At 47.1% G+C, this 70,718-nt stretch overlaps 3 protein-coding genes across 3 annotated transcripts; 1 reads left to right on the top strand and 2 right to left on the bottom strand.

Annotated features, from left to right (window-relative positions):
* Positions 1–12,963: 12,963 nt before the first annotated feature.
* On the bottom strand, positions 12,964–24,433 carry CLDN1 (claudin 1). Its single transcript, XM_032119786.1, has 4 exons — positions 24,127–24,433; positions 15,959–16,123; positions 15,411–15,495; positions 12,964–14,930 (listed from the first exon to the last, which is right to left on the bottom strand). The coding sequence occupies exons 1-4, from the start codon at positions 24,347–24,349 to the stop codon at positions 14,768–14,770; spliced, it is 636 nt and encodes a 211-aa protein (XP_031975677.1). The 5' UTR covers positions 24,350–24,433; the 3' UTR covers positions 12,964–14,767.
* Positions 24,434–38,500: 14,067 nt separating this feature from the next.
* On the top strand, positions 38,501–46,202 carry CLDN16 (claudin 16). Its single transcript, XM_032120245.1, has 6 exons — positions 38,501–38,625; positions 43,253–43,355; positions 43,581–43,745; positions 44,807–44,998; positions 45,339–45,485; positions 45,564–46,202. Exons 1-5 carry the CDS (start codon positions 38,512–38,514, stop codon positions 45,476–45,478), a joined length of 714 nt encoding a protein of 237 aa, XP_031976136.1. The 5' UTR covers positions 38,501–38,511; the 3' UTR covers positions 45,479–45,485; positions 45,564–46,202.
* Positions 46,203–51,549: 5,347 nt separating this feature from the next.
* TMEM207 (transmembrane protein 207) lies at positions 51,550–57,577 on the bottom strand (the record flags this gene model as incomplete). Its single annotated transcript, XM_032119955.1, has 5 exons — positions 51,550–53,629; positions 54,558–54,697; positions 55,145–55,189; positions 55,609–55,646; positions 57,455–57,577. Coding segments are annotated over 5 exons (495 nt in total), but the record flags the coding sequence as incomplete, so codon positions are not given.
* Between the last annotated feature and the right edge of the window lie 13,141 nt (positions 57,578–70,718).

Here is a 70,718-nt window from a genome sequence, read left to right as displayed (position 1 = left end):
TCAGTCAGGAATGCCTCTCTTTCTCTTCTTTCTCTTCTTTCTCTTCTTTCTCTTCTTTCTTTCTTTTATTTTTTTATTTCAGGAATGTTGTAAGTAAATTCACAGCTGAACAACAGTGGGAATGGAAACCCTCAGAGCTGAGGGCTGCCTACATTACAGGTACGGTAATTCCAAACTGATCCTCCTTTGTGCTGATAACAGGGCTGGCTATTGTTTTCCTGAAGTCCACATGTCTGAAAATACCGCAGGCGTAGATAATTGCAGTGAGCATGTGCTTTTGATTCTGTTTCTAAAACACGCCTGGGAATTAAGCTTTTTAAAATCATGACCCTGATTCTGCTTTTTTCAAACTCAAAAGCAAAAATTCCCTTGGCTCGAAATGAAGAAGGGTCTAGCTCTTAAATAAAACTTACAAAGGGGAAAACGTGCCCCTTTTTTCTTTTTCTTTTTTTGTGATGAAAGAACAAAGCTTGAAAGCTTTCAGCACTTCCGCAGCTTCTTTCTCTCCCCCCCTCCCTTTGATTTTATTCCCATTTTCACATGTAGAAAGTCAGATCTTATCTGAAGTGACAGGACAATTTGAAGCTCTTCTGCTTTCATATTTTTCTCTATTGATTATGCCCATTAGGTTAAGCTTTGTCTTTGGCTATAACGGGTTTCTTTCAGCTTCTGGTTGGGCACTTGGCTCTCAAGGGCCACCCTTTCACCCTTTCATGTTGTGCCACTGGGTAACTGAGACTGGAAACCTCATACAGCTAAAGAAAGAAAACAAGTGAGGGACAGCTGAATGAGCAGGATGCTTCCATAGGCTGTTTTCTGGTGATAACCAAGGCACCTTTTGGCTTCTTTATTGCCCAACAGGGTAGTAGAGGTTTGTGGACCATTTGCTTGGGTTCTGAACTTTCATTATACTGTGGATGGATGTGAGCTATTGCTCTTCAGTTCCTCCATCATCGACACACCAGCAAAGCACATGACACACAATGGAAAAACAGAGGGAAAGTCCTGAATAAATTGTTCTTCAGCTAAATATTTTTAGGACAGGACACAGGAAAGGAAAAAAGAAAATTTGACCTATGTACCTGTGTGCCTCTTCCCTATCTGCTCTTACAGCCCAAAAAATTTTGGCCTGGCCAAGGTATAAGGCGCTCAGAGTTACATCATTGTGGGGCTGGCTCAGCCAGGACAATGTGAAGTTGTAAACAAGTTGTTACTCAGGCTTGGTTTCCCCTGGTGTAGCAGGGCTGCACGGCTGATGTTGTGGATCCTTCGGCTCCCTGTGTCCCAGCTCAGAGGGATTATAATTACATCTCACCTTACCGATCTTTTTGCCTTGCCTGAATTGCTTCCACAGACCTGCTCGACTTGTTTGGCTGCTGCTTACTATTCAGCACAAGCCCCCACCCACTGCCCTTTCATGTACATTCATATTTGTGTCTAAAAGCCACAGAGGGACATTTTTTGAGGGGGAAGGTGAGGAGTGTTTGCTGCTGCCTGGACCCCCGACTCCCCAGAATCCTGGGGCCAGCTGCAGGGCAGGAGTGAGTCCTGTGCTTGTCTCAGTGCACAGAGCAAGGACAAAACAGTGGCTGGCTTGGTGAGTGAGTCACTCCATTTCAAAATACAGAAAATTTAATGAGACGCTTCCTGAAACCTGAGTTCTGCTCCCACAAGGCACAGCAGAAAATGCAAACCAGGATACAGCAAGAAGCTAAGGTGAGGGTGTACAGACTCGATTAGGGACAGAGTGGGGCCCTTCCTGCCCCCCCACTACAACTTCCAAGTGGATGTCACACAAGCAGATGCAGGCAATGCTGATGCAAACAGCCTCTCCAGGTGAAACTTTGCTCTCTCCAATGATTCCAGCCCCAGCTTCTCACTGGGCCTTTGAACAACATGGCTCAGACACTAGCAGTAAGAATTCCCTCACTGAACACAGGGCTGTTTTTCACTCTAGGCTTGATCCTACCTGTTACAATTATGTGTAGAGGAGCCTGATAAAGGTTAAAGATGACACAGGAGATTTCAGACTGCTCTGACTCTGTGTGAAGAAATGGCCCCATGAGCAGCAATGAAATGGAGGGGGGTTCTTGCAGCAGGCATCTCACTGACTTTGCATTTTGATGTTGCCCTTTATGGCCACAGTTAAGCTTGCACTCAAATCCATAAATCCTAGAGTGACTCTTGATCAAGTGTCTGATTCACCTGACTCTGAAGTCACGCCATGATTTAGAAGCTGCTCCTCAGTAAGGTCAAATGGGAGAGCTGGGCTGAGTCAGCCACCAAGACTGCTGATCCACTGGTCTCAGCTGGTGGGAATGGGACAGGCTCCTAGCCTACAGCTCCTCACTCAGGGGCATCCTTGTACCCAGCAGGATCCCAAGCTGTGCCAACGTGTCCAAGAGCAGAGTTCCTTGAAAGGAGCAGCTCAGGCTGGATGCCCTGAAGAACTAATGTGCATTTCCCCAACTTCTGCCCCAGACATGCACAAAGCCAAAACCAGGGCCAGCTTGAACAAAGACAGCCTGTGCTGGTGCTGACATTTGGGATATCCATGTGAGAGATGGAAGATTGAATTCATGTTCCTGCTCTGGTCAGTTTGGAGGCTGCAAATGTCCTCCCAAGGAAGTGCCCTAACTTTGAGCTTCTCTGGATGGCTCGCTGTCCTCCACTCCAGCTGAGGTGTGTCTGGGTGTGAAAACACTCATCAGGGACTCAAGACGAGCCTCTCATGCTCCTGGTGAGTCAATCACCACTCTGGACATCTGAGTGACTCAGTACCTGTACCCAAAGGCTGGGCTCCAGCAGGTGCCATCCCTCCATTCCTGCTCCTCATGCACTGCTGTTGGGCCAACACTGTTGCAGGAAATGGCTCCTGGCTTCTATTTGGAGGGCTGGACACAGGGGGAGAAGGCATCATTCAGGTTTCATCAGACTTGTGAGACATGCTGGCATTGGAGCAAGCCTGAGCATGACTTGAGTGAGGCAGTTGGGACAGCAAATTCCAGGGGAGGAGAAACTACATCAGAACAAAGGAAGTTTGTTTGAGGACAGAAACACAAAGAAAAGTCCTCATTGTTGCAGCTCTAAGAGAGAGATTAAACTGTTTCTAAAGTTAGGTGACTGCTCCCTGCCTCTAAGCCATTCCTCATTTGTCACCCAAATTATGTTTAGACCTGGGGCAGCACCTACCTGTATTAAACTGAATTATTTGCATCCAAAAAGAGTTGTTAAAAAAGAAGGTTCAGGCAATGCAGCTTATCTTGTTTATCTGACCTCCTTTGACATTACGGTCCAATGTGTATCTGTGGCAGAGGCAAAAGCAGAAAACCTTCCTCCACCTGGACACTGCTGCTGGTGCTGCCAGCTCATCTTGGAGCTATGACCAGGGGCCTGCTCCCTACTAAAGCTGCTGCTGACCTTAATGGAAAAGGGGAGAGCTTTTTTTGGTGACTCACAGCATTGAATATTATGTTGGGAAAAGAGCAGCTGAGATCAGTAAATTAGCTTGCTTTCATTTACAAGAGTGAGTGTTCTGTTGGATGGGGATCAGGGAGGCAAAGGGTGGTTTGTTTATCCAAAAGGAGAAAGGACTTAGTTTAAGTTTTGGTGGCTGCTGGATGTCCAGAGTCAATAGCCAAGGATTGCCTCAGGGCAATTCCAGGTGGGAAAATCTGATGGCATTTTCAAATAATACCAGTCTGGAGAGATCTTGATCATTTCTGGATTTGAACTGATGTGAGCACCCAACTGAATCAGGGGCTCACCACTAGTTTTGTCTCTTCAACCACATTTAGGACGTTTTATCGTAACTCAAGAGCTTTCTATTTGATAGCTGCAGTCACAAGCTTCTGCAATCAGAACCAAGGGAGACCCTTTCCTGGTGGGGTCCAACACACCCCTTCCTGCTCTAGCAAAAGAAAAGGTGAACATGTTACATCTTCGATCTGCCGCCTGCTTAATTCAATCTAGATAAAAGCTGGCTTGTAGCTCATTACTGTTTACTGAATGGTAACTGTGGACAAGCTCTGTTAGTTTGAATATGGATCTCAACCAGATGAGGAAAGGGATACGATGCCAAAGGTAGCTGTTCTAGCAGGATAAAAGGAAAACCTCTTCCCTTCCTGCGTTGTTACAACAAACAAATGGACTTAGCCTTTTTCCCAGTGGGATTCCCACACAAAAATAACAGAAATTGCCCCACAAATGGCAGCAGTCCCAAGTTTTCATTACTCTTACGATGCTGCTAGAAGCCTTTTTCAAGCAGATGCTGGCACTGGCCCTTGCAAACTTAGTCCAGTGTGTGTGTCACCTACAGATGTGCATGCTTACACAAACACACTTTCTCCTGCTGGTCCTAGTCAGAGCAGATCCCCATTCTCCACTCTACTGAGCAGTTAAACTTCGCCCTGCTGGAGGGCTCCCTGTGCTGGGCTGGTTTGTGTTACACTGACACACACACACACAACGTTTCCAAAAGACAGAATTACCCTGAGAGCCTAACTTCACCAGTCAGCTTAAGATTTGACTGCTCATCTGTAACAGAATCTTGCTAACTGGTGTTCACAAATGAGCAAGAACAGCTACTGCTGCTTTTTTTAATTGCTTCCATCAGGCTTAATAGGATGAATGAGCGAAGTACACAGAGGCGGGTGTGGGAATGTGTCCCAGGTTGCACCCACCACGTTCTTCTGGTCTTCTCTGAAAGAAGATATCATCACTACAGTAACCATCCTTAGCCATCCCACAGGTTTTGGGGACGAATGGAGATGACATCCTCCCTTCCCCACCTGCCCTAGTCAACCAGAGATAAGCTGTGGGAAGCTGACTCTGTGCCCAGCCCGTTCCTCTGATCTGTGCATGCAGCTGCCTCCACAAACAGAATTAAAGCCACATGAGAAACATCCAGCAGGAAAAAATAAATCTCTGACATGGAAGAGATTTCACTGCCAACAGGAGCCCCAAGGATCATGAGGATGAAGAGTTACTGGTGTTAGGAGCAGACCCATGCTTGTGGGGAGGGACACCTTCTTCCATCCCAGGGTGGGTGTTACGGCACATCCAGCAGCAAGTGCACTGATGGTCTCCACAAACATGTGCAGTCACCTCTTCTGAGAAGAAAAGCACCACTACTGGCACTGGGCAGAAACAGGCTTTCATAGGAAATCGCCTCAATTGCTCTCGAGAGGAAAAGCTATGACTCCGAGAGGAAATTTTCCAGTTTTTATTAGCTACATTGTAAGTTGTTTTGCAGTTGAATTCCATGGAAAGAAGGAAGTGTATATTCAGCTTTTATCAGCATTTTTTTTCTGAACTTCTTTTAGTCCTGCCAAAAGGTAAAAACTCAATGTCCTGAAAGAATCTCTTGTGGGAAGTCATGGACATTGTAATCACTGCTTTTAGCTCCCATTTTTCCAAGAGATGTGAATCATAATTACCCGTGTCACAGGGGAGTCCCAAACAAACCTCTATCTAAATCTCATCGCGAAAGAGATTAGCAGATCCCCTGCTTTACTTGCACATCTGTGCTCTGGCAGGAAGGGAGCAGAGCTTGCCCTGCACTTAATGTGCCATCTGCAGCTGTTCTGTAAGAAATGCTTAAACGAACAAACTGGAACAAGACTATGGTCAGTTCCAGGACCCTCTGTGCTGTATTTGTCCTATCATTTCCATAGGTATCCCTTCTTCAAAATGAGTAGGAACAGCCAAGTGATGCCCCACAAGGGAGCCCAGGTGCTGCAGGCTCAGGAACGCTGAGCTAAATATTGGCTGCTTCACCAGAGCTGTTACTGCACTCCAGTCATGCATGAACAAGCTGATTTAAGTGTATATATTTGGTTCTGTCCCACCCTTACTATATTATGTGTTTTTCCAAACTCTGAGCTGTTTTTATGGCACCTGGCATAGCTTAGCTGAAGCCACTGCTCAGAGGGCCTGAGGGCCGACACCATTTCTATAACACTGAAATAATTTGGGTTAGAAGTGCACCAATGGAAACCTCTGCCAGTTTGTGTGTACTGTGTGTCACTGCCCCTTTCACAAGCACAGATTTAATTATCCAGGTGAATAATAGGAGGAAAGGGAGGGCTAAGTTCTGAACACCAGGACACAGATAAGCAAGTTTGCCCATATTAGAAGGGGGTAAGCTGGCTTAGAGAAAGTACTTCACAAAACAGTTTGAATCCCCTCCAAAGCCCTTGTACTTTTGGGTCCAAGCAGACAAAGCAATGCAAGCCTTCAAGTATTCTTGGTGTTGACACACACTGCTGAGCTCTGTGTATGCCAAGATAAAGAGGCAGCCTCCAGTAGTCCATTATTCAGTGCTAGACAACTTGATTATGATGGAAACAAACTACTCTTTTCCAATATTGACATTGTGATCTATGGAAACAAGTTCTAAAAGGCCTGTCACATTTTGAACTACTGCTACAGCTGTAATTAATGTTTTTAACTTATTTTGAAACACCTGATATGTCTTCTTTGGAAAAGGGTTCATGCTGAGTGCAATTCTGTAAAAACAATTTTCATCAGCTCCTAACTTTGGTCTTGATGTCATCACCTTTCAAATCTGGCCTGAGCCTGGCTCTGGGAACAAATTGTAAGGAAATTCCTGTTAAAACATTGTCTTGCAGTGATCAGGACTAACTCTTGCCTTCAGTAGAATTAGGTGTGTGCAAGGAAAATTTGGTCATTTCTCTGAAACATAGAACTCCTTGTAGACTCTTACTCAATGTTCCAGCTTCTGAGGAATTCTGCAGAAAGCCTGGGAGCTTTGCTGACCTGCCTTGCCCAGGGAGTTACCAGTGCCAGAAGTGTGGTCCTACCCCACTGGTCTGCTTTTCTCCCTTGCCTCTGAGCTGCAGGGTCTCAGCCCAGCTCCCTGCCTTCTGCCGGCCTGACCACCCACTGGCAAACCCAGCAGAGAACTGTTCAGCTCTGTGTGTTCCAGAGATGGCAAAAAGAAGGAGTCGAGAACATACTGCTGGCAAGGATGGAGCAAGGGAGACCTCTTCCTTTTCAGGGCAGCATGAGGACAGTGTGGTCCATCTTTATCCTGTGCCTGCAGACAGAGTTAATAACTCCTCACGTCTGGGCAGCCCCACACCAACACACACAGAGCTCTCTGAGTGTGTGGTGGATTTGTGGAGGAGGAGAAGCACCAGCACAGATGATGGAAGACTCAAGTCCAAAGCCTCCTGGATCTGTAGGCACTTCACCTGGTTTCAGGCATTTAAGGTTCAGGGCTATAGTTTGCCTGCTGCCCATGTGAAGCAGAGTGTTCTAACTCACTTGGCTGCTCTGAGGATGATGAAGAATTTAGGTATAAAGAGCCATGCAAGTCTTGGGAGAGAAATACTTGCTCTGGAGTTAGCTTGAATTTCAAACAAGTATTTTCTGTATCTGCAGGGCTTAGTCCTGCAGTCTTACCCTGAAACATGGAGCAGACAGCCTGGAGCAGTCCCATGAGCTCAAGTGCTGCATAGGTGTAAGCAATTACTACTAACAAATCCAGCAGGCAAACAGAGGCATGCTTGAGCCATGACAGTGTTGTATCCCAAAGCAGGACCTGTTCACAGAGCAGTAATTATTTGCTGTCTGTCTGTCCAGTATCACCCTGTCACCCCAGCCTGTGTCTTGAGATCATTTGTGGTATTTCCGCTATCACTGCTGGTACTGACAACAATATTGTCACCTTCGTTGCCTGGACTCAAAAAAGCACCAGCTAGAGGAAAAGTTGTAGATGGGGGGATGGAGCTATGTTTTCTGACACCGCAATCAGTCATTTGGGGCCAGTTCGAAAGCATTAGGGAAATACTGCTTGGTCCTGTGCTGACACTTGAAGTCTAATTAATCTGGGCAGTAGTTCTTAATGAAGAGTGAGTGTCACTGCAGCAGATGCTGGGCTGTCACATCCTACCTGGGTCTGGAGGATTCAGGGGGCTGCTCCCACCCACGAAAGCCCCAACAGCTCAGCCCCAGCTGAGCTCCTGCCCGTTATTTTCCCGAGGATTGCCCAGCCCCAGCCCTGTGTGGCGTTGTTTTCCATGTGGATGGAACATACTGCAGCTCCAATGTGAGTGAACACGTTAACATCAACACAGCCTTTTCCCCAAGCTAAACATATTACAGCATCAGCAAATTACAGGGCACTCTAAATTAGACTCCCTCTTGTGCAGACTCTGCTTGCTGGGCCAAGGCCACATCCCTCCCTGAAGGAAGGCGGCGGCCGAGGTTTCATTACTCCTCATCTCCCCTGCTCCATGCACAGGGCTGCCTGGGCACAGTCACATTTCTGCTCATGCTCCCAGAGCACCCATCCCAGCATGTACTTCCCAAAGGATGCTTTTGTCATGTTACAATATGACAGTGACCAGTAAATCCCAGCAAAAGCGACTGCCCATAGCTCTGGGTCAGTTGTGAGGCATTTTTACTCATTGGGGAAAAAAAAGCATGTAGGAAGGGACTGGCTTCCCCCTTCTGTCCCCAATTTCTGAGCACCTGAAGTCAGGAAAGGTTCAGAGAAGACCCCAGAGCACCTGTGTTGAAATCCTGGAGTCAGGTAAACAAGCAGACCTGGCTCTCTGACAGACGTGTTTTGGCCAATGTGTTTTTACCAGACCTTTTCTAGAGAATGCAGCGTGGAGAAATGTTATTGTGGCTCTGGGAAAACAATAATTAAAAGGAACCACTGAGCTCTTTTCCCTGGAAAAACAACAAATGCAGCCCACACTCTCCCATCCCCCTTACCGCAGCTGGCAGCCTTGCTCGCAGGAGTAACCCGGGGCTCCAGCTCTGCCTGTGTGTGACAGAGCTCTGCCAGCCCCGGGGCTGAGGCTCTGCCATGCACACCTCAGGGCAGCCACCCCTCCGGGAGCCGCATTTAACAAGAGAGGCCCTAAAAAACAAGCAGCGAAAGAGGAGCCACACAGGTAAATGATTATTTACAGCTGCTGCATGGGGAGCGTTACACAAGGGGAGGGTGGAGCACGTTCCACCGCCCTTCCACAGCTTGTGGGCAGAAAAGCCGATCACCGCCGTGATGTTGCTACTCCCCCAAGACGGAGTTAATACTGTTTACCTTGTAATAAGAATGCTATTTCTTGCTTTTTTTTCCCTTGGCTGAGCTTGTTTTCAGTCTCCCCGGCTGCTGTCCTGCTGGGGCAGCTGGCTCCGAGGGCAGCCAGGAGTCCTGGGCTGGGAACGGCAGCATCCCATGCCTCCCAACTGCTGAACCTTGCTGTGTGGTTCCCATGCAGAGGGAGGTGAATCCATGGCAGGGGAGAACACTGGTACTAGCACTGAGAAGCTTTCACATAGCTGGGACTTTTCTAGGAGCCTGGGAAGTAAGAAAGCTTGGCACTAGCTAGTTCATGTTGTTCTTCCCTCACTTTCTTCTTTTTTTTCCATTAAAACCCACCTTCAAGCTATAGGACATTGGCAAAGTCTGTCTTTGTACCCCCCAGTCCTCGGGATCCTCTGCCCTGATGTGAAAATGCAGTTTTTTATGTCTGTCATCCTTCACCTTCCTGGACAAGAGCCAGCGATGTAGCTTTTGCAGGCTTGGAATTTTATGATGTGGCAGGTGAAGTACAAAAACACCATGGTAAGAATGGGGACTTGTGCAATGTCCCAGAAAGTGCCACCCAGCCTGGCTGTACCGGTCAACAACAGCCTGGTATTGTCAGGTGGACCTGCCTGGTGATGAAAACACTTTTCCAAATAGTCCTTCTTCCAGCAGGAGGGAGGATCTGTATGACCATAGTGAAGCAGGACACAATGGAAGCAGAACCAGGCAAAAATATGGGAAACTTAACATCAAAATTCATGTTTCTGACATGAAACCTGCTCCTGGGGCCTGGCTGATGAGGAGTGGAGAGGGCAGCTTCTGTGCCTCAAGGCAAACCTGGCAGATGTGTTATCCAGGTGGGTTGTCTAGGGCTTGGCCCCCAGCCATGGCAGAACCCACAAGCTGATGGCTCCTTGTGGCCCCTGTGGCAGCAAAGCAGGAGCACCCACAGGCTCCACAGTTCCAAGGGCTCCTGGTGTCCACAGTAGGTCGCAGTAGGAAATGTAGACCCTAGGAACACCGAGTCCCTGACGCAGTATGCCAGGAATCCAGGCAGGGCTTTTCTGGAAAAGCAGTAGGAGTTGGGATGTTTTCCAATCAAGCACATGAGGCTCAACAAAGGAGTGTTTTTCCCTTTCTGATCAGTGATGCAGATGCCTGAGTGCAGGACTTCAGGAGCTGCAGAAAGGGTCAAAAGCAATATGCTATAGAAGAACAAGCTCCTTGTCGCAGGCTGGACTTCTAGAAGCAGGGAAACAGCAACGAGGCAAATTGAAGAACCAGTGGGAGTGGAGGAATGAAGAGTCTAATGAAGGGGGACAAGGAGGACACCCTTGCAATGCTGTTTGTGTTGCAATCCAAAGGCCAGTTTGGAAAGCTCAGATCAGTTGCCCAGTTGGATGCAAAGCCCTGGCTGAAACACGTGATTGTTGTGAGCCTGTGGCTCCTCTGCTCTGTGTGGCACCAGCCACCTCCTCTGCCAGCCGGTAGGTGCTAAGATGGTGGGCAAACCACATTGTGGGTGAGTAATCTTGATGGGATACACACCAGTGCCAGGGCTTTGGCCACTTGCGAGGTCTGACATTGCAAGATTTATGGAAGATGTCCCCACCCATTGCAGGGACACAGACAAGGTGACACATAAAGGTCCCTTCCAACCCAGGCTGTTCTGTGATTTGACTGCAGACCTGACACTGTGCAAAGAGCTGACCACAAAATAACTTTTCAGGCAGACTCAGGTGTAAGACCCTGGAAGATGCTGCTACCATTGGCAGCTTTTAGCTGTCCTTTGTGAAAACACTGAGACAATTTTGCACCACTGTCACTTCATTGGCTGTCCCAAAGTTACTCCAAATGCCTCCATGCTCAGGACAAAGGCTCGAGCTCTTTCAGTCTGGTTACTCATCTAGATTTGTAAATCTGCTGCTTTTTGAGCAACTTAAGAAGTTTACTGACATTCCTGGGGTTTTCTCTTAAGAAGAAGTCCTTCATTAACTTCTTTCGCTCGGTAATGCCATTATTTCTGCTTCTGCCTTATATTAAAAAGATTCTGAGCTTGAATAAGTGTTCCACAAACAGCCATCAACAGCTGTCACTAGGTCTCTTGGCTATTTCTGGGATCTTAATTGTCAGTTTTCAGTGCTTTAATACTCTTTAGATATGTGTTCAGAGCAATACAGAAAACAGAGCCAAATTTATTACAAGAAGCTCATGTGCAAATCAGAAACTGAATCTGTAAAAGACATTGGGCATCAACAATTTCTTAAAATTATTGAGTTGGAGAAGCCAAGAAATCCAACAGGCTGATGCTATTCCAAAAACATCTTGAGATCTCTTACTCCTTTTAAATATCTAAGCAATATAAATGAGCATGTAATTCCCACTGACAGTGAAGTTCCCTCCATAGTATACAGAGCTCAGGCACTATGTGAATAATAAATATGATATGGAAGAATATGCCAAGAAGCAGTCAAAGTTCCCATTGTCTGCAGAGACAAATGCCATCATTTCATTGCAAGATGGCTTTAGCAGAAGGAATGTCAGTCACGTGCAAAGACTGAAATCCAGTGAGAAACTCCCCCAACTTTCAACCCATGCAACTCCTTTTCTATGCAGCCTACAGCAGAGATGGCCAAAGGGCTGTAGAAAACATGACCGAGTACAATTGCATGATCATGGAAGAAAGGCAGGGGAAGTTAAAGTTTGGCTTTGAATTTCATCCAGTTAAAAGTACAGTAAACACATAAACAAGGTAGCCTCTGGCTCCTGCCCCTGTGCCAGTCCCACACACAGACCTACATCTCCTGCAGTGGTCTATTTTTGCCAGCTGCTGAGAAGCCCTGACCATTTTATAGATGGGATTGCTTTCCTCTCTTCTTCTGCCCAGGAAACTTCAGAGTAGAACTTGCAAAAGTCCTTGGAGAGGGAGTGAGCACGAAAACATGGGAAAAAGTTAATCTCAATGGAAATCCTTGACTAATTGACAGGTTGGAATAAGAATGACCATAGACCCCAAACTATGCCAGGCAACCAGCCTGCTCCAGGCACTGCAAGCTCACTCAGCCAGCCACATGCCTGGCTGTTTTGCTCTGCCAGCTTTACAAGGCCTAATTAGCTTTGCTCCTATTGTTTGTAATTACAAAAGCAAACAGTTCTTGGGGAGTGAGGGACTAGAGGCAGCTCCTTGACTGAGCTTAAGAAAACGTTTTTAATACATTTTGCCTCTCATCACAAATACTTAAAAATATGAAAGGGATGAACTCAAAAGCCTGGTGAACAGAAAAAGGTTTCCAGGGCAAGTAGAAGCAGGGGGATAGAGCTTTGCTATACCCTGGGGAGGTATCAGTGCAGGTTAGAAGATGCCATGCCCAACAGGAACCATTCTCTACCTGGCCTGCAAAAAAGGTTGTGCTGTCACAATAGAAGCACAGTACACTCCCTAAAGAGCTTTAGAGTGAGATGGAAGGAGTCACACATGGAGCAGCAGGACTCTCACTGATCTGAGGGCACAGCAGCTCCCCTGGGAACACCTTGGCTCCACACCCCATCCCTCCCCCATTCCTGCAGCTCCCACTCCCCTGCAAGGGAGCCATCTGCCTTCCCCCTGCCCCTTCCTGCTCCACCCAGGGTGCAGCCTGCCTTGCCAAGGAGCAGAGCAGACCTTCTGGTTCCTGGGCTGCAATCGGAGCAGATTACTGGGTGAGCTTCTGCCAGAGGCCACAACTGCCTGACTCACTGCAGAAGATCTGTCCCCACCTATGTCTGCTGTAGATACACACAGCTAAACAAACTCCATCCTGGCAGACAGGCTCCCAAAAGCCCAAGTTCCCACTCTTCACTTCCATGTGCACCATTCCAAGTTCTGCTCAAAAACAAGAAATGAAGTAGTAGTCTGATTTTCCTTAAAAAAGTCCATTTATTGAAATTTTTAAAACACTTTGTACAAGTTCCCAATACAAGCATCTGCTCCCTGGCTCAGGGTTAATGCAAATACAAAAGCACAGACTTCAGCAGCTCTTTAATGTGACCTGAGCTGCCATCTCCCAAGACAAGAGGTCTCTCGAGGCAGCTGCTGTGCACAGGCAATTCCCCATGGAGAAGGGGAAGCCACATGGCCCAGCTCCAAGTACAGGCCAACATCAACTCAAGCCTGAAGCAAATGCTCTGGTTGGTTTCTTTTAGTAACTTTATGCTGCAGGAGTCAGGTAAAACAGAGGTACAAGGCTTGTACAGACCACCAACATGGTACATAGCTCTCCCTGTCTACAGAAGGAAATCAAGAGATCTGATGCCTCTGAACATATACACAATTATAAAGCCTGGTCAGAAGCACCAGTTTCCTTCTATACAAAAAGGTTGAGCTTTGGAGAAGTGGCACCATCCCTTTAGGAATTACAAGACTTAACTCCCAGTGTCAGCCAACACCAAGTGACTGACTGGGTGTTTCAGGGAAAGGGGTGGGAACCTTTGATGAACAGCATTATTATTATTTTTTTTTTGGATATGACTCAATATGCAAGGATGGCTACATCTTTAAAATGTTTGTTTCTTCCTCTTTGGTGAGCTTGGATTACAAGCAAATGCCATAACCTTTGGGTCAGTTTTCTTGGAATTTGCCTTCCTATCATCACTGAAAGTGTTTACAAGAAACAGACAGGATGGAATGGCAGCGTGTGAGGTATCCTTGGGGAAACATCAGGGAGTGGCAGTGCATTCAGTTTGCTTTAACACAGCTAGCTGCATCAGGCAAACAGAGATTTGTTGATCTGCTGCCAAACTAAGCCCAAACAAGAAAGACTTGAGGAAAGAGGAGAGTGTTAAAAGGTAACCTGTAACACACACAAGGGGATAAAGCTTCAAGCTCAGCTGCCAGGGTGGGAACAGGGAGAAACAATCACTGGCAGCTCTTAGTGTCTAAGGAACAGCTACAGCCTCAGAGAAACACAGTGAAAACAGAAGGCAATCCTTTTCCTTGAGCTCTTCCCTGGCACCAGGGAAACCTGCAGATGCTTTGGGAGTCTGATAACTTCTGTGGTCTCTACCTCACACTGCATCTTCCATTGGCCAACAGCATGTGCACAGACAGCATGGATTTCCACTGAAGTCACAGCAATTTGTTTCTGACTCTTTGTCTGCATGGCAAGGAGGGTGCTGAAGATGATGCCAATAAGACAGTACAAGAGAATTTTATATCTCTTCAAACATTCCTACATGTAAAGTCTTTTCCCCAAAATTATGTTTCCCCTTAAGCTATTGGTTTCATCATTTTGTATATAATATATGTTCCTTTAATTTCTACACACACCACACTGGGCTCTAACTTAATGGGATATGGGACTGAATTGTTACCATCTATTTTTAAAAAAAAACCAAAACAAACAACTAAAAAAAGCACCAACATCCGTCTATAAAAACAGTATCATTTTCCCTTTTACTCCCAAAAACTAAACTTAACCCAAGCTTGGAGGTTTCATCTTTCCAGTGGCAATACCTATGAATCTAGGCTAGCCTTCCTCCACGGGCTGGGAGAGAAAGGAGAAGTTATGTCCAGTAGCAAAGAGGATTACAAAAATATACACATTTTTGGGAGAAGAGGAAGGCAGAACCTAGAGCCTGGACTCTGCTCAGGACAGTGGCATTGTAGTGTCCTCTCCAAAATGCTTTCACTACCAGTGCTGGTGGTTCCTCTTCTTTGTTTCATTATACATAATCCTTCCCTGTGGAGGAGGCATTTTTTGGGTAGCCTCGGGTGGGTGGATATGAAGTTTCTCTCCGTGGACAGGAGCAGCAGAGGAAGGATCCCCCCAGTATGGCCAGAGATGCAGCTGCCCAGCCAATGAAGAGAGCTGACCCAAATTCAAATCTAAAGAAAGAAGGGAAAAAGTGAAAATCACTGTAATCCAGGGATATTACTTGGAGTAATACATTCACACAAAGCAGAAGGAAGCCAAAACTGGGATGGATGTGGCTTCCTGCAAGGCAGCAGCTTGGAGCAGTCAGGCTTTGTTGACCCTCAAAGCTCAGAGCTGGCTTTGTCCAGTATTTTGGGTCACCCCAGAGCTGCAGGCCAAGCTCTGTGCAAACCAGGCCTGTAGCATGCAGTGGGGTAAAAATCGCAGAAGTCCCACCAGAGAGGTCTCTGGCAGGGATGCTGCCTTAAAGCCAAGACCTAAGAAGCACATGGATAATGAGATCTAGTCCCAGCTCTTTCTGCACAGTTTGGATACAACCCAGCTAGTTCAGAAAATTCCCTTCTTTATTTTGAGCAACTGCTATTCAAAACTAAGCTCTGTGAGTATTTGTCATGCTGAACTATAGGGTGTTACACCAAAAGGGTCAGTACCTGGTGTTGACAGGGGTGAAAGGGTCATAAAAGGCCCGAGCCACTCTGTTGCCGTACCACGACGTGGCCACCAGTGCTGCCAGACCTGCACGTAAAGAGAGCACAATGTCATGGCTTAAGAAAAAACAATCAGCAAAATCACTGCAGCAGAATCAGCATCTGGAGTAAAGCCGAGCTGCTGCTACCCTGGAGGTTCTGAGCTGTTTCAGTTAGTGCTGGTTGGGAGAGAAGGTAAGAACAGATTTGAGGTTTCCCCCAGTTACACTGCAGCAAAGGCAGGACTGCTCTGCTGACAGACTTTTTTCACTGAAGCAAGGTCAAACTCAGCTCTGCCAACAGGTACAGAAAGCATGAAGTCCATACAGAGAGTGCAATGCCAGTGCCAAGATGCCTCAGGTAGCCTGAACTACTGTGTCAAAGGCCTCTAAGGAGTTCCCAGACCAAAATGCTTTTGGAGCAACTCATCAAGCCCTTGCACATTCATCACAGGATATATGCCACCTAGGAAACAGCACACTGAACACTCAGCACATCTGTAGGTTACCAACCTGAAATGATGAAGATCACCCCACCGAAGACAGCCATCCTCATCTTCTTCACCTGATCATCTTCCATGCACTTCATGCATTTCATGCCTGTCACAGCAACAAACACTCCGACAAGCCCCAGGAGTATTGAAGCCACCATCAAAGCCCTTGTGGCCTGCAGGCTGCCTGGAAGACATTAGGATTTGAGTTACCCTCAAAGAAAACTCAAGATACAAATCGAAATTCAAATTACTGGGCTCAGCAATCATGTATCTAAATATTCCCACTCCCTGGTACACAGGATACATCCAAGCAAGACATTCTTTTTCAGCTTTAGTCTCAAGACTGTCATGCATCAGGATCAGAGGACTCAGCCTCTTCTAAAATGCATGGCAAACAAGGGCAGGCAGCGGTTTTTGCAGGAAATGACCTGGGAATTGCCCTCAGACATCTTTTGTTCCTTGATCATTTGAATCCCAATTGGAAGGACATATCTGTTTATCAAAAGAAGTATTCAGATTTAGGCTCTACCTTGACAAAGTACTTAAGCACACGTTTTAATATGAATAGTGACATACATATGAATAGTCCCACAGCAGACAGCAAGGCCCCTTAACTGCTCAACACTTCCAAAACCTGTCTTTTATACAAATAACTCAGTGCTGATTTAGATTTTTTCTTGGTGCTAAATTCTCAGTTTGAGTCACAGAGGGTACAAAAATACAATTGCAAAAGAAATAGGATTTTCCCAGCCAATTCAAAAATACTTTGTTTTCTTTTCTTTAAAATATTTAACTGACTCAAAGACACTCAAATGCTTAAAGAGCCTCTTGTGCTTTGAAGAGTTGGAGCATGGGGTGATGCCTCCCGTAGGCAAGCATGGAATTTGCCTGATTTCTCAGCAGACAGACTTGATGTACTTTACCCAGGATTTTGGTTTTATATGGACTCATCTGAAGGCATTGACACACTAACTCTAGGAATGTGAGCTACTGAACTCAGATTTTCTTGATACCAAAGACAGAAAGACAAGTAGTGATATAAACAAAGTCATTACTAAAAAAAACCCTCAGGTGACAAAACACCTGACTAGCAGTGCAATAAGAGCCTGAGCTTTATTGTCTGGCAAATCAAGTTTGTTTGAACAGCATGGATTTTAATATACAGCCCTGTAAAGCCCTGAGAACAAACAGGGCTGGTTAATAAAAGGAATAAATTCCAAGGAGCATGCTATAACCAAGGCACAAGTGTCCCCTGACACATAATCTCAGGTCTGGAGCTCACCCCTCAAAACGCCCTGACTGCATCCTGATAGAACTCTGCAAAGCATTTCAGGCTTGAACAACTGCAAGATTTAAGCCTTCAACAGAGCACCTGCACACTCAGGGCTGGCATGGTGAACCCACCCGAGTCCCTGCCACAACAATGGGCTCTGTGGCTCAATCTGAAACTCAGAGCTCAGACCTGACACCAGCTAGGAGGAGAGTACGGCCACACAGCCAGCCCCTGCAGGTCCTTTACTACACTTTGTCCCACAGAACTGCTTGTGCAGGAAAACTCCTGTGACCCACACCAACACCAAGCTCTAATTCTGCATTAAAACAGATCTGGATCTGCCCCTTCACACACAGCCTTATTGTTCTGTAAATAGATTACGAAACCACTTACACACAACACAAAAAGACAATCAGAGCAACAGGAAGGAACACACGTTTATAAGATGAGTGTTTGCTTTCTTGGGAAAAAGTCCTCCATCAGCTTGGCTAATATCTCTCCCTTTCTTCAAAGGGGAAGGTGACACACCTCCGCACCACCCATGTGTTAATCAAAACCCATCTGCTGCACCAAGTACAGAAACACATTAACAAAGCCATTTGTCACTTTAGCATAAATCACCACTGCAGATCCAAACTCGTTTTTAATTGATTTATCTCCAGTGTCAGAGATTACACTCCAAATATAATTTCTACCTTACAAAAGTAATGCCAATGTTCAGAAAGACTTCAACTGACAGGTTGCCACTCAGGAAACCCAACTCTGCCTCCATACATTAAAGGCCAAATTGTGCCCTACAGCAGCAGCTCCGGAGAGGCCCATGGCTGAATACCAGTTTGTACTACGCATGGGAAACTGTATTTTCGGCAGAGGTACCAAACTGGTTTTATCAAGACTACAGTAAATTGGGCTCAGTCTTGCTGCAGAAGAAATGACTTTATAGGAGAGGGTTTTGAAAGAGATCTTTCATGAAGCTCAAAATAGGCAATGCTATCTTCTAAAAACTAAAAAACCAATTATAAGGGTGGGAAGAAACATTTCACCTTCACACACAGTGCCAAGGGACAAACACAGAGAAATGCTGGAAAAAGTTTATATGACCTCTAAAAACCCAACTATGAAACCCACTAATATCTCAAGATGTTTAAGTATTAACTGGATGCATGCCACGACAGCTTTGCAGGAGCAGCCGAACAAAATACAGCATTGTGAGCATTCCCCAGGGCTGCCCACTCTCAGCAGACGCTGGTGGGACAACTCCTGGTGCCCTCGCCCCCTCCTCATGCATGGCTCCATGGCATAAAGGGACAGAAATATGTAGGAAACTTGAAGTGGGACAGAAAAACAGGTTGGAGCCTTTGCAGAACATTCTGTTCCTTTGTCCCAAGAAGCTGTAATGTGCCATGACTGTGTTAGCCAGCCATCCTCCACCGGCCCCGAGCTCCCAGCACAGCCTGGGAGGCAGCGCTTTTGTCCTCCTACCACTTTTGCAATGTGTGCAGTGCACTGGCCACAGTTAATCATCATACAAGCTCCCAGTTATTAACTACACATTAACAGATGCGCTGTCAGTGGAAGCTTCACATCCACGGGCTGGGAAAGCTACTTTAATAATAGTTCTGTTGTTCACACGGGCCTTTCCAGATGCTTTAAAAATCCAAAATTATACAAGTACAATATTGTCTCAACCTGCTAAACAGGACAGGCTACCGACAGCAAGTAAAAGTAATCCACAGCAATTTAACTTTACAACTTCTACCATATTAGAGGGAAAACAGGATTTCCCCAACACTCCTTGCTGCTGCAACTGTCTCGCCAACAGGAACAGGAAAGCCCAGGCAGTCTTGGGAGCCCTTGGGGAAAAAAACAGTCCTACACAAGGTGAGACAGACTGGTCTGGCACCAAACAACAGCTTTCAGACGGCAACAGTATTTTGTCAACATAAACCAGTATTGACTCTGAAGCCAAGCCTTTTGATTGCTGGTTAGCAATGAGAGACATGGCCTGAAAAGCCCACAGCAAGAAAGCAGCAAGAACTGAAGAACAGAGGCGTAAAACTACTGAAGACAGTTAATAACATATCTGCATTCTGCAAGGCCTAAAATAACAAACATGCTGCTGCAGATAACACCTGTTTCACAGAATAAGCCCCACTTGTTTTAAAAACATACTGACAAACCATTCAGAATTCTTGTTAGTGGTTTCTGAAGCTTAAGTAATACTTTTCCTTCCCATAACTATCAGCTGAGACAGAAGTAATTGCTGGTAACTGCTTAGTTATATAAAAAAGTACTTCAGTATTTCACCTGCAGATGTTTGAGGGTTTTTTCTATCATCCCATTTCCTTATTCAATGTGTTTATGTCATTTATATTACAGAAAAGCTGTTGGGAAAGTGCCATGGGATTTTTGTAATGCCTGTTTGTAAGGCAAAATTGCTGTAATGGCTCTGTGTGCAGATTATTCTCTGATAGGGATGCTCATCAACTGCCTTAATTTAAAATAAGGACTTTTCCTTCCCTTCCCATGGGCCTCCATCCAGCTAACTGATGACAGAATACAGGTGAGACAGATGCTGTGCAGCTCCCTCTAATCCTTAGGAGGGAAGTTCCCCAGGAGCTACAAGCACCCCTGCAGTATAGGAAGCATGTTCCACTGTCCGCCTCCAAGAGAAGTCAGCAGCCTTCAAAGCCTTCCCACCAGGGTTTCACGAAAGCTGGATCCCCTGGAAGGAGAGGGACCTGAGATCCTGCTGGTCTGCCCCGCCTGCATTCGAAAGTTACTTTTGTGCAGTAGAGAGCAAGCAGTTAACAGCTTCAGAGGTGGCCAGCAAACATCTCTCACACTTCGCAGTCGTTCTCACTGCACCCAAAAGCTGCTAATGGCTTGGAGGCTTTCAACCCCCTTACCAGACACTGCAAAGGCCCACCCTGCATACCCATCAGCATCAGATTCCAATCTGGACACTTTTAAAGTGCCTCCCTACCAGTCTAGAAGACGGTACAGAGGTATCGAGGCAGAACAGGGACTCTGGGTCCTGTTTCTTGAAAAAATGGGAAGGTTGGGAACTCCCCACTGCATGCCCAGTGCAAAGAGGTAAGTTCAGTAGGTAACAGTGGGCTTGAACGCTGTGTATCTGAAAGCAAGTAAGGTTCAGTGTCCTCCCTCCTACGCTCACTGACAAAGATTGGTGGCAAGACAAGCATGGTACCACCATTTCCAGGTTCCTGGTCAGAGGAGACCTGGGCAGCCTGTTTTCCCACAAAGCCTGGAAATTCCCTTACCAAGAGATTTAGTAACACATAGTAACAGCTAAAGCCGCTTAGAAGCTGCTTGTAGAGCAATAAAGCCAGTGTGTTGCAACAGACTCCCATCCCCTCTTGCAGACACACCAGGGCACTGCACAGGAACAGCCTCGGTGGCATTCCAAGTAACCCTCTACCTTCTCAAAGCCAGCACAAGTGAGACCTTTATCGCTCAATCATGATTTTTCATCAGGAAGGAACAGGGATTGAGAAACACGGTAGCAAATTAACCCTTAACCCACATGAAAGCACAGATACCACCAGCAGGTTCTACCTGCTTAATCAAGATCTAAAGATGGGAGAATTGGACACATGTCCCTCATGCTTTGTCCCTCCCTGGGCCACCCTCCCAACTCCCCTACCACCAGAACTGAGCAGCAGTAACCTGAGCATGAACCGTTCCTTCCCCCACCCATTCTCTTCCCCAGCTCCTGGAACAGGCTCAGCCAGGGTGGTAAAGGTGCAGGAGGGAAGATTTCACATTTCAGCGATGTTGCTTGACCCAGAGGGCATTCAAAACCTTGTTTATTTTCTGGGCTAGGGCACAAAGGCTCATTGTGCATGTACTAGGTTTGGTGATGAATTGATAGGTGAGTCTCAGCTTGTCTCAAGCACAGAACCTCTCCCAGCAAAACCAAACAGGTCGATGAGTATCTTCAGCTATAACAGCCTAGACAGGATCCAGAACATCTGCTCTGAACATGAGAACGCGATTAGGTGGGGCTGAAAACTTTCAGAGAAAGGTACCAGGAGCCCTACTCCCTCCTGTCTGAGACCATCCCCCTGAGACCCCGAGGAGCACAAAGCTGAGCTAAGCTCCATGGACCATGCTGGAGGGCCACAAGAACAATGCTGAGGCTGTGCAATAAAGCCTTGTTGCAAGGGTGGCATTTGTTGCCTGAATGTCTGCGTGTGGCCACACGCTGCTTTTCACGTAAGCCAGCAAAACGCAGCCTTTCTGTTGCCTGAATAGGAGCAGTGACATAAGCCCTCAGCTGAACACAGCTGCGGGAGAAGTGCCAGCATGGGTGCACTCCAGCAGTGTGCCCACACGGGCAGCTGGAGGCCCCTCGGTTGGCTAATGGTGCTCATCAGCTTGTGCCAACCCCATCTCTGCCTTGCAGCCAAACACTGACACATCCAGAGCAATGGCAACAGCTATCAGCTACTCCAAAGCTTGCTGGTAAAGCCTTCCAGCATTCCCACAAACACGAGTTACTGCAGGTGCAAGAAGGTTCAGTCCTTTCCACAGGGACAACGTAATTACAGATCTGAGCCTCTCCCATCAGCACATGAGGCTCTGACATGTGGCTCAGAGCACCTGGGGCATGTGAAGCTCTGGCAGGAAAGCGTGGCCAGGCAGAAGTTCTGCCCACACAGCTGTGCCACCTTCACCAGGACTCAGATGAATGCAGTAAGGGAACTCTCCACTGCACCTGTCCCGGGGTGTGGCTGTTGAATTGGCTATAAACGGTTTGGGGGTTTTGTTTGGTCTTTTTTTTCGCACCTCCATCCAAACCAGCATTGCAAGTCCCTGCCCAAGCCCATGTGGCTGTAAGACCTTGAAGGGATATGAGGAGGGAAAACGACAGATAAGGTGTATTTCCCCAGGCATGATCCGCTTTCAAGCGGGAAAGGCACAGCCTAAGCAAGCTGAGGGACCGCAAGAACGAGGAGTCTTTTTGCCAGCCCTCACTGATTTTCCCTGTGAGGATAACATCCCCTGTGATATTTGAGAATTCTCAGGCATTCTGTCCTGCAGAGCTCGGCGAGAACAGAAAAGGCCACTACAAGCTCAGCCTCGGTCCCCATCACCTCCCTCCCTCGCAGCCCTGGAAGAGAAGAGCCCGTATTGTTCGCGGGACAAAGGTGAGGGGAGCAGCTGGTTTCGGCGCTCAGCCCTGAATGGGCCAGGGCCGGAGGGCCTGGGGCAGGTTTTGGGGAGTCTGTTCAAGGCGGGCTCCGCAGGTGGGTCTCATTTACAGCACAAAGGGCTGTATACAGCCCCCGAGGCAAGGTTACCTTTCGCAAGCTATCCAGGGGGTGGATGGAGATTCCTCAGCAGCTGCTGGCATCTTCGCCCCCCACCTCCAGTGAGAGATAAGAGGCTTGAAGCTGAGCTTACACATAATTACCACTCCGGACTGTACGCTCAGCCCTGCCCCGATTACCACAGCCCCGCACTCTGCGAGTGCCAAGTGGGTGCGCAGCACTCCCGATGAGAGCAATCCGCACCTCCGCCAGCTGCAGGGCCCACGGGGGCTTGGGGCAAGGGAGCAGGAGAGACTGATGTGGGCTGGCCACGAAGGTGGGTCCGGCTTCACCGCGGGACATACAGGAAGGGCCGAAGCAATCGGACTCGGGGACACTCCCCGCGGACCTCGGCTTACGTGAAACTGCCTGCTCGTTCCTTTGGGAAGGAGAAGGTGACCAAGGTGGCAATTATTATTTTATTAATTAGGGAAGGATGAGGGTGTTCCAGGACTCGGGATGAGACGAGGGGTATTGAGAAAGGAGTAAATTTTTTTTAACCCCTTTGGGTGTCAGCATAAGTTATCTGCCCCAGCGCTCTAGAAACAGCCCTCTGTGTGGCTCCAGCTCGGCTTGAGCATCCGAATGACACCCCAGCAGCCAGGCTGATACCCCAGCCAGCCGGGCTGCAGCTCCTGCCTGCATGAGATGGGCTTTGCCGTCCCAGGATAAGATAAGAGACCCAAACATTATCTCGGCACACCGACCTGCCTAAAAACTACAGGCAGTGCTAGCTGGGCAGGAAGCCAGCTCACCTGCCAGCCCTCTGCTTAAAAGCCCCACGGGAGCATCAGCGACTTTCCCAGGAAACAAAAGACCAAAACAGTCAAAGGCAAATAGGACCCGTGCTCCAAAAGCCCACTACGGCCACGCTGCTGAGCTCTGCTCCTGCTCAGCCGTGCCCAACCAGGGCTACCCAGTCCTTCGCGGGACCTCCACAGCCAAAAGCTCTTGTTCGCAAACAAGGCGCTTTCCGGAACACACGTAGAGAATCTGACCTTTCCTCCCCCCGGGACATTTTCTGGAGGGGGACCGGCAGGGGGATGCGGAGTAGCTCCTGCTCCTGCCCGGGCACTGCCCCCCGGGCGCCCCCGCTCCCCGCCCGGGGAGGAGGCACTGCCGAGGGTGCCCCCGTCACCGGGGAGTGACCCCCAGCTCCGGCGGGAAGAGCCAGCGGGGAACCCCAAGAAACACGCATCCGACCCCCGACAGGATTAGGAATCATGAAAGAGATGGGGGACCCCGAGCCCCGCACCTTCAACCCCGAAGGGACAGGCTGAGTAAATCCAACGGGACAGAGACCGTGACACCCGAAAGGAGTGGCACCCCCATCGCGACAGGCACTCGGAGGGGCGAGGGGACGACACGGATGACGACGACTGGACGTGCAACAGGACTGGCAAACCCAGTCTAAGTACTTCAGCCTGAGCTTCCACAGGACCGACACCGACACGGGGTAATGGCCCTGCGGGACTGGTACCCTCCGCCCCGACCGGAGCAAGAGGCGCTGGGGTGGAGGGGACAGCCCCGACGGGACGGACACTCCAACACCCTCACCACTTCCCAGCCCCAACTTACTCTCCAGCTTGAGCAGCGAGTCGTACACCTTGCACTGGATCTGCCCCGTGCTCTGCATGGCGCACGACATCCACAGCCCCTCGTAGAGCGCCTGGGCCGTGACAATGTTGTCCCCCGCGTAGGATGCCATCTTCCACTGGGGCATGGCGGTGCTGATGATGATGCCGATCCAGCCGAGGAAGGCCATGACGAAGCCCAGGAGCTGCAGCCCTCCGCTGGCCATGTCTGCGGGCCCGGGGGACGGTGGCAGCGAGGGGACGGAGAGCGCGCTCCGCACGACCCCGCGCGCCGCTCTGCCGCCCGCGCGCCGCCCCGCGCGCCTCTTAAACCCGCGCGCAGCGCGCCCCCTGCCGGCCGCGCCCCGGCCCCGCCCCGCGGGGCTCCCGCGGCCCGCGCAGCCCCGAACGCGACCCCTCCCTCAGGGTTTCGGCCTGACCCACAGCCCCAGGTGACCCCAGCCCCGAACGCACCCGGAGCGACCCCTCCCTCAGGGTTTCGGCCTGACCCACAGCCCCAGGTGACCCCCGCCCCGAACGCACCCGGAGCGACCCCTCCCTCAGGGTTTCGGCCTGACCCACAGCCCCAGGTGACCCCCGCCCCGCCCTGCCCCTCCCTTTGGAGAAAGGCCTCGTGGAACCGTCCCTTCTGTCCCCCACAGCGGGATGAGGTGGCACCTCTGGATGTTTTGGCACCTCCGAAGGGTGCCCTGGTTGTGCTCGTGGATCTGCCCCCTCCTAGAGCTGGGGGTCCTGAGAGTGAGAACTCCCTCTCGCTTTCCTTGGGACTGGCAGCCCGCTGCTGTTCTTCACCTGCTGGAGCTGTAAACTTGGCTGTCCCTCCCTCCAGGAGCCAGCACAGTGGGCAGGGAAGTGGGGATGGGGCTGTGCCAGTTCCACTTGTCCAGTTGCTGCATGTGTGACCACCTTCCCCAGCCACCTCAGTGCCGCCAGGCAAGGCAGGGGGGCATTCCCCTCCTGGCAGATTCGCTGCCTGGCTCCTGGACATGCAGCACACGTGGGACAACCAGCTACAGAGGAGGCAGTAGCGCAGTCATGGGAATTATGAGTACTATGATTTTTAAGGGCTTTCAGAGAGGCAGCTGTGCAAACACTCATCATCCACGTACAAATCCAAACTTTTGAACCTACCATTTTAGTAAGAACAGTGTCCCGTACACCTCTGCGTTAGTGGGAGAAATTTCACTTCAGTGACTTGCTAAATTGTATTGAACCAGGGGATTACAGACCAGGAAGGAGTGTCCTCTCTCTTGGGTGTGTGTTTGTCCAGTTACTATAGTTTCCCTTTCTCTTGCGTGAATATTTGAATATTGACACATCCGACTCAGAACAGGCAAAGTGAAGAAATGCTGTCTCCTTCAGAGGGCATGGCATGAGCTGGGTGGTGCTGCCTGCTCTCACCACAGGCTGGATGGAGGGGTCCTTCAGCCTGGACCTGCTGTAATCCCAGACTCTGAGATAAACAGGTGGTAATTCCTGATAAAGGTCCTGCTGGAGGTACGGATGGGGTTGCATTGTTTTGACACCGTGTTTTGCTGCATTCTGATGACTTAGGAGATTTTGCTGGAGCTGCTTCCTGAGATTTGCAAACAGACAAACAGGCTCATGATTACCTACCTGTCCTGTGCAATGCCGGGGGGTCAAAGGGGAGAAAAGCCACTGCAATCTTGTCCCACCGGGCAGATACAAAGCAAGGCTGTTTTGCTCTGGAAACACTTGGGGCTGCAGGTCCCCACTGTCCAGGCAGCAGTGCTGGTGTGATGAAATCCACCCCAGTTGCCTGGTAGCAAACTTTTACAGTCATGTTTTTTTCACTTTCGAAGGAATAGGGAGCTGTGACTCTGCATCTGAAGAATTTTCAGTTTTCCTGTGTCTTCATGGACCACAGTTTTATACTTCTGGGAGTGAAGAAGAAGAAAGCAGTAAAGTTTTCTTTGGTAATGCAGAGATAACAAAGTAGATGCATTTATCTGTGTATTCATGAAGAACTCTGATACAGGGAGCAGGGAAACCAGCATGGTGCTGGCTATTGGAGCTAGTTCCTGTGAAGAACAATCCCTTGCCTGGTAAAAAGGCAGGGCAGAAACTCATGTGAACCTGAGGAGAGCAGAGTTAGGAGTGTCTGGATTTGATCATTGACATCTGCATAGTCATTTCAGTCCAAGAGTGTCCATCTGCCAAGGAATGTGCAGTGTTTCCAGTGCTTCAGAGCACTGAGCTGACTCACCCCTTTCCTGACCCTCCTGCCAGACCCCACTCCGACAGATTGGGCAGCTCCTCACTGACTCCTGCAGGGCAAGGTCAGATCTGGACAGGGTTAAAAGCTACCAAGACACTTTTAGCAGGTTTAGATCCTTTGTCTACAGGCTCTGAGCAGCCAGGACATGGGGGAACAGAACCATTCTGTATGGGAAGGACTTGGACTTCATGCTGAACTTTCTAGGAAAGCACAGGGAGGAGTCCCGGGTGCCAATGATCCGACTGTACTTGTACTGGGAGGGACATCAAGAGTGGTCTTGGGGAAATGCAGCCACCAGCATGTGATGCGTGTTGTAGCACCCTGACCACGCTGCTAGCTCTTGGATGGACTGAAATTCATGACCACTCTGTCCGTGGGAAAATTTGACTTAGGATTTATCTTAGAATTTATCCTGGTGGCACTTTTGAGACAGTTTGTGCCAAATCTGTCTGTAGTGTGAGTCTGACTGCTTGCTCATACAGTAGGACAGCATGTGTGCTCAGTTTCTTCCCCTTCCAGGAGGCCACGGAACTTACACTGGAGACAGCAATATTCTGTGAGGGTTACTGAGGGATTGCAGCCTATATCTGCCTGGAGATGGACGCTGTGCTCCTGAGGGGCTGTACAGCCATCCCACTGCTCCTCTGTCCCTGATGGTGCTGCACTGGGCAGTGCTACTGGGTGACAGAGTAGCCTTGGGTCAAACAAAGCCGATGAAAGGCAATAAGGACACACATCCACGTGCTCTCGGACCTCCCATAGTCCTCACAGGCTGCAACACAAGTTTCCAGTGTCTCTTTGACCACTGAACATCCCTGACAACCTGTACACAGAGTTTACACAGTCTCCTCATGCACAGTGCCAGCCTCATGAACACCCAATTTGTATTTTGCTTTCTAGAGACAATTTGAGGTTGGTATTTTTTACTCATGTTTCATGAAAGATTTCAAAACCCAGAAACTATTTCTGTGGAATCATCACAAGGAATTTACATAGCAAGATAAACACTGAAACTCCACTTTTCCCCTTCATCACTCGTCGATGTTCTCAGTGCTGTGGAATTTGCAGAGGATTTTACAGTATCCCTAAGAGCACCTTGTCTCCTCTTCTGCACTTCCTTCATTTCTTTGAGACATAAAATACCTTATTTCTTTTATTGGACGATTTTCTGCACTGCTTCAAAGGGCAAAATAAAACCTCTTTTTACTCCATAATCACTGTCTTTCCTCCTCTGCCTGAGGTTATTTTGGTTTTTTTTTCATTGGAAGTCCCAAAGAGTTTTCACTCTATTTTCACCTAGTTTTTATACCTGACTTTTGGGAAATACCATTTCTTCAGATCATTAATCTCAGCTGAAAGACCTGGGTTTATCCACGATGTTGCAATCTCCTCTGTATTCTCTAGGCTAAAGGTACTCCCATACTGACAGTCCTTAGTGATTGGCCTGCTCTTAAGTAAACATGCAAGTTGAATTTTTTCTCCTTTACAATAGCATGACCAAGTGAGAAGAGGCGTGTGCATAGACAGTCCCTGAAATCAAACTGGGGTGTTTTTGTCTACAGTTAGAGAAACTCCTCTAATTGTTCAAAGAGATTGCCCTCGTGTGCCACAGCCCTGGCTGCGCTGGCCAAATGCTCAACACCTTGGTCATGTCACTCCCTTGGGGGGAGTGTGAGTCAGAGAGCAGCCTCAGCGCTATACTCAGCAGAGATCTGAGCTCTGTGGGTAGTAAACGATACCTGTTTCCTTTTCTGGCAAAAACAAGCCTTAACACTTGCCAGGACTTGCAGATGAGCAGCCTGGTTTCCTCTTCTCTCAGACATTTCTTGGGGAAGGTCTCACTGTGCAATGCCTGTGTTTGGGAAGCACAGGTTCACATGTGGTTCCCTGTCCTTGTGCACACCAAAGCTGGCCCCCGGACTCCCCTGACTTCATCCTTGAACTCATGTATAAGGGTAAACATCTGATTGTAAGTTATTGTAAGTATGGGCAGGTGCACAGAGCAGCAGGTGTGCAGAGCAGGCACAGCTGCATTATTCTGGTTTCAGAGTGAAGGCACAAGCTCCATAACTGGACCAGAAAATGGGAATGGCCAGACAAGAGTACTCCAGCCCATATTTCTGGTAGCAGCCAGTAGTAGAACCAGGAAATAATGCAAGCACAGTGACCCTTCCCCAAAATGTGTTGCAGCCCGCCCTGATCCACGTCTGAATATAACTTGAGCCAGTGCCAGTACTTTTAAGTTTAATTTTATTCACTCGATTTTCCCTCCATAAATTCAGCTGCTTGTTTTTTTAAACTTCTGGCACTTGCAGCATTGTGCAGGAAGGAGTTTTGCAGATTTACTCTGTGCTTCACAGGAAAGTGCAACACCTTGTTTCTTTTGAACCCTATGACTTGCTGTTTCATTTGAAGTCCCCAAGGTTCTGCAGGAAAAGAGCAGACTGGTAGAACCACACGCGTTTAGCTCAAGTTTACATTGTCTAGAAAAACACTAAAAAGACTTCGTTGTTTATCTGCAGGCTGCTTTTTCTTCTCTCTCTCCCACTTACTCCTCCATCCGTCCAGGAGAAACACCCCAGCTGAACCTTAGCTCCAAGCACTGTTTTGCAGGCAGCGCCCAGATGTCTTTGCCCAGATGTCAGGAGGATCTAAGGCCTCTGCAGATCTTCCCTGGGATTAGTCAGGATTGTGTCCAGCCCTGTCTGCAGTGAGGGGCAGACTGTGTTTGACCATGGTAGTAGCTGAAGGAGCCAAAGATCACAGCTTGCAGGGCTGGAGAGGGCAGCAGCACAAGGAAAGCTTAACCCTTCACCTGCTGTTCACTCCTGCAGAGATGACATTCAGTACAAAGTTTTACAAAAAGGTTATTGGAGAAGTCTTCCTTCAATGACTCCTATTGCCTAAAAACCACAAGGCAGTGAGCAGCACCAAAACCAGAGCTTTTGCCTGCACAGATGAGTTGAAATTGTCATTTCCAGGAGCAAAGCTCAGATTTCCTCTTTGGTGTTGAAATTTGTGGTTGATGGAGGCAGCATCAGTTGGAGGGGCTGATGGGACTTATTTGATATTGATTACATACAGGGAATATATTCTGAAAATATGTTTTAAAATAGGCTGTATTAATTACTCCTTCTCAAATATTGGGGACAGGAACAGCATAAACCTATCTATGTTTGGTCAGCAGACATGACCTGGAATTCCTAATCAGCTGGAGATAAACCAAGCTAATAATCAACCCTCTTCTTGCAGTCATTCAAAGATTCATATTTTCTCACCGGTTGTAATGAGGTTACAGTTTTGGGAGTAGTTTAATTCTGCTCTTCAGATGATGGATTTCATCTGGCTGTAGCTAAAATGTGCTTATATGTAACCCACCGAAGTTGTGTGAGGCTGGCTGAACTCCTGACTTCTCCTCCAAACCTCCCTCTAGTGAGGGCTCTGAAAGGAATCATGTCTCCTCCCCGGCTTTTCAGTTTTCACCTGTTACCTTTGCTTTTTCTTCTCTTCTGAATCAGCAATCAGCCAATGACTGCAGGGCCCAAGACTGTGCCTCAGAATGCCCCAGAAACACTGGAATCTTTCTCATCTGTAAGTAAGTGGTTTTGGCATGTGTAAAGCTGTTCTTTGTGTGTCATTACCCACAGCTCTTAGACCTCAGGGCTTGCCCATGCAAGGCAGTGAACTGCTGAGGAATAAAGGTGGTCCTGCACTTGGCTGCTCATGTGTTGTTTCCCAAACCAATACTGGAAGCCCTGATAGAGATTCCATGGCACAAAACTCAACCCTTGGAGGCCAAGAGATTTGACCCGTATGGTAGGATTTACTTTGTTTTCAATTTTTCTATTTTAGTATTGTTCTTTCACAGGACATTCTGTACCAGAGGCCAGATAGAAAACAAAAGTCAGACACAATCAAATTCCTGGAAACAATGAGTTTCATAGTACTAGAGAGATAATGGTGGGAAAAGCAGGGAGTTATGTGCTGTAGATAGAGGGTAGCTCTACATCATATCAACAAGAAATGTCATTTCAGAATGTATGAAACTAACCATGGTGTCATGATGGGACAGGTGTGGTGAGGCATCTGGGGAAGAGGTCCAGCAGTGATGTGGCAAATGGAAAGCATGCCCTGTCAGAAGGGTCAACCACAAAGTGTGGCCACTTTCCCCACCATGTGCCGCTAGGAACACACGGAGAGCAGCAGTTCCTGGTGTCACAGTCCCAGGGCAGGAGATGGGAAGCAGGGATAGTAAGTGAGACCCAGGCCTGACTGAGAGGGAGGCAGATCTATGTGTGTGTGAGTGTCATAGTGCATGAGCCATGAGCAATGTGTATCAAGATCCTGAGAAAGTAAAATTCATGTCTGGTACCATCCATGGAAGAGTTTTCTAAGTGCAGATAGAAAAACATCTCAGATCCTCCAGGAAATGGGCTCTGTGAAGACCTAACCCTTGCCATCTACCCATCCTGTTTGCTCTCATCATGTTCCTGATGCCTCCAAGGTCTTGGTCCTGATCCTCCATGACCAGTTATAGCAAGAATCACATTTCTACCCAAACCTCACCAAATGTCCACCAGGAGTTCAGTGATGAGTGGTGCTCATACTCATTTATGAACTTGATGCCCTAGTTATGAAATTATTTTCCTGAGACTGGCAAGAATCTGACCACCTTCAGAATCACCACTGAAAAATTTTCCTCTTTGGAATAACCTCAGGTTGTTCTTCCTGAAATCAGATGAAGGAAGGAAGGGGGCATTGGAGTGATATTACAAAGAGACAAGGGAGAAGATGCCTAATGACTAGATCTGACGTCCTCCCCAGGAACCACTGTTCAGACAATCCTGAAGACAGAGTTACCTCTGTGAAGTCAGAGTTACCACCATTTACATTGGTCAACCACTGGCCAAGCGAGCCATCAGGATCAAGTACCTGTGAGTCTGGTTTTTGGGGTCACATTCACACCAAGGAAAAGCCCAAGCTGTACTCAGCACTTTGTCAATTACTCAAAGATTCTCATCTCAGGGTATGGCTATGTCTCACCTTTTTGTGCCTGGACCACAACCTCTGCCCTTTTCCTAAGCCCTTATGACATATCAGGTAATTGGTGCTGGGAAGATAAAGTGCTCCAGTGTCCTTCCTAGAAAGGCTCTGCCATAAACTCTTGCCAGATTTCTAGATCAGACTGTTAGGGGCAATGCCAATCTTAGGAGACGAGGTTTCACATCTTTTTCAGGTTGCTGAACTTAGCCCCTTTCACATGTTGCTCTGAATTCCTCTGGGGATCAATAAGACCAAACCTATTTGTGCTGTCCTTGGACACTGGAAAAATTCAAGATACACAGATTACTGTGCTGTAGGAAACCTTGTGACACATCAGAACCAGTTAACAACTGCTCAGCATCCTCAGAGATACGCTGGCCCTGTAAAATCATCTTCCAACAAGTAGTTGTCTCTGGAAACTGAGAGGAGCAGAAGGGTGGGATTTGTAAGTATTGACATTCAATGTGCTTCAGTCCTCTTTAGGACACCCAAATCAAAGCCAGGTATTTCTGAAGCACTCAGTAGCCCCTGCTGTGACCCACATGGCTGGATTTTTCAGTGGGGAGCAGGGTTAAACACTTAAATAAGTATTTAAATGTGGCCAGTTATTCCAGTGCCTACATGGGAATGAAACCCTTGAAAAGCCTTGGCCAAGTGCAAGACCCACCTGCGCTGAAAGCAGAGCTGTGTGTTGGCAGAGGAGGAGGGAAGGAGTTTCTTCCCTGGACTTTCCAACACACCCTTTATCACTAGGACTGAAAGCGCACATTGGAAACCCAAGGTCGTATTTCAGTGCCTAGAGGGAGTTGAAAACCCCAGTTATCTGGCTGGGGGTGTTTCTCTCACAGCAGTGTCTCTCTGCTCGTGAAACTCTCCCGTAAGCCCGATGTACACAGAGGCTTTGCCGATGGGCGTTTCGGGAGCACTCCGGGAGCCCACGCCCTGTGCTGTTGACAAAGAAGGTGCAAATGAAGCTCTAAGCCTGAAAAGGGGGGAGGGATGATCTCCTTAGGGAGAGCTTGGGTGAGGAACAACACATCTTCGTAAAAAACAGAAACCGGACCCTACATGAATCGGGACCACCAGGGCAGAATAGGGACAGGATAGAAGAAGGAGGGAAAGGACATGCTGTGCTTTCCTCTCATAGTGCACAGAGAGACTCCGATGTGGGGGAGAGGACAGGACAGGGGAGAAAATAGTAGAGAAGATGAAGACACTCCCTATATAAATGCCTTGGGTGAGATGAGGACTGGAGTCACTTCTTCTTGTCTCCTGTCCCAGGGCTGGGACTGCAATTCTGCCCTTATAGGGGATTTCCATCAAGGATTAATTTGTCCTTCCCTTTCTTTCCTCCTTCTATTCCTCCTCCATGGTTTTGTCCTCCAGCCTCAGCACAGCTTGCCTGCATGATGAAGTTGGGGAGTGATGCGGTGTATGTGAGACATGAGGGACTCTGCTCATGCTCATTTGCTCTGCAGCAGGGGCAGAAACATCCCTGCCCTGTCCCTTGCCTGCACAAGGAGAGGGCTGGAGTGAAGGGGTGGCCTTATAGGAGCGTTTGTTTGCAGTTGGCTTCTCCCCCTTGCCAGACCCTGTCTGTGCACAGAGGGTACAGTGCCCCGGGGGTGGGGGGGCAGAGCCGGTGGTCACTGTGCCAGCTCTGGGCAGCGTTCAGTGTCCCGTTTGGATGCTGGATGTTAAACAGAAGGGGAGAGTGAGTGTGTGGGTAGAGGCAGGTGGGCAGACAGTGATTTAAACAGTCACAGCCCCAGAGTTCTTCAGGGAAACTCCTTGCAGATCTAGTACCCAAACCTGGCCCCCACTAATCTAACCCGATCTCAAAACTCTCCTGTGTTCATGGTCTGTGAATCACAGCAGCAACTGTTCTCTCCGAGCCTCAGCTCTTGTCATCCTGGGCTTTTTATAGCAGACGAAACATCCTGTTACCAAACTGTGCATTTCTAACCCAGCAGTTACTTTTGTCCCTTTCTCGATGAGTCTCCTAGAGGGTCTCTCGTCACTCAGATAAGCAGGTTGGTGAGTATCTGCGAGAGGCACAGAGGCCCGAAGCGGATGTTTATTGTGAAATGAGTCACAAGGGGGTCTGGATTTCAGCCAGGAGAGCCCTGCAGGGTGAAGCGCACGTACGGCCCCTCTCACTGCGCTAAGGTGTCCCTGAGGAGCAGCAGCCGAGCACAGGCACAGCACAAACCCCTTCCACCGCGGCACCTTTCTTCCTGTGCTTTTCTCTGGTACTCTGGAGAGAGCTAAATGCTCACGCTGCTCTCCCTTCCCTTCCTGAACGATTGCTAGCAGTGACACAGAGCTTGTGCTTCACTTGCCTTTAATCACCCTCGTATCAGCGCACGGGAAAGTTCAGGCTCATGCTGGGAAAGGCACGCTTGCATGAGGATGACGCCGCAGGGACGTGGCAGGGCATCAACAGCCCCCGGGGTGCTTGGGGACGAGGGCCGTGGACTGGAACTTGTGACATGCCGGGAAAAGGTGTGTCTGATCCACTACCCAGCTCCTCTGCCAACACACACCTGCGTGGAGCTGGTATGCAGTGACGGCACCGCGTATTCTCTGGCGGCTTTCAGGAAAGCCGAGTGGTCACACACGTTTCCACTGATACGGATCTCACCACGCCCAGGCAGAGAGTCCTGCCCCGGTGCTAAAGAGGAGCGGGACTGTGACTCCTCGCTCTCGATCTAAAGGCACTTAGCCAAGGCCCCGTTTTCCCCAGCTCCAAAATGGGGTTAGTAATACGTCATTGAGATTATGTGTTTCTCAGGTGTGGGATTTCATAGGCAGCCATAAAACTAAATTTATTGTACTGAAGACAACATGGTACTTTGAGAACCTAAAAATACTGTAATGAAATGCTTGTTTTAGCATTTATTGCTTTGGTGTGACTAAAAAAGCAGTTTTAAAAGAGCGTGTGTAAACATCATACCTGTGTGTAGAATATACACGGACACACAAACATACACGTACAAACACAGTTTTTACTTACCAATCCTTTAAGCTCTCATCTACCAGAACATACCTTTGTTTTTCTATTTTCCTTTAATCTTATGTATTGCCTGCTTGAAAAATCATAGGTTGCTCAGAAGTCTTACTATTTTCCTTGGGGTTACTGAGCTAATGCCAAGCTAAATCTCAAGGTTTTGTGACTGTATGAGCATGGCTGAAGGGGAACATTACACACTGCTCTGTAATTTATTTGCGTACACATCTCACGTCCAAGGAGCACTGCTCTGGAGGTGAAGACACTTAGAGGCTGTGGATGGTGGTGTGCGAAGCCGGAAAATGGAGGGGGTACAACCAGGAGGGAGGAGTGGGGAGGGTTGGGCAGACAAGCCCATGGAGCAGAAGAGCTCTTAGGAAAACCCCTTCCAAAGCTCCCCACCTCCTCTGACCCCTGAGCCCTTCCTGCTGGACAATCCCCTGGCCCTGAACACGAGTTACCTCACGGGCCGCTTGCCTGTTTGCAGAAAGGTCTGTATTTCATGCATGAATGCACAGCATCGCCACTTCCTTCTTGCTCCAGGCTCTCTGCTACACTATATATTAGACACTGAGGGAGTAAAGGCAGAACACCACCCTTCTGTGCTCATGGGACTGCAACCTCAGTGGGGTGTTGCTGCAAAAATCATTTTGTAAATAGACTGGTGACAACCAGCTCCCAAGACTGGCAGTAGTTTCTTCCTTTCTCTAACATAAATAGCTTGGCTTTAACGGAGAGCACAGACCACCTTGTGTTAATGAGTAATAAAAGCAATCGACCCATGGTGCATTTGTCCCTGAGCTGGGGCTGAGTGTAGTCAAGGTGATTAAACTCTTAAATTAGCAAAGTTTTGCTGCATTGATACCACGCAGAGTAAGAGCCCGACAAGGCCAAGCTCTGACAATCAAATATTAGGATACCCTAATGCTTTTTGTTAGTGTCAAATCACAGTTAACATATGTAGTACAGCCTACGAATTCACTGGAAAGCTACTCTGAGTCATGTCAGCCAGGTTTTGGGCTATACAAAGACATCTTGGGAGGTTATTTTGGGAGAGCTGTTTCCTGAAGCTGAGGGGACATCTGTCATGCAAGTTAGGAAAGCAGACCATGATGAGAAACTGCAACAGACTTTGCTTCAAGAAGATGCTGACTTGTTTTAAATAAAGATATATGTATCTTGCCATTTTCTACTAAATAAAGAATATTGTATTCTTTCTAGTAACTACAGCATATTCCATGGGACTGTTTGGAGACACAGACTTAAAGAAGGACCAGGTATTGGATTGGTCTCTCCACCAGGTGAAAATTCATGAACTGTCTTCATTGTGTTGCACACTCTGCAGCAGTCTTGCACGAGGGAAAACTGGAGGATCCCGACCTGCCCTGCTGTCCAGGCCAGGATGCTTCAGAGCCCCAAGCTAGATGCAAATGGCTGGAGCCACTTCCTGTCCCCAGTGACTCATGGCCAGGGAAGCACTGGCATCCTGCTCTAGGAAGGGTCACTCACCTGCCCTGCCCTGCAGGGAAGATGAACACAGGGAGGTGGAAGGAGCTGGGACAGCAACACATTGCTGGGCATGCGGAAAATAAACAAGACATCACCAGGACTACAATAACAGCTGTGGAGAGATGGAGCAAAGCACAGGCAGCACTGGTGCCTCATGTGCTGCCTCCATCCCTTAGTGGAGTTTGCCTCTTGGTCTGACATCCGGGGACATTTGATGGGCAGAGCTGGAAGAACAGACTACAATGTGCCCATCACAAAAGCTTAAAAACACCTCTCTGGCTATTACCACGGGAGATTTTCACTTTCCACCGCTGTCATGCTTGTATTGAGACACTTTCACCATGCACCAAATAAGGGAAAATGTCCCCTTTCTTTCCACTGGGCTTATCCTCTCTGAAAGTGGCTTGCATTTGGGTGCAGGACAGAAGGAGAAGGAAAGGAGATTCATATGGCTATAATACATATCCTGGCTAATCCAAGCTCTGTTGCTGTTAAACTCTGCTCTTAACACTGCTAAGGACTTAATGCTGATAGTGGGAAGGCTGTCTCAGATTTTTCAGGCCTTTTCTGAGCTCACCTCACCACTTTTTCTGAGTTGCCCCTAATGACAACTGACTAGGATGCTTTTTAAAAATGGGTGCAGACAGAGGTTAATGAACACAGTACAAGACAAGTGTAGGAAGATGATGTATATTTTCAGTACCTGTCTCATAAATGCAGTCTAATCTATATATATATACACGTGTGGCTAATGAAAGCCATTGTCCTTTATGGGATCTGTGTGGGCACTGCCATGTCCCTGTGGGTCAGAACTGTTGAAAACGCAAAGCTGCCCTTGTCACAGAAAGCCATGAAGTGAAAATCATGAAGGTTTCTTTGCCTTATACAGATGTTTGGATACCAGAAAACCCAGCAGAAAGCATCATATCCGCATAACCGCACCAAGACCTGCATCTGGGAAAGATGGAAGAAGGAGAGTTCCTCACTTGTCAGCTTCTACAAGTGGAATTAGGAAACAGAAAGCAGAAAGCTGAAGCAGCAGTCTCTTGCATACCCTGGCTTTATGACCTGGGACTTCTATTCTCCACTTAAGCCTCCCAAAGCACGTGCTGATGACCTATTGCACAGAGTGACCTCTGAGGAGCGGAGTGAGCCTGGCATCCAGGGTAAAAATTGTGGTCTCTGACAGTAAAACCGCCTCATGAGGTTATGATAGGAACTATACGGGTTATCCATTGTAAGAATAAACTTCTCGCTGCTGTGGTATTTGAAGGGAAATCCCGGAGAAGCGGAGGCTTTGAGCAGTTCTGTAAAGGTGCCGCTTGGCTCCATCTGGAGGTGACAGCTGAGATGACAGACACCGCCGGCTTGGGCGAGCGGCTGGAAGCAGAGCTGAACGCAGAGCGAGAGTCTGCGCCTCTGACCCGCGGGGAATATTCGCCCATTCAAGGCAGGTCTCCAGCCTGTTACTGCTTCTCTTTGTATTCAAAGATAACGATCATTGAGGATGCAGTGGTTTCTGTGCATTTGTGCCTTTGGAGTGGGAGAAATTTCTAGTCCCACTCCCCTTTGGTTTTTCTGACAGCTGCTCTGGAGCCCTGATGGCTTTCTCAGCACTGCAGGAGAGGAGACAGTGAGAAGCTTCACACAGAGGCCCCAGCCTTCTGCTCCTGGCAGCCTGTGTGGCCCCCGCTCACCAGGGGAGTCCTGCAGGAATACAGGAAGTTTGCAATCAGAGTAAGCAAGCAGGGAAATTCCAACCACCTGAAATCCTCCAGAGTGGCACTGGTTTGAAAACGTCAAGATTTCCACATGGGAGTTCTATGCATGCCATGAACGAATTGAGGTCCAGGGCGTGAGAGGTGTTGAGGTTTGACTTAAATTCAGAATATAGAGTTCCGTATCTGAGCTGGGATGGGAGTGGATGTTGGCTCTGAAGGTCCACGATTGCTATCTTTTCCTTTCCCTCCCTAGTGACATTCCTGCATTGAACTAGATCATCACTGCACCAGAGACCAACAGGGTGACAGCCAAGGGGCCTGGGATCCACACCAAGACACTTTGCAGTTGCTCCCTGCTAAGGCACGAACCACTGACCAGGAATAAATGTGTGTGTGCATGAGAGCTCCTCTCTGTGTCCCTCAGCAGTGCTCAAAACTTCTGCCCTGGAGAACAAGTTTTGATTCTTTTTTCTAATCCCTATTCTGACAAAACCTGCCATGATACCTGCCCCCCCTGCCAGTCCAGGGCTCCAGTTAGCTGCATGTCACTTCTGCACAGCCCCATTTCTCTTCAGTCAGGCATGACAAGAGCTGTAGTGCTGCAGGGCGGATTGGCTGCAGCAGCTCCCGTGGGCACTCTCACCCTCCTCCTGACCCCTGGCAGGTGACCACTGCTCCTGCAGCCATCACTACCATCTGCACAAGCGAGGAGGTCCTGCTCTTCATGGTCACTGGGAGAGGGTGGTGGTCATCTGGGACACTGAGGCTCAGTCTCTACCCCGGCTTTAGGAACAAGGCTGGGCATTGCTGTTCTCACTCCCCTGGATGTGCTGAGCACCTGCTGGCATGAAGTTTTTCCTCCAATATGTGGGCTGCTTTTTTGCTTTTTTCTCTGCTGGGTTTTTGATAACATCTACCTGGACAGACTGCTGGATGGTGAATGCTGATGACTCCCTGGAGGTAAGACTGGGGTGAGGAGAGCCTGATCACCAAAACCAATGTGTCCTAGAGAGAGTTTGGTTCCCGGTGTCATTACTCCACTCTCATGTTCTTTCTCCCTGTTGTGCTGGATGAAAGTGGATGAAAATTAAACTAATTACTGTGGCAAAAAAAGGGGAAAAGTGGTATTTTGTGTATTTCTCTTTTCCAGACTTTATTATCCAGACTGTGCTCTCACTTAGTAAGTTCAGGAAAGATCTACAGGGTCTGGTTTTAAATGTGCATGAACTTGAATGGAGTTATCCCGTATGTCCAGCCTGCATGGATATTTTGGAGATGTTTCCAGTTCTGTAGTCCAGACTTCTTGGTGGAGACATCCAGCATGCACAGCTGTGCTCTTCAAGTCTTTTTCTGAACAGCCATTGAGCTACAGGGCTACCAGAAATTTAAGGGGAGCAGGGGGACTCAGTATCTCCTGGAGCTCATGTGGACAGTGGCACTCTCAGGTTAGAGAACGGTATTGGCAAAGTAAATTGCAAACAAGGGAGCAGATGGCTGCTTACATGCAAGGTGTGCCCCAAGGACTCCAGGCCCCAAATCATCTCTGTTTTTCCAGCACTCAATACTGCAAATTTGTCTTTTCTTCCCAGCACAGCTATTCATTTCTGTACATTTAAGAGCTGTGAGTCCACAGTGTAGGAATCTGCTCTCTGGAAAATTGGATACTTTAGGCAGTGAAGGTGAAACACCTTCCAAGACAGAAAGTTTGGCTGAATGTATCAGGAGGAAACTTTCTATCTGCTCTCCAGTATACGAAACCAGACGAGCTCCTCTGCTCTCAGTGATTGCAATGCAGCATTTAGTTGCAGCACATGAAGGCGTGAATTATCCAAGAAAGAAGGATAAAACTGATTACAAGAAAAACAATTTTTTTCTCTATGCCACAAGAAATCCTGAAAATCTGACTGTCAGAAACCCTGAAAAGTGGGTGTAAGTGCTGAGGTGTCAGCACATTGCACATATCCAGTGCAGTGCAGTTGCAGTGTGTTTGCACTGTGAGCCTTTCTACCGGGCAAATAGAGTGCACCCAGTGATGCTGGATGGGATATGACTCTTTATTTGGGAGATATTTCAGATTCCTTTCAGGAAGTAGCCAGATGAAGGTATCAGTATACTCAGAAAAGCCAAGTGAATACGATTGTGGGGAAAACCAGAAGAGAGAAACCCAGCTACTGAGCAAAGAGAGTCCAATAAAGAACCAGTCCATTACCCTGAGGCTGTGTAACCTTGTCTTCTTGGTGCAAAGGCACCTGCGATGGGCTGTCCAAAGTGCTCCATTAACACCCAGTTTGGTTCTTAGCAACCACTATTCTCACATTCCGGCTCTGAGTGTGAATACTAAATAATGGAGCAAAATGCCCCCAGCCTTAATACCTGACCACTGATCTCCTTAATGACCCTAATGACTCACTGCCTCTCTAATCAGGGGAATGTCCATGGCCAGAAAGGCGTGGAAACCGCAATGGCTCCTGTTTTCAGCTGGAAAAAGGGTAAGCCAGGCAACTTTGAATCCAGGAGAAGGGAACTCCATCCTTCAGCAGCTGTAGCTGCTGGCTCTTGGCTGGTTGCTTGGCTTTGACCCTGGTCCCCTGTAGCTGGCGAGGATGTGGTCCCACTGGAGAGGAGCATCCCAGGAAGAAGAGGCCAGGGAGTGCCAGGAGCAGTCACCTCCAGAGAGGCTGCAGGGGCCCTGACTCAGCTTTCACAGCCCCTCACCTCCCTTCAGAAACAACAGATTACGGCCACACAGAAAGTTGTTTAAGAAGGTGACTCCTTGTGAAGCATCGAGACAGGGCTGGGCCAATTTTTGCGGTAGTTTGTAGTGAAAAAAGCCCATAATCTTCTTCTCAACAAGTGCTGTGTTGTGTAGACAGTCCCTCCCTGTTGCAGGTGGATTATAAATACCACCACTACTGTTAAATGCTGCCTGTTTTACTCTCGAGCTGGGCTTGTAATCATTGTCTGCTGGCACCTTCTCGGAGTGAGGTAAAACACCGTGACTAACATCACTTTCGTGTTTGTCTTCTCCGCTTTCCCCAGAAGGAGAAGTGTGTGCTTGTTTTGTAATTTTCTTTTTTTTTTTTTTCTGTATGAGAATTATTTTATTATTAATTATACATTATGAATAGGGTATAATTATATCTATTACAGTCATTATGCAGTTCATGTTTTACATGCATACTTCTGTTAGGGAAAGCAGGTCGTGGCAACGTGTTTCGTAATCAAAGTGGGAGATGAGGAGTGTGGCTGTGATGTTTGGCTGCTCAGGGGCTCCTCAGCTGGGCCCAGGGAAGCTGGAGCACATTTGCTATGTGGGGAGAGAGGTGATGGGAAATTAGTGCTACCAACATGGTGCACAGGTCCAGCCATGGGATGGGGAAATCCATGTCCCCACATGATGCCTCAAGCCCTGACCCCTGTCCCCTTTAGAGCAACGAGTTCCCGTGTGCCTGAAGGTCTGTGCTGTCAGCGCAAGGGAAGATGCCCAAGGGTGGCTCAGGAGCAGATTAACAACCAGAAGGATCAACTGTGCACAAAGCAGAGGGGAGCAAGGGTTGGCCCTTGGCAGCAGAAACAAGAACAGCTCGGCAGTGGCTTGGGGCAGCGACAGGTCCCCACACCGACACCCTTTCCCATCCCTCCTGAACCAGGCAATGGGACTGATCCCCTGATTCAGGACATTTATCCCTGGCTGCACACAGGCTGCGTGGAGATGGGCCGGTCCCTGCTTTGCCCATGTTTGGCACTGGCTCTAGCAAGAGTAGTGACAACTGAAACATCCCAAGAAATGCAAAACATAAATCAAGATTCTGTTAGTCTGGGAAGGGGGTTATTTCACAAGCTAGACTATAACTGTTGTGCTTAAGGCCTCTGTTTTGCTTGGAGGGTGACAAAGCCTGGAATCCTGTTAGTCTCTTTATAAATAATTTAGATGTAGATGCTGCATGTAAGATTTAAAAAACAATAATAACACGAGCTGACATTATAATAAAGTAACTGACATTATTAGCTGAATGCAGAGTAGTATGAATAAGCTTATGGTGGTTTGGGAGGAAAGAGAAATTACATAAATACAAGCGGAAAAAAATGTAATTTAATAAAAATATGCTTATTTCAAGCACAGCCTGAATGCTGGTGAGTTAAGACAGAAGAGGACCTGCAACTGCATTAAGAGGGCCATGGTAAAAACACATTGAATGTAAACATGGCAAATTGTTTTACAAGACACTTTCCTCTTGAAAAGCACAGAATAAATGAATCTGTTTTTTCCGTCACTGCTTCTCATTTTTCATCATGTTTTTCATTACATATGCCCAGAAATTCTCAGAAATGCTAAGCACTTTTCATCTGCATGAAACAAAAAATGTAGATTATTTTCCCTCAAATATAAATAGTATCTCTTCTGCCAGTCTGAAGCAGTGAGTCATTTTTACTCACCTTTGATCCATAGAGCAGTATCACAGAGGAGGTGCACAGTTTGGCTCAGACATTGTATTGTGGAGAAAATACTGCGGTTGGCTACAGACTTCAATACATCCTGAATAAGACTTTATTATGTGGCTGAGATATGTTATTATCTGCTTTGTGATTTACACAGGGCAAGAAAAATGAATTTATTGCATCATCCAAGCAAGCCTGGTCCCCTTCCCCTGCGTGAAACTCATTTGCTGGAAGAGTTTCTCCTTCCATTAACTGCAGCGGGTGTCGCTGGCAGCAGCGGGCGGGCTGGAGTCCAAAGCTGCACCGACATTAACTCTGCTCCTTGTATGAGCAATTCCAGGAATATTTTAGAGTTGCTTGTTGCCATATTTGCATTGGTAATGAAAACACCTCCCATATTAAAGTGATTTATGGAAGGCTGGGCTGGGAATGGTATCTACAGCTTGAGGACAGTGGAGACGATTAACCACGATGCTCCTCCATCGTCTGCCCCAGTCTGGATGTCTAAGTGATGACTGTGGCTTGGGCACGCGTGGTCCCATGGCTGGCAGCGCACTGGGAGCCCCAGGGCCAGGATCAGCACCAGCTGCCTCTCATTTTCCAGCCAGAGTCTACAGCTGAGTCATTTGGGGGAAACATTCCCCAAGTGTCTGCAAAGGGGCTCACATCCAGACTCCTCTGCACTCCTCTCCCACTCTCTGAGCTGCTCCTCCACTGTCAGGAGGATGGTGTAAGGAAGGGGAGCATGGGCAGCAAAGTCTCAGGCTGTCTGGTCCATAGCCATGCCCAGCTCAGCCTAGACAAGCGTTTGGCAATGGATGAGCAAACCTGCTCTTAGATCTCTCTGGTCAGCCACCCCCCAGCTCCTCCCAGAAATTTCCTTCAGAATTTTTATCCTTACTAGTAGGCAGGGTTTTTTTCCTAATGTCTAGTCTGAATTCTTTTGCTCTAATGTAAAAACCTTAGTAGGGACACAGAAAACATTGTCCTTTTCCTCCATCCTGCTCCTTTTTCTCTTCTTCAAGCTAAACGCTCCGGTTACCATCATTGTAACTTGACCAGGATTTCTGTTGAAGGGCTAAGATGACCACTTGCTGTGTTGGTGGATACTTTAACTTATGGTCTTCTTTGTCTCCTCAATCCACAGGTGAGTACAAAATGCCGTGGCCTGTGGTGGGAATGTGTCACAAACGTTTTTGATGGGATCCAAACTTGTGATGAGTATGACTCCATCTACGCCGAGCATCCTGGTATGTAAGAGTCAGAGATGTTTCTACAAGTGGTGGGGACACTTGAGTGTAGACTAAAAAAGTATCTGTTCTACTCAGTGACAGATAATTAGAGGCATGTTCCTTTTCTCAGTCAGGTATTACTCCCAGGGGAAGCTGAAAAAAGTGTTCCTGGGGGATCTGACCCCATTACCTGTCCACATTTCCATTCCTTGTGCACTAGAATGATCTGCTTCTGTCCTGCAGTGAAGCTGGTGCTGACCCGAGCCATGATGATCACAGCAGATATCCTGTCAGGATTTGGATTTCTCTTCCTTGTCCTGGGACTGGACTGTGTGAAATTCCTTCCTGATGAGCCGCTCATCAAGCTGCGCATCTGTGTGGCGTCTGGAGTGATGTTGCTCATTGCAGGTATTTCCCCACTGTGTCCCCATTCTGCAGGACACCCTTTGGCAAACTGGGGAAGTGTTAAAAGCCTTCTTTTATTTTGGTTGGTGATTTTCTGTAGGAGGAAGGATTTTTACTTGATTTATTTGTGCAATGCAGTTTCTTCTGTTCAGCACCTGCCTCTAACAGCATGTAGTTCAGTTTATCTGCTTTCAGTTCATGTTTTGACCAGGTGACTTGGCTTTGAGTTGACTGACTTCCATTTATTGCTGTTTCACTGTGGAGCAGTCAATGTTGTTGATATGGCAAAGAGACCTTGCCATAGGTCTCTCGACCAAGTGCTGAAGGACTAGAAAGTCCTGGCATCCTGGTATGGTTTCTGCCTCTGCCATAGATTGTGTGACCTTGGGCAAGTCACTTAGCTCAAAATCTCTGCAGCTGATCTCTAATAAAAGGATAATAACATGTCTGTCCTTTCTAGATGATAAATAACCAACTAGCTCAGGTGCTTTGCTGTTACAGCCAGTGGGAGAATTTTAAAGACAAAAATAAATAGCCAACTAGGGACCAAATAATATTATTTGACTTTATGCCAGTATCAAGCAGTTACCTCTTCTTCAGCCTAAGCAGGTTTAATACATAACTCACCCCAACCACTGGGAGCACATGTAAAACACTCTGAGAGGCTCTTTTAAACATCTTCCATTCACTTCTCAAAGTTTGTCAGAAAAGCATCATCAAAGTTCTGAAAATCAAAACAGATTAGAAAATTAAATTCTGGAGACAACTTTACAACAAGCTGAGAAGGGAGGAGCTTTCTGCCTTTTGCTGCAGAAATCTGAGTGCTGCCAGTGTGCTGGAGGTGTGTGTGAGTGCCAAGCCATGAGGTGCAGCCTCTGCCTGGCAGCACAGGATATCAGCAGGAGCCCGGGTGAATCCGCCAAAGGCTGACCATGGAGAGGGGCCAAACCCTGCTGTCCAAGGAAGGTCATCCCACCCTGAAGTCTGACCCAGCAGACAGCAGCTATAGCTTTAGATTTGATCTCTTGTGGTTCTGTGTGTGGCACCCCTGTCCCGCCCTGCAGGTCTCCCCGGCATCACGGGCTCTGTGTGGTACGCTGTGGATGTCTACGTGGAGCGCTCCTCTCTGCTCTTCCACAACGTGTTCCTGGGCATCCAGTACAAGTTTGGCTGGTCCTGCTGGCTCGGCATGGCAGGGTCACTGGGCTGCTTCTTGTCTGGGTCCCTGCTCACCTGCTGCATGTATCTCTTTAGAGGTGAGGAAGCACAGCTGAAGCACAGCTCAGGGATAGAGCCATTGCTCAAAGTGTGCTACAGGTGCACAGGGTGGGGAAAGTCCTTTGGGGACATCCTTTGGGATGGTTGCTCGTCTCCAGTGGCAATATTTTCAGCTGTAAAATGGGAATAGTCTTAGTTAGGCAGCTCTAGAAAGCGCATCAAGGTCTTCATGTGGGAGCTGAGGTGTAAGGATAACATAAAATGTGTTGTTATTATGTCACACCTTGGAGTGCTTCTTTCCCTGAATCACAAAACTTTGCAGCTGAAAGTCACCAAGCACTCATTGTCAGTTCCTATTTCTCTCCCTGTGCCTCACAGAGACCAGTTCTGGAAGACTCCATTCTGCTTACTCCTTGAGGAAAGGCTATTCCTCAGCTGCGACCGTCGTAACAAATGTGCATTTGCCATCCTCCCAAACGGCCACCTCCAAAATGTATGCGGTGGATACAAGGGTGTGAGGAGGAGGTAAGTGCTCCAGAAAGAGCTCTGCTTTTATTTGTAGTGGATTGCACAGAGACTCAAGCTCTTGTGGTTGTGATACAGGTGCAGTTAAGTGTCAAGGATCTACTGTATGCTACAATGTTTGCATTTATGAGAGCTTAAAAAAACCTTTCCTTCAAGAAAGTAAACTCTGAGAAGATCCTGCTTATGGAATCCTGTTGTCTTGAGTGCTGAGGCCACTTGCGTAAGCACAGACTGAAATAACCAAGACAAACTCTTTCAGCATTTGTCTCAACACTGTTGGTAGAAGTGAGAGAAATCAGCCATTCCTGAATCAGACCGCAGTGTTCTGCACGAAGATCCCCAAACTGCAAGATGGATCTGTTCCACGTCTGGCAATGTGTCGACAGAGTGTACAAAGGAGAAAATACTGGCAAAGGGAGGGACTGACTGACTGACTAACATCTGCACCCTGTGCACTCAGCATGGAGATCTGCCCCTCTTACAGGCTGATGGGGAGCTCTTCAGGACATAAGAGCTGTGTTAAATGTCTGACCCTCTCTTTGGTCCATGAACCTCTGCACTGAGAAAATATTGTGAATCCAGCTGCATTCCTCCCTGAAAAATACAGTCCTTCTCAATCAGTGTTAAAATGTTCACTACAGATGCTCTAGACTCACTGAAATCTGGAAAATGCCAGCTGCATTCTGCTTAATAAAAACATTGCTTGGACAAAGTGAATGAAGATCCAAAATCTGAACTTGTGCATTACAATATATCTACATCCACTAGAAGCTAGGATAAATGACAGTAAAATCTATCGTTCCTTTCCATCAAAAGGTGTTTAAACCCAGTTCAGGACTGCTGTCCCCTGCTGCAATCCAGGCTGCTGTAGGCTGGATGAGGTTACAGCATCAGCCAGGTTTTCTCTAGGGCGGGGGAGGAAAAGCCCTGTATGGTTTAACATGTTCCCTAAGGATGGATGTGAACATTCTTTCATGCCTTTAATAGTAAGAGAACCTGAGACAGAGTTTTCTTAGGGTTGGTAGGAACTGTCCAAATTCAGTCCTTTCTGACCATGGGCGCCACACCATATCATGGGCACTGGGGGTTGGGAAAAGGCTCCCAGCACAGAGATTTGTCTTCTCAGGGGCGCTGAAGAAACAAAAGTGGAGCCTCAGCTGGGTGTGCACAGCCATGGGTGCTGAAGCACCACCAGAGGCAGGCTTTCTCCATGGACTGCTTGATGGAGAGGCTGGATTTCCTTCTCCCAGACAGTATGAAGTGAAACCTTATGTCATGTGGGCCAGAGGGAGATGGCGTGGCTAAGGATGGAGTGGGCTGTATCCCAGGCAGCACTTCTGATAACTCCTATGGTGGAAAATGAAGGGTTTGAATCCTCTGATGAATTATCCCAGAAGCAGCACCTTGTGCTGCCACACAGAACTGACCAGCAAGGCCAAAACATAACCCAACCCTGACAAGGCTCCAAGTTGAGAAGCACTTGGGGCCTGGAACAGACAGGACAGCAGCAGGTCCATATGGCTCTGCTGCAGGCCCAGGCACCTCCACAGGGCTCAGACCACAGCAGAACCATCTCAGCAAGAGCCCTGGTAGCAGCTCTGCTCCCCGGGCAAGGGAGGCTCGTGCCTGCAGATTTTGTGCCTGCAGAGTTCATGCTGTTTGGGCTGGCAGACGTTTATGTCAGCCAAACTGAGAGCAGGTTACTGCCAACAGATGAGCTGTATTGAACAGATGTAAACACAGTAGGAGAGGTGATGGAGGCTTTTTTACAAGGTCCTGAGAGACAACGAGTACAAGAGTTATGAGCAATGTGACGAATTCACAGGTTATACCAAGAATGCACAAAGAGATCTGGAGGTGACAGGAATTTTTGTCTGTTACTGCAGAAAGCTGCATTCAGAGCTTGGTGTTTTGGGCTTTTTAAAAAACTTTTTCACAGCCACATCAGAAATGTGTTTTCTGTGGGGCTTTGGGACAGGAGAGCTGACACTGCTGATACTCTCTGCCAGGGCAGGGAAACTCTGGGAACAATTTTGGGTCTGGTTCCTTGGCTGTGTCTCTGCTCCACTGCTCCTTCAGAGACACACTGGGAAGGAGATGGAGGGTGAATACACCCCAGAGGCAGAGCTGTGTTCAGTGACTGCTCCACTGCCCACATCCCCGCTCCTGCCCAGAGAGGCAAATGCTCCCTCAGCCTCCCTGAGGGATGCGAAATGCTGCAGGCCGCCTCAGCCCAGATCACCCAGCTCAGAGATGCTCCTGGGGAGGAGGAGGTACTGAGCAAAGACATCATCAACCCTGAACCAAAACCTCCCCAGCCTATGCAGCCAGCACATTATCCCTCCCCACAAACGCTCAGGGATGCCTGCCAGCCTCTTGTTGCTGTTTTCTATAACTTTTTCTGAGCACAGAGGTTATTTCTTGCTGTGAAGATTTATTTCTTGTTTAGCAGAGAAGAAATGCAGGTGTAATTGCAAATCTCAGACCATTGATTTCTCCTGTTCAGCACTTGAGGAGAATTCTGGGCCTTTGTCCTAATGGTCTTCTGCTTGTTTTAAGGTGGTGGGAGCTGTTTTGTGACTTGCAACACGTTGGTCACACCAAGCAGTGGCTCAGTGGGCACTGAATGTCTATGCCCTCATCAGGGGTAAATATAAAGGATTAGTTTCTTTAGTCCCTCCAGCCCTGTGTTCTTCCTTGGGGTACACAAATGGAGCACACACATACCCCAGATACTACGTTAACTCCTCAAATACACTTCACATACAAAGAATTTAGGTACAAATATTCTTTGCATATGAAGAAGAATATTGCATCAGCACTTGTGAGCCTCTCTTCTTCAGTATCTATCTAGAATAAGAGTTATTTCTTTAATCATACTTCTATTCTAGCCAAACTCTATGATAGTTTTTGAGGATTTATCTCCTGCACAAGATGACTGGGAAAAGGTCACAGCAACTCTTAGTTTTGCTAGGTTAATGTTTTGTAACCAGTCCAGTGCTGCATTGCTTCATTATTCAAATTCTGCTGACAGTCTATCTGGTGTTTTGATCAGCTGTTAATATTTAATTGTTAATCCCTGTTGGATTTAATACTGACACAGGTTACATGACTGCAGGATTCACTCCTCATTAGCTCATTATCCGGCCACAATGCAGATCTATTCTAGTTTAATTGTACATTCATTAGCAAGAAACCTCCCAGAAAATAAACAGGACTTATTTTTCCTTTCAAAATCACAACCAGTCCCTAAGGCTAAAGATGTATCAGGTGAGCTCAGTTATTAAGGTATTTCCTTAATATCTACCTACATTCCATTCAGCAGCAGCTCACTAGGAGTGATTTTCCCCTCCTGATGGCCATCGATGGCTTACCAAGGCTTTTTGCTCAACCTCAATTTCCAGCTGAGCTGAGGCTCAACATTTAATCCATCAGTTCCAACAGCTTTTTAGGTTTCTCTGTATTTTCACTAGCTTCCAAGGGGTATTTTTATATGTTTGGGCACCTCAGTCTTCGTTTCCCAGGGCATAGGGAGAGTCAGGGATTTAGCTGCGAGCTGGGAGTAGCACCCTTCCACCCAGTGTGCCTGCCCCAGGATGCTTCCTTGAATTGGGGCTCCCCATTGTCCTCTCCACTGACAGCTCCGTGCACCCGGCTGATTGCAAGTTATGGAAAACAGTGATGTGTTTAGGTAAGATCTTTGCTAAGTTGATTCCATGCCTTACAGATAGCTATTGATTTCCCATTTTGATACAGGCAAGTGAGGGAGATAATAAAAAAAATGTCATCTGCAATGGCTGTCCTTTTCTGCATGCAGCATTTCGTTCCCTCCCTGCCTGGATCAGCCTTGCTCATGAGGGCTTTTAACAACTCCAGCTGTAATTAAGGCTCACTCTTACTGTGACCTTGTGAACTAGGCTATCTCCTACTGCAGCTGCATCAATGTTTCCCAAGATATGGATTTCCTGCCTTTTCACAGACATTGCCATGTGATTTTGTTGCGACTTCAGTAGATCTGAACAATTATTTCCAGTAGACAGGAAAATTAGTGCAGCATTGTGTTTTTCCTACAAGCTGTAACATCAGTGGGATCTAATAAACACAATTGCCTTTGAGTGTCGCGTCTCTCTAGCCCCATCCACGTCTTGCTCAGGAAGGTGTTTTGCCAAGCGACCTGCTTTGACTCCTGTCAGGGGAATCAGTGCTCTCCTGCAAGGACACACAAAAGGCAGCAGCACAAACAGGACCGGCCCTTGGGCATGGGGGAGTGATTTTGGAGGCTGCCTAGACCTTTGCTGGTAGCTACAAACCTCAGACCCCAGTGTGCACCTGCAGCAAGGCATCTTCAGCAGCTGTAGAATTTATCCCAGTTTAGACACATCTACTTAGAGTCATTTCATAAACTTTCCAAGAGAGAAAAGTAAAATTCCACCAAGAATGCAAGATTTTCTCTCTCAGCAGGGGCTGGACTCCCACAGTTTGCTCTTCTGCGTCTGTTAAATATTGTGAGAAAGTGATTAATGACTGAAATAACTCTGGCCAACCTCCGTTACAGGGAGTGAGAACAATTTTCTCCCTGTAGCTCCTGGGTTCCTGCTGTAAAATGCCTTTGAGCGAGGAAGGAAAGAGCCGGAATTGTGCCATCTAGTGACCCAAAGAGAGCGGGCATCTGTCCCCAGCCCCATCCTCATCCCCCCTGCGCAGAAGTCTTCAGCCTATAATGCAGAATTTTGGATGACAATTGAAAAAAAATATTAATGAGCATATCAATTGTTTTCCCATCTTTCATGTCCAACCCTCCTGGCACTCCAAACTGATGCCCTGTTATGGCTCAGCTGCCTCTGGTTTTGCTCTATTTGCCTGAGAGCCAGTTTATGACTTTATTATTCAGCTCTTAATCTGCAGAGGTGAAAGTCCAGCCGTGTGCCTCACCACGTTCCCTTTGTCTTTTGCTTCCAGATGGTCACCAAGCAATTAGCTCCTCTGCACTGCTCCCGTTTCCCCCTCACAAGGCTTGCTGATGACAAGTTCTCCCACAAACACATCTGTCTTCTAGTGTTTTTTCAGGTTTTTTTCTAGAGCTGTTGGCCATTTCTTCTCAAAGTCAGCAGGAAGTGCAAGTCAGAGGATGAGTGGCAGCCAGAGAGTCACAGCAGGACAAGTGCTTTTCCAAGGTGAACCGTATTCCTAAGGTGATGAATTATAAGGGAATGGCTCTTCTTTCCTTGCAGTTCTGGAAACATCAGCCAAATTCCATTAACTGCTCTCATTAAGAGCTGAGTGCTTATAAAAATATCAATTACGTGGCAAAATCTCTGCTTGTGTAAGAATGGGAACAGAGGTCTGGAGAAACCTTGTCCATTCTGCTGCAGCACATGGGAGTGAGGTGGCAAGCTGGGACAAGCAGCTTTCTTTGGGAATAATAGGTTGGTGGGGCCACCCAGAACGCTTTTGTAGAAGGAAGAAACCCATCCTCTTGTCCATTCCAGTGATCAGGAAGCCAAGGACCAGGGCCCCTTCTCAGGGTACTCTCCTTCCCTACCCCAAACCAGCAGCAATATTAATTTATGTTCCCCCCCCCCTCCTCCCCAGCAACCCCACAGGAGCTCATTTTTGCAAATACCTCCTGGCTTTCAGCAGTTTTTGGAAGCTCCCATGGCTCCTGTCATGTTGGACAGGTACCACAGCACACAGGTTCTCCCATGCTGGTGACTCCAGATGGAGCCTGATTTTGTGACAGCCACTAGCTTACTTTACTATGAGCCACTTGTCGCAATTCTGATGGAATAATTTTATTCATTTTGTGCATAATTAAAGCACCTCAAACATGAAACCGAATGCACACAAGTAGCAGGGGAACAAACCCATTCCCTCGAATGTTTGTCTCTGCTGAAAGCCTTGCTTGCCCTCTGTTGGGTGGCTGGGGAAGCTTTTATCACCTCGGGTAAAAGCTTTTACCACTGGTCCTTGAGAAATAGGGATGCAGAGGGATTGGAGGCATTGAAACCAGAGCAGTCCTTGCTTGTTAGCCTCTCCAGCCATCTGATTAGAAGGTGACATTCAGTGAAATTAAAGGCAGCAATTTATTTAGAGCCAAGCCATTAATAAGCAAGAGGCAGTAATGTTTTATGCAGCACATAATGCAGACAACCTGTGGAGTTCACTGCCACGAAGGGGTCACTGAAGCAAACACAGTGTGTAGGTGGGAATCAAGTGATGGCTGATTTAATGCCCACTAACAGGCTATGCAAGCTGCAGTGACAAACATAATCAAATCTCATGCTTCAGGGCATAAATTGAAGGGGTTGAGTGGTGGAAGCAGTTATGTACATGAAAGATCTGATCCTGAGAGGTGCTGATTACCTGAAATTCTTACCATGTTCAGCCAGCAAAAGGACACTCAGAAGTTGGTTGACTTCTCCCCTGGCTGAGTCTGTACTTGCTAATTTTCCTTATTAATAAACCCAGTAATATTTTAGCCTGCTGGCACAAACATTCTTTTGGCTACAAGTAACATTTATTTCCTTTCACACAAGAGTCAAACATCAAAGCTGCTTCTAAAGTAAGATTTTAGGGAGATAATTTGCAGTGGTGCTGGCAAATAATTTTCTCTCAAAATATGCTGCAATTCTTTATTGAGCAGAGGTACTTACATAGAATCATTATGAGAATATTATAACCTTTAGTGGATTTATCTTCCCAGTTTCCTTCCTGAGCATAGGAACTGGTGCTAACCTCAATCTACAGGTGGGGAGGTGGCCCATGAGGCAGGCTGTGGGCTTCCATTAATCTTTTGGGATTCTAATCCCAGGTGGACCCAGCTGCCCAAATTGGGCTCATGGCTCCATGGGAGTACAGAGCATGGGATCAGGTGTGACATTACCTTCTGCAGCAAGAGAGGTCTGACTGCACCCCCAGCCACTGAGAGAGCAGAGGCAGAGAGGTCAGGCAGGCTGAATTCAGCCTTCAGTGAACTGCCCATGACAAACAAAAGGAAATCTTTGCTTTCATCTGGAATCCAGCTAAGGCGGAAATTCAGCATCCTTCTTCAGTAATTTGAGAACTAGTTAGGCTAATACCTCCAAGGAATGACTTTTGTTTAGCTGATCCTGCTTGGGCACAAGGCAGTCTGGATGGCTTCTTGTTTTTCCATCCTGTCTGCAGTGATCACCTCAAAGAAAATGGCATTCTTTATCCTAATAGATTTCTGTAGGTAAGTACTAAGTACCTAAGCCCCCAATTCATGTCTGTGGGGAACTTCCAGTGGGTTCTGGGCCATTCAAAGCCTAGTGGTCTGCAGTGCTAGGGCATGAGTAGCTGGGGACAGTCACCATGAAATTAAGAACAGCTCAAATGAGCAAACTCACTTTTTTATGCCCTGTAACCAGCTCCTACCACTGCTACTCCTCCATAATCCCTGTCTCTTGTTTTCTCTTCCCTGGCCATAAATTTGCTGCCTTTTGCACTAGACAAATCTGATATGCTGTGCTAAATATTTCAAATGTGGCAAATGATCCTTCATCACAGAGTGGCATGATTGCATTACAATGTATTAGAACAACATGACTTTGCCAGAGGGTGTTTCTTGGCACAGCGCCGAGAGAAGGAGGCAGCCCAAGTTTGAGAAGTAACTACCAAGTCATTTATCAACATTTGGTCCTAAAACACACTGGGTTGCACCAGCTCAAGCAGTCTTAGAGAGATAAATCTAGAGGCTGAGCCAGAAACCCCAAATACAGACATGCCTTTGAGGAAGCTTCTTGAAATCCAGAGACATCAAAATGTCAAGCTGAGCTCCAGTGACAGATTCAACACATACTTTTGGCATTTATTCTGTTGCATTTAGTCTCGTCTTTCAGGTTCAGATGAAATATGTGCTGCTTTTCAGTCTCTTGGCCAACCTGTGGAAAGGGCTGATTTGATCTCACACTCCTTCAGCATGATGGAAGACCTCTGATGAAACAAGTAGGATCACTGAAAGCCAACATGTGGTGTCTAGAACTTGTTTTCCTTCACAACATCCTCATAAGATGGAGGCAATTCAGTTCCCTCAAGGCTGAAGCGTGGGGCAGGAGAACAGGAAATCTCTGCAGCCGTGCAGGGGCTCAGGGATCCGGAGAATGGGCACGGAGGTGCTTCAGTAGCTGGGGAAAAAGCAAAGTCACAACTCTGCAGCAGACAGGCATGAAGGGCAAGCGTGGGAGCGAGAGGGGTGAGCCCAGGAGGAGCTGCCAAACCACTTGGAAACAAGATAGGCATGGATATAATTTTTGAATGATGGCATCACAAAGTCTTTCACCATGAATTCCAGATACAAGAAGTTGGGACAGAGGAATTTGGGTGGGTTTGGGTCCTCCCTGTGGAGACACTGTCCATGACCACCCAGAAAGCAGGTAATATGCCCTCTGGGAAGGGCTTAGCCTAGTAACAGGATTAGCTTTATTTTTCTTGGAGGGATGTTGTCTGGCCCAGCCTGCTGGCCATACTCCAGGGCAGTTCTGGATGCTACACATAGTCATTAAAGCCCAGTCCTCAAAATATGGGTGTTCCTGGGGGAATGTTCAGGGCGGCTGCCACAATGAACAGCACCCACCAAGATAATCTTTTGACAGACCCCAGGGTGTATCAGCCAGTTGAGCTGTCTACTGGGGTGGCTCAAGTCAGCCCAGTACAGTTTTGCCTGAGTGAGAAATGAAGGACACATGCTGAAAAGGACTGCCTGATCCCAGAGCCTGTGGGCTGCTGAGTGCCCTGGCACTGAGGAGAAAGTCCCACACACCTCCACTGTTAGCCTGGCCAAGCCCCAGTCAGACACCTTTGGGACACACGGACACACAGGGGCAGCTCCAAGGTATGGCTTGGAGAAAAGTGGATGTGGCTTCAGCCCTCCAGTCCATGGTCTCGATGTGTCCCCAAGACACCAGAGTTGGGCACTCCCACTGTTCACCAGTAATACAGCTCCTGGTTGCTTCCCAGCTCCCACTCAAGCTTGACTGCTTTTTACTGGGTTATGGATGGGCCACAGGAAGGCCACCAGGGCCAGCAGGACCTTGCAGCAGGGACAGGACTAACCACAAAAGGCATCTGAGCTGCTGAGGGCAAAGACAGCCACGGTGCGTCGGGAGAGGCAGCTCCGCCGCTTCAGCCAGCACTGCAGGCAGCAGCAGATCCCGCAGGACAGAAGCACAGCCAGGAAAAACATCATCAGGAACCTAAGGCAGAGGCAGCAGGGGAGGAACAGTACTGTCACCATCTGCGGGCAGCACCGACAGATGGCTGCACATCTTCAAATTAACATATTCATTAACATCTTTTGCAAATAGCCCTTAAATGTTGTGGTTTCCCCACCAGCACACTGGACACGATCAAAGTCCCCAGAAACCAATGTCTCGCTCCTGAGTGCTCAGCAGCAAGTGCTGGCTGGAAATTCAAACATTTCTCCCTGAAATCATCCATCGTTTTTTCCCAGCTCAGTTGTCAGCATACAGTGAGGGAGGATATGGATAAATGATTTCCATTAGTTTGTAAAGACAGAACACAGGGACAGCCCAGGAGCAATGCTCTCTAGCTATCAGTCTCTCTTAATGCCTTTCTCTCCATATATCCATCAAAGAATATTATTTGCCAGTTTTTCCCTCTAAAGCAGATCTGAAACTTACCACACATACCAGCTGCTAAAGTTTTCATCGCTCTGTCCAGCACACCTAAAAAGGGAAGAATAAAAAGGACTTCCAGTCCAGGGTGAGTGGGCTGCTGTACCCACCCCAGCACGTGTCTACCAACACAAAGAGAAGCACCATCAGTAAGTAGAAGATTGAGAAGTTTTCTTCCATTAAGGAAGCCCTATTAAAAATTTCTCTATGTGGATGGGAGCAATGAAGATGACGCAAGAAGCAGAGTGCCACTTGTTTGCCTTTCAACACTGACGCCCGCCACCAGCGTTTTTGCTGAAAACCCAAAGGGTTGCCAGCCTCCATTTCCTCTTTTGGAAAAAAACCCTAAATGGCCTTTTTCTGGGAGTCCTTGTTCCTCTGCTGTGCTGGTGTGCCAGGCAGAAGCACAGCACTCCTGAAAGAGCCTGAGGTGGGGGCAGCCGTGGGTGAGAGAATGAAGCCACACTCACCTCTCGCCAAGCTCACAGTCCGACCCAGAGTCTGCTAACTGAAAACACACACGTAAATCAGTGAGGGCAGGTATGTGGGGTTTTTTTACCATTTACCAGTGTAATTACTGTTCTTAGAGTGGGAAGTTGGAGAGGAAGAGACATGCAAGTGCTGGTCCTGCAGGGTTGAAACCAGACCTCTCCTTAGGAATCCACGTCTGTGGGTCTCTGCTCTGAGCCAGCTCATATCAAAACCAGCAGAGAACCTCACCAAGAGCTCAATAAATTCAATAGCTTTCAGATGAAAGCTAGGCCAAGCAGAAAGCATTCCTTTTGATCTGAAAGAGGGAAAGACAAGAGCAGGGAAACACCAACTGGAGTCTGAGACCTGCTTACTGCACTGGGCTTCGCTATTCAGAAATATCTGTTGAAAATTCCCCATAACCAAATTCTTGTTCTGTGGCTCATTTTTTTTTGGGAGCTAATTGTGAATACAGCTGTAAATTGGAGCTGTTTTGACCAGAAGTGTGCTCTACCCAGCATTTTCCTGTTTTCAGATAGTAGTGGTGCATCATTCCCAGAGTCAGGTTTCAGGTATTGCAAATATGTGAACCTGAAACTTGTTTTTCAGGTATATTTTCTACTCTCAGCTCATGCCAGTTTATTTTTGCAAGCCTTGTTGATCTTAGCCTCAGTTTCATATTATCTGTGCAAAAAGTAACCAGACCAGTTCATCAGTATAATTGAATCCAATTCAATAGATTTTTTTGGCTGTCTGGTGTTAGGTGTGTTATTAGAGTTGCCCAATGTTGCTACAAAAAAATTCAGGTCAGGTATAGAATTGTGATAACACTGGAAAGCAGAATGAACAAGATAGAGGAATTTAGATTTATTTCTTGGAAAAAAACTATTAGAATGTAATTTGTAAATAATTACTTTGGACTTCCCTCTGCATATATCCAAAACACTAAGAGATTTCTGACCCTGAGTCAAACTGGAAGGCTCTGTTCTGAATTCGAAATTTGTATCAAATATGCATAACTGAAAGATCTCATTTTAAATCTCTAATTAACAGGACTTCTTTTTGTTATGCAAGGCTTGAGCCACTGTAAACAGCAAGAAATCCCCCCACAAATCTCTATAATGTGTCTGATCCTGTGCACACACTGCCTTTCAGTCCCTAGTTTCACCAGAGACCTTTGGATATAGTAAGTCTTTCATATAAAGCATTCTCTGTGAAATATCATGAGTGGCTGAAACCCAAATGAGGAATAGAGAAAAAGACAGAAGCTTCAGCTCTTCCAGATGTGTCCTTTTAAAACTGAGCTAATTTTCCATGTCACATAGGCACCCTGGTGCAGAATATTTTAATTCTTTTGCAGTTTTTTGCACTTCAACTGATTATTAAAATAACAGGTCAAAAGCAGATAGCTGACTGCTGTGATTACATGTATCCTGAGTATTCTTCATGGCTGAATGACAACCTCTGGACTCTCTTTTATCATCCTTCAAACCACCTCAGCAGAGCCACCTTAGCGTGGTTAGACTGCAGCAAAGTGCATCTGCTCTGAGGCAGGAATCTGTCAGAGCAGCCAAACACCCACCCGTGCTGCTGAAGCCCCAAGCTCTTCCATTTCAATTGCCACAGACAGAATAAAGGACTAGGGCAGTCATGTTTTCTCTGCATTAATTGGAATTTTTGTGAGCATTAAATCTTCACCAAATTCATTAGGTCCTTAAAAAAATCCTTCACACACACGAAAAAAGAAATCACAACAAAAACTGATGTCTAAATTCTATAAAAGTTGGAATCTTCCCCCCACAAAACCCCTAAAATCAGCCTGGTCCCAGTGAAGGGTTTGGTTACCTGGAAGGAGGTTAAACACAGAACTCCAGTTCCTGCTGTGATCCACGAAGTTAAACACAAAGCTCGAGGTCTCCGCATTATTAGTGTGAGAAATATTGGAAGAGCTTTGTTTGCAGCCTTGTTTTACCCTCTGTCATTTGGTGCTTTTAAAACTTCTCTGCACATCGTGCCTGCAGCCAGAGAACACGTTACCCAATGGCTTCTTGTGCCTCAGAAATTACCGCTAGCCAGGCAGTAAATTTGGGTTTGCAGGGACACAAACAGCTACCAGAAGTTAAAGGAACACTGGTTTAAGGTCAGCACCTTGCAGTTGTTTCGGTATTTTCATAGCTGTTCACAAATTCCTGCTGCTGAAGCTTAGTTCCATATTAACCCACGGCTGCATTTAACAGGACCTGCTACAAATAAAGAGCCACTGGAGTCCGTGCAGTGGGGCCACACTTTCATTGCATGCTGCCTTCAGATGGAATATTGGCATTACAGAAAAAGCATGTCCTGTGCACTGTGCCTACCACCTCAAACCTGCACCAAGGATGAAGGAAACCCTTCCCAGCCTGAGACAACCACCATCAGCACCATTACTGCTGTTATGCAGTTGCCAGGGTTTGGTTTGACAGGAAAATGCAGCCAAAAAGACCCCATATATCCCCAATGGTTCTTACAAGAGACACAAAATTTTTAATCCTGAAGATTGATTCAATTCCTATAGATCATCCAGGTGATGTGGTTAAACAGGGGTAGAAGATGGTTTGCACCGTAGCTCTGATCCCCTCAGAAGGGACAATCCCAGTTTGTTCAGCAGTCAGTAATAGGTTGTCACCGAAGTTTACAGCCCGTGGCTGAAATGCACCATTAACTGCGGTTCTTCCAGATTTAACACTAAGGGTGTTGCCATGAATATGTTTAGTTGTCACTCCAGAGTTAAGCATTATGTTGGGATGCCATTACTTCTGTAATGATTGACAAAGCCGAGCTGCTCTTGAGATGTACCTCTGTGGCTTTGCTTCAGCTGAAAGGTCAAGAAGTCTAACCAGCTGTGATATACATACACAACACAGGTTTGTTATTTAATGTTCAAGTTTTGCATAAACCCAGGCCAAGCCTTGGTGTTCTCTAATGTTTACTTTCAGCTCAGCACTAATGAAAGGCGAGTCCCTGAAATGATGCCCGCTGAGAAAGCATCTCTCATGATGGTGCTAAGTACATGTGCTATGGAATATAAATGGTCTGAACATGCTGTCCTGCTTCAGACCAATCCTTTTCAGTGTTGCTCAACAGTAAATTGCCAAACCAATTTCTTAGCTGTTTTCTTAAAAGAAAAAGCTCCTGCAGTATAAAAATGTGCACAGCCTTGCTGGGAACTGTGTGACTCCTACAATTTCAGGCTTCAATGAGGTTGTCCATCATCGAACTAATTTCAGTTTTCTTCCTCTCACAATTACTTCCCTCATGCCAGCATCCAGGGTACTTTCAATTTAGAACCACCAAACGGATCAACTCCAGTATTTCAGGGGGCAGGTACCTCAATGAGCTCCTGGTACCGAAAAATAACATGTGGCAACTTATTACTGTCTCTGTCCGGCTCTGTGGCTCACACACATGCATGCACAAATGCACAGCCAGCTTCAGTATAAGGTCGGTGGCAAAGAGGCAGGAAGGGTCTTTGTGTGGGTTCCTACAGGAGCTTTTACAACCTCCACCCTGCGAAAGGGCCAGAGGCAAAATACCCAGAGCACTGCAAAACCCAAGCTTTTATATGGGGGGCGGGAAAAGGCGGGACTAGGGAACAGGGACCAATGGGAAAGCTCTGGAGGAGTGGTGAAGGGCAAGGGCCAACATCCAACCACAAACACAGAACTGGGGTATATTACCATAAGAGCACATGGCATTCTGGGAGAGGCTTCTTTCCCTTACCATGACCTTAAGTCTTTGGCACCAGAGACTGTCCTACCAAGAGCTCTCTCTGTCCCTTGTGCCACAGGCTAATCGGCCACCACAGCAACTGTACTAGATCTGTTTCCAGAAGAAAAGGGAAATGATTGAATTCTGTCACTGCTTAGCTCCTGGCCTTGAGGCAAACTTTGATGTTTTCTGCTGGTTGGCCCCATACAGGAGTTCCAAGGGATGATGGCAGTTTGTGAAGCCTGTCCTGCATTCTCTGTAGTGGTGTCAAGAGCAGAGAGAGTTGGCTTAAAGGGGCTCCATGAATAGCCTTGTGTTTTGCTTCAGGAGTCATTGCAATACTGAAAAGAGCTGCTGCTTCAGCAGGAAAACTCCCCCTGTCCATGATCAGCTGAGCAGCTTGAATACATGAATGTCATAAAGGGCCTCAGCACTGGCTCTAAGACAGTCAGGACTGGACACCACAAACCCAGAGGAGTTTTGCACTGAAATTCATGGTGGGCTGGGACCCCCCTGCTGCTCCTTGCCTGCTGTGGCACCACTGCCTTCAGGTTTTGCAAAACTGAGAGCCCCATCTTCTGGATAGCTCTGTGTCCGAGGGCTAGCTCCAGCCTCAGGGATTTCTCCAGGCTTTTTGTCATCCCCCCCAGAAGGAGATACATGCATACATACTCGCACACACACATCAAGATAACCCCTGCTCCCTCCTCCTCTGCTTACTGGATGAAAAGTTTGGGATCTCTTTCCTCCTCAATTATATCCACCTCGCTGGGGGACTTGGGAGGCTGCTCCCTGATAGATGTTAACTCATGGCCATTAGATTAACGTGCTGTTATTTCCTCATCACCTTATGTCGTTGCTAGGTGACAAATGCATCTCCCAGGCAGCAATGGGAACTACCGAAACATACAGCAATTTATGACTGTCCATTACCGCTCTCCTTAAAGTGCCTGGTCCTTTCCATTGGAAGAAGACATGCAGTTCCAGGATCACCCAAAGGGTGACTTTCAGAGTTGCCACAGAAACCACCTCCACGGGGGGCTGGGTCTTTCTGGGCTTCATGAAAGGCATGAAAGGGAATGCAAGATGGGAAGACAAGAGGAATTTGGGAGGACTTGTCAAGTCTGAGAAGGTCAGGGTTGGGTTAAGGGTCTGAATTTCAGGAAATGGGCTCCAAATTGTATTTATGTGCACTAGAAGTGATGACCTGTGTTTGCCTGAGTGCCATACAATTAACTTCATACATGTTTTTATATAGAGCCAAAGTTTCAGGGAACACCCTGGGGACTTCTAGATTTTGGCAAGAGTGGGAGGCAATTTACTGGCAAACAGAAGTTCCCACAAAACCCCTGGCAGCCTGTAAGCACAGCTAGCAGCTTAAACTTGTTTAAAGCTCTTCCTAGGCTGGCTTCAGAGCATTTGGTGGTTGCTGGGGATGACTTTTGGGAAAGCAACCTTGCTAGGCTCTGACCAGCCTCCCAGAACAGCCCAGAATGAGACTGTCAAAGACTCAGGAAGAGGAGAGTGGCAGCAGGTGAGGTGGGACAGGGAACAGAATGGAGAACACCCAGAGACATGGAAGGGAGACAAGGAACAGCAGGGCAGCCCTGCTCTCTGCGCTGAGGTCAACTGACAAGAGTTAAGCACGTGTTTGCTTTTTTATGCTGCAGTGTTTTCGTATCACCACCACAATCAATTCTTGCTCCAGTTCAAGGCCACTGGGATCTCTCCTGTCCCCACTGGACTGCACCACCACAACTATTTCAGCCTTTGCTTTTGCAGCTGCATCCTTGGCATCGAGGCTGAGGCAGGCTGCTACCATCCCTCCTGGCCTGGCCTAGGAAGACTCAGCAGGTAAATTCAGTTTAGCCCAAGAGAAGAGCAGAATAATGGGGAGGATTGAGCATGTCCTCTTTTCAGTGGGAGAACTAAAGCAGCTTCAGTCTCATCCTCCATAATGGAAGCCACAAGCAGCTACTCGTACCCTATGCACACACTGAGATGACTAAATCCAGCACTGGGGAGAGCTTTTTAAACTAATGGCCAGTGCTGGCACAGGAACAAATGGGAGCAAACCAACCATGAATAAATTGAGGCTGGAAATGCAAAGAAGGTTCACCCCATCCGGAGCAGCAAGGTTGAGCAGCAGCTTGTCCGTGGGAGGAGTGTGGGCATGAAACCAAACGGCTCCCGGGATGCAAGTCAGCGAGCTCCCACACGAGATGTAACCACTTCAACGGGACTTGCTGACCCAGGGAGCCCTTTCCCACCCCATGGAACCACCCCAGTGGGTCCTTAGACCTTCAAACCCCTCCACATGCACAGGAGTCAGCCAAGGTGGCCCCGGGCTTGAGTGAGCGAGGAAGGATGGACATTTTAAACCAAGCTCTGGTAGAGCTGGCACAGCCTGTTGTCTTTCAAAAGGATTATAACCAGTTGCTGCTCCCTGATGAATGTGGCCCTTTGTGAGCCTGTGCGGGGGACGTGCTGCACAGGGGGAAGGAGAGACTCCGGGCACGGATTTAAATGAATGCAAACAAGGATGGCATTGTTCTGCTGCATCCTCCCCAGGAGCAAGGCTTTGCAGGTCACCCCTCAGATCTGAGGCAACTGCGGCTACCTCATCATGTTGGATGGTCCAGAGAGCCCTTTTGTTTGCCCTGGTGTACCAGCAGGGAAAATCCAGCAGAGAAGGGGTCAGTGAAGGCTTCTGCCTGGCAGGAAGCTAAAGGAAAAGGAATCTCCTTTAGGTTGTGCAAGAGAGATTTCTCCTGTATGTGCGTGCATATCCCATACTGAGAACTACAGAAAACTGAACTCAATACACAGGTGTTCATACATTAATGGAAGTCAAAATTAAATTACCCAAAGTCCCAACACTGAAGTTTTGAGTGAAATTGCTGTGATTTGTCCAAATACTGCTGTTCCGGCCCTATAAAGAACGCCTGAAATAAATACTGTAACAACTGAAATATTAAGTTTATCTGAAAGGAATTAGGCAGGAGCTTTCTTGCTCTGGAATTCTTGTGCTTTGGGAAGTGAACATTTCCAGCAAACACCTTGTGTGTGCTGATGACTTTGGTGCTGACTCTGGTCTCACCATCAAATACAGAAATCAGTCTGCAGTGATTCACTGAGAGCTGTGTTGTGGTGGGGCAGGGTGAAGCTGAAAGAGTTAGAGAAGTGGCTATTTTTTTTCCCCTTCCAAGTTGAGTTTTGTCTTTAAATCTTATGTTGGATCCTAAAAAAAAAGTGCCAAAATAACAGGATTTGGGCTAAACCTAGCAGTTGTTTTGTTGTATGGGAGAATTCAGAGCTCAGAATTACATTTTGAGATCTACTGCACCTGAGAAACAAATGATAGTTGGACTTCTCTTATTTCTGGCTTGGACATTAGGACATGAAATAATTCCCAGCTCTATCACTGACTTCCCAAATACCCATGAACTTCTGTGTGTTACAGCTCACCTGGAAAAAGAGTTTAAGAGATCTTTCATCTCAATCTCTCCAGATACCACTGTACCTCACACAGTGCATATCAGAAAACAGTTCAAAGAGCTGGATAACCCTCAAGAGTTAAGAAACAGGAAAGCAGAATTAAGGTTAAAGCTGATAAAATTAAAACCAGCTTGAATAAAGAGAAAGATGAAGTATACCAGAATTACAAAGTTATCACCAGGAGAAATTTTTCTCTTTTCATTTTCTAATGTGAAGTTGAAGCTGATTACAACTACTTGAACCCTGAAGTCTGCTGCTGTTTCTTTGTACTCCAACAGGTCCTCTTTTAATCAGTTAAAATGGTATGTGGATTTAATCATTAAAAATTATAGTTAGGCTTTTGTACTTTCTCATAATACCTCTTTTTTTTTGTTGTTACTCCATTGCCAGGAGCTAAGAAATTACAGTGAAAAAATTAAAAGCCTTTAGTATTTTCATCCCTGTAATTTACTTAGCTGCTGGATGTAAAAAGACAAAAGGAGAATAAATTGCTTGAAAGCAAATAGAGGCTTCATTTTCCTGTGCCTTTGAGTTACTGATATCACACTGGACACCGCATGGAAGGTTTTGGCTGAGAAATTAGCATGAGACTATCTGGCACATCCTGAAACACATTTTCGAGGCAATTTTCCAGGCAGAACCGTTTAGCAATGAATGCGGAAATACATTGTGATGCTGGTCATTAAGAGCTGGCACATGTGCTTCTTCAGCAGGAAACCCCGTGGTCCAGGGGCTTCTAGCTCTGCAAGAGGGGCCATGTGGGCACAGGGACATGGGCATGTCTCTTGTGCCTCCTGCAACACCCGGACTCCAGGCGCCACAAGCTCCATGTGCTGGGTCCTTAAGTGAAGGCACCTGCTAACATTTCAGTCTAAGACTTCCTCAGATGATCCAAATACCTACTCTTACCACACTTGATTGCTTACCACCCTCCTATGCATCTTGAATTCCTTCCAGGTGCCCTTTCTGGGTTTATTTTGAATTATTGGAGGCCTCAGGTGCAGCCTGTGCCCTGCCAAGCACCCCCAGCCCACCTGGGCTCCATGCAGGGATGGGCAGTGATTTCAGACCCTCATTCCTTGCAGGCACAGTCAGTTCAGAACAGGCTATAGCCATGCTCCTGTGTGCCCAGAATTAGTGAGGGCTGATCTCAGCATTTAGGATTCAAGAAACATGGGATCAGCAGGCTGCTCTCCAGCCTTCCTCTTGTGACAGATAAAATGCCAAATGCTCTGCCTGGGAACATGGTGAGCTGATGCTTGGGGTGAGATGCTGTGTACACACCTTGTGCTTCAGAGGCGAGAGTAGGATCAGGGTAAGGTTGAGACAATGAGGCTCCTCTGGGTTTGCTTCCCCTCCAAAGCCCTCTACCATGAGCCAGGCTGCCCTCTGGCCACCCAATTCAGAGCTCACCTCCCCTCCAGGCTGGTGCCAGGATGAGAAACAATGTCTGGAAGACCAGATGGAGAGCTTGTATCTTCCTCCCCGCTCTGCAGGAGTTTTCTGCATGTATAAACAGAGAGAGATATGGGGGATGCTTCCAGGGCAGACAGGGACTGCAAATAAGACCACGCAATAGGAAGGCTTAGCTTAGCCCTTTCTCCCCCTCAACAGCTTTACTGTTTTACTTAATCTCCCACTTTTACATCTACCCCAAAAATATATCTGAAAAACACACTCCTGTTTATAACTTCAACACAAACAGCCAGGCTCTTCACACTCCTTTCTTTTAACTCACCCTTTGATTTCCCCACTGACTCCTGCTTCTGCTCTCTCGATTTCCCTCTGGCCAAGCAAAATTGTCCTAACAACATGAATCTTCCCAGTCTCATTTCCCCTCCTTAGAGACCTGCTTAAATACACCAAAACCCCTTATCTTACTCCAAAGCAGATTTTCATAACCTCTCCATCTCCCACAGGTCTTTACAGCTCTGGAAGAAAAAGGTGCAAACACTCAGAGCTGCCCTTGGAAGAGGTGAGGGTAATTCTGTAGGACCTATTCAATAGGAAGGGAAAATGAATCCCCCCTCCTCATTTGCTCTAGTGATAATTTCCCTCTTCTAGAGCAAACAAACTCCAACTGGCCAACTCCTTCCTTGTATTTGTGGGGGTGCTTTGTGTGCTGCACCAGCACTTAGATGTGCGGGTTGCCATGGGCTGTATAAATGTAGGGCTCCTGAAACACATGAGAGTCCAGATGTCAGAGAAGGGACACTTTCCAACTTCCACCTGGATGGCAATCAGCATTAGATGCAGACCTTTTTTTTTTATCTCCCCATTCCCACAAGGTATTACTCCTGCACCACCTCTCCACTGTGCTATACATATTAATGAGCTCCAATCCTATGAAAGAGAAAGAAAATATTTAGCTTCATTCCCAGTTGTGGTCCTTGGACACATGGTTTGTGTGACAGAACAGAGTCTACCAAGATCTCAGTGGGAGTGCTGGGGCTGGAACCCAGCAGTGCTGAGGTTCAGCTGTGTTAAGCACAGCAGCTTCCACTCCTGGAAGGTTTTCCAGAGGAACATCCTTACAGCAACACCAATGCAAACACTGAAAATCGCAGCTCAGACACTCGCCTCATCTCCTGTGCACACACCTCCTCTTCCTTGATGTTCTCATCCACACTCCTATGCTCTCCTTACTCTTGCAAGCCCTGGTGTCAGGGACAGACAGAATGGGCCTAATCCTATGAGATTCAGGATTCCCAGAGCCTGCAGGCAGGGCAGATGGTGCTGGGTCATCCTTGGGGTGAAACCTGGGCAGTCCGGTCCTGCCAGGCAGGATGTTGCACCAAGCGCCCAACACTGGTGCACAGTGGGCCCTGAGTGGAGCACGACCATCTGTGAATTTACTATTCCTTCTCAAATGCTAATTAGTTATTTACATAAAACTTTGGAACATTTTAATTAGTTGTGTTAATTTAGAATTCACAGAAGAGAGCTATAAAAGTCTATTATATGGGATGCTTATTCAAATGAAGCTTGAAATGGCACATGGTGATGTACTCACAAATCTCCTGCCAAGACAGCAAGAAGAATGAGAGGGTGGCCAGGCTTTGAGTGAGACAGCAGGAGATTGGCATTTCTGATGCATTGAGTAAAGCTGAGAAGCTGGTCCTGGTTAGAGAGATGGTCCTTTCCCACTTGAGGTCTCAGTCTGACAGTTACAGACTCATATTGTCCCAGTGTTGTTGCATTTGATGTGTCCTCCTCCTCCTAACAGTTCTATCTTTTCTATCTTTTCTACCTGTCAACTATTTTTTTTTTAAACTTGTAGGAAGTCATCATTAGGCTTGAGTTAGTTTGAGATGATTCAAATCATGCTAAAAATGGCCAGCAGTTGATGGAGCCAGAGGAATGAGATAGATGGACATCAGTCCATCAGTCATATGTTCACACCACCCTGTTCCTTTAAAAGATTAGGTGATGCGAACAAATGCACTTCAAATACAGATTTACCAGGTCTAGGAGCTCCCCTTGCTCTGCTTCAGCTCAAACTCTGCAACAGGCACCACAAGGCAGAAAACCTCCCTCCTGCTCTGCACAGGCTGTGACAGCACCTCCAGACAGCATCGCTCTGCCATCCCACCTCTGGGTACTGCACTGGCAATAAAGGCAGAGTGTGCTGGTCCTGCCTCAGCTGAGCCTTTATTCTCAAGGCAGGTGGAAAAGGCTTTCCTTCATCAAGTTCATATTTTTCACAGCACTAAACTCAATTAAAGCAAAGATGCTTGTAAGTGGCTGGACTGATAACTCAGTAAATCCAGCTATCTCAGGTTGCTACAGAATCTAAATTACCCCATCACCATTAATCCCAAGATAGAGAAATGTCCAAGCAGCTATATAAAATGAGACACTGTGCCCTAAGATTTCATCTGGCAGGGAAAACCATTTTCTGTATAAAATACAGTCCACTTTACCTCTTGAGGTTTAAGACTTAATTCAATAAATCTAGAATTGTGCTATGGAAAATCATCTTCCTTGAAGGAAGGTAAGTTCCAGCATTGCATCCAGTTGTGACAGAGCTGCTGTCTGCCTGAAGAGCTTGAGGACAGCATGGAGCAAGGGAAACACAGTGGACTATACAAAACATTATAAACAGAATTCATGGGTGGTGACATTAAAAGTGAGAGGAAACAACAAACTCTTATGTGGTCCACAACAAAACACCTGTTTTCTTGGTGCTCACAACATGTGTAGGAATATTTTTATGTCATTTTCTGAAAAACAACAGAACAGTAGGAGCATTGCACTGAAACAGATCCTCTCCAGTAAAATCAGTGGGTTAGTTGGGCTTCTCTGATGGCCCATAGTCTGGTGTTTTGCAGACTGTTGGGAAAATAATGCTAGAAAGGCCATGTTTTCAAACCAGAAAGAAGGTTTGGGCTGCATAGATTCCATGGACATCTATTATTCTGCACAAACGCTGGAAAATGTGATTGTACATGGCAGGGAAAGATCACAGAGGACTGCCATGAGAGGCAAGAGGAGACTGCCAGGAGCAAATGACCTGTTCATTGGTCTGTGGGCTACACTTGCAGAATAAGAGGCAGAGATAAGTCCTGCTATAAAATCTGTTAAGAGGGGGAGTGGAGAACATATTGTGAAGTTCAGCTTCATGTTGCCTGGGAAAGCAGATGCACCAGCCTAAGGATGGACTAGTTTGCCTGGAGATGAAATAACTAACCTGGAGGTATCTACTTCCATCTTCAGTGGCTTCAGGGGAAAGGATTGGGAGACACCTCAAGACTGTGCAATCCCATGGGAGTAATTTGTTGATTTGATGGAGGCCAGCTTGAGATGGTTTAGTCTTTATCAAAGAAGAGTCTGAAGATACTTTGAGAATCACTGCCATCATCAAGGCAAATCAGAAATATTCTCTGGGCAAGAATTTGCTTGATAACAACAACAGAAGGGAGTGAAGCTGGAAGGCACTGTCAGCCAACCGGTAGGTAGTTCATGGGTGTCAAATCCTTTAATCCAACCTTTTAAAGCTCATCAAAAGATTTTACAGCAAGTGTATAAATGCCCTGAGAAATCCAAGGCTGCTGGAAATTATTTAGGACAAGAGCCAAACATAATTCAGAAAAAAATTGGAGATCGCTATGGAAAATTTGCAGAACAATATTTTTTGGAAAGCTTTTCTGTTATGATGCATAAACTAGATTCACACTAACAGAGGTGCAGAAGAAACATAACTCATAATGACTCTCTTACTTTCCTCTGACTGTAGTGGGAGCCAGGACACCAGAATTGTGCTCAGCAAAGCAATCCCTATTTCCAATTTTGAGCTCTTACTGTTTATTCAAAGCTTGCCCATTGACCCATCTTCCTGTCACAAACTGATTAAGTGCACATGTCAGAAGGATTGCCAGCAATCTACAGCAATCACTGGAAAAGAAAAGGGAGCTAGAGGGTATAAAACAAGCAGCTTTTCACTAGTGACTTCACTGTGAAGGAGCTGGAAGTCACGGCAGGCCAGTGGCACATGTCAGCATAGTCCAGAGGAAAGATGGAAATGGTTGGGAAGCTCAGTCAAGAAAAAGTGCCCACAGCCTTGCCTTGACCTGAGCATTGAACCTTTTCTCCAGGTTCATAAAGGCAGGCTCCCCGGGTGCACTTGATCGTAGGCACAGCATCACCTCACTTTGCGTGAGATCCACCCCAAACCTCACTCCTACTGCCTCCACCCCTCAGAGGTGTCTTAGCATTGCCCAGCATGGAAGCCTACATGGAGGAGCAGCTCACAGGAGGAAGGACGTGCTGCCTGTCCCTCTGAGTGGACAGAGCAGGCTCTTTCTCATCACCAAGAAATGAATAGGCTTAGTCTCAAAGTCTTCCATCTGCTGGATTAAAACTGTGGTTTTAATTAAATCAAGGAGGAAAAGACAGAGGAGGAATGGTAATACAGATTTGGGGTGTGGAGGTTGTGTTTTTCTTTTTTTTAAGTTCAGTATCTTGTGCATGAGGAGTGGCCCAGCGTGGTAGAAACAAGTGCTGGGGTGAGTTTGTCCATAGCATCAGGGCTGGGGCATCATCTCCTGATGTCCCAGCCCTGATGCCTGGCCTGTGCCTCAAGTGACAGTTTTCACATCTCCCAGGCTGGCCAGGACTTCCCAGGACTGCAGGCAGGGTGAAAAAAAAACTTCCACAAAGGGGTAGATCTTTCCTTATCAGCTGGGAGGGTGAGTGTATCTACTCTACACTTCATCAGAAAACAGTTTTGCAAAGCTTGTGTACCCAGTTGATGAAGAACTGCACTTGACAGATAGAAAATGCACATCACATCCTGTAAACCTTTCCTAAAAGGGCATCACAAATTAATCACTCTGATGAAGTTCTTAATTTTTTTTTAGAGCATCATTTATCAGTTTAATTTAATGTTACTTCAGTTGCTAAGGAGCCATGATTGCAAACCTCCACCAAACAGGAGTTTTGAACACTAATGTCTGGTCATCTAATTGGAAAATATTACAAAACTCAAGCTGAGGTCTACCCTCTCCAGCCACACTGCACAGTGAGACATGGAAATGTTCTGTATTATATATAATAACACTGTTTATTAGTCAAGACTTGTAACTGTTGGAGAGAACAGCAAAATCACAAAAGGCTCAGTAGAAGGGACTTGCAAATTAGTCTCATTACTCTTGAAATTGAACTGCTTTCCATGCTCCTGGCAGAGATACCTCAAGGATACTGAGATTGCCTGTGTATTGCATTTCAGATCATGATCGTTCTGCTTTACACAGTAATGTACTAAGTCTCCATCAGGCCAGTGATGGGAAGGGGGATGTTTACTTAGTGATGTGTGAAATGATGAATAAATCTTCAGGAATTATTCTGGGGGAGAGGGCAGTGAGGGGAGAGCTTTATTACATTCCTGGATCACCACCAACTGCAGAAATCCAGAAATTTTGCACATCTTTCAAATAATGAGCATCAAATGGGAAAAAAAAAAAAAAAAAGAAGGAAGGTTCAATGCTGGTTCAAATTTCTGCACTACCAAAAATGTTCCTTCATTTCAATTAAATCTTGACCTATTTTTAATCAAAAGAGCCTGCTGTGTCTTTCTGCCTCAGAAGACTGACATTGCCAGCAGGATGCTGCAGTCTCAGGTCCCAGCTCCCTCTGGAGTGCTGGAGGCTTTCCTTGGGGCCACAGGGTGTGGGGAGGCTCTGCTCCATGGGGCCATGGACTGCATCCCACATTGTCCAGAGCACCTCTCCCCAATGCCATCCCTGCAGGGGACTTACCTGGTGTCATACAGGAGATCTCAGATGTACCAGCAACTGGAACCCTAAGAATGAATCAGGCCCCTCAGCTCCCAGCCCAGGCCTGCCACAGGCTGGGCCATTGCACTGAACCCACTGCGGGGTCACAGAAAGGGACCTGAGCTGGCACTGAGAGGGACAATGCAGAGAGACAGGTCAGTAACTTTTCTAGATGAATATTTTCAAAGAGGAAAGATAGAGCAATGTTTTGAATAAGCTCCTGTGACATAAATAATAAATAAGCAATATAAACTCTATATACAGACATATACACATACATGCATGCATTATGGAGAGCTCTTCTTTGCTCATTAATTCCCTCGGGAGTTAGAAAATCACAGCTAAAAACAATCATTTGTATGCAGAGATAGACTGCACAGAGAGACAGAATTTTCTGTTCTTACCAGGACAATACTTTTTGGAAAAACCCCAACAAATTAATGTGAGCCATACTCAATAATTTTGTCTAAACAAACAGCAGAAGAGATATTTTCAAAAAGTAAGGAAATAAAGAAAATGCATTGATTTTTATACTTGTAATTTCATAAGCTTTAATTTTGTGACACTGTCCTCAAGACCTGAGCAATTCA

This window comes from Corvus moneduloides, chromosome 10 (genome assembly GCF_009650955.1).
Source record: "Corvus moneduloides isolate bCorMon1 chromosome 10, bCorMon1.pri, whole genome shotgun sequence".
Classification (NCBI taxonomy): Eukaryota; Metazoa; Chordata; class Aves; order Passeriformes; family Corvidae; genus Corvus; species Corvus moneduloides.
This window is presented reverse-complemented; position numbering and strand designations above follow the sequence as displayed.

Excerpts from the sequence above, each read along its gene's own strand:
- CLDN16 (XM_032120245.1), top strand. The coding sequence starts at position 38,512 with ATGAAGTTTTTCCTCCAATATGTGGGCTGCTTTTTTGCTTTTTTCTCT. Across the intron at positions 38,626-43,252 it reads ATGCTGATGACTCCCTGGAG|GTGAGTACAAAATGCCGTGG; the intron begins GTAAGACTGGGG and ends CTCAATCCACAG. Across the intron at positions 43,746-44,806 it reads AGTGATGTTGCTCATTGCAG|GTCTCCCCGGCATCACGGGC; the intron begins GTATTTCCCCAC and ends CCCGCCCTGCAG.
- CLDN1 (XM_032119786.1), bottom strand. The coding sequence starts at position 24,349 with ATGGCCAGCGGAGGGCTGCAGCTCCTGGGCTTCGTCATGGCCTTCCTC. Across the intron at positions 16,124-24,126 it reads CTCGCTGCTCAAGCTGGAGA|GCAGCCTGCAGGCCACAAGG; the intron begins GTAAGTTGGGGC and ends AATGTCTTCCAG. Across the intron at positions 15,496-15,958 it reads GGTGATCTTCATCATTTCAG|GTCTGGCAGCACTGGTGGCC; the intron begins GTTGGTAACCTA and ends CTTTACGTGCAG.